At 40.9% G+C, this 65,755-nt stretch overlaps 1 protein-coding gene across 8 annotated transcripts; it reads right to left on the reverse strand.

Annotated features, from left to right (window-relative positions):
* Positions 1-14,079: 14,079 nt before the first annotated feature.
* Positions 14,080-59,640, reverse strand: INO80D (INO80 complex subunit D). 8 transcript variants are annotated; one of them, XM_021538874.4, is made up of 13 exons: positions 59,264-59,640; positions 57,899-57,968; positions 50,210-50,305; positions 49,856-50,102; positions 43,555-44,306; positions 40,256-40,364; positions 34,039-34,263; positions 31,997-32,106; positions 30,204-30,337; positions 28,511-28,728; positions 27,965-28,122; positions 25,800-26,992; positions 14,080-15,401 (listed from the first exon to the last, which is right to left on the reverse strand). In XM_021538874.4, exons 4-12 carry the CDS (start codon positions 50,071-50,073, stop codon positions 25,824-25,826), a joined length of 3,093 nt encoding a protein of 1,030 aa, XP_021394549.1. In that variant the 5' UTR covers positions 50,074-50,102; positions 50,210-50,305; positions 57,899-57,968; positions 59,264-59,640; the 3' UTR covers positions 14,080-15,401; positions 25,800-25,823. The 8 variants fall into 8 exon arrangements, with proteins under 8 accessions (XP_021394549.1, XP_021394550.1, XP_021394551.1 ...); XM_021538875.3 differs by lacking the exons at positions 14,080-15,401; positions 59,264-59,640 and adding an exon at positions 59,215-59,239 and having other exon boundaries at positions 25,686-26,992; XM_021538876.4 differs by lacking the exons at positions 14,080-15,401; positions 59,264-59,640 and adding an exon at positions 59,074-59,132 and having other exon boundaries at positions 25,686-26,992.
* Positions 59,641-65,755: the final 6,115 nt, after the last annotated feature.

Here is a 65,755-nt window from a genome sequence, read left to right on the forward strand (position 1 = left end):
GACAGCGCTGCTGGGACAGCGCTGATGGGACAGCGCTGGTGGGACAGCGCTGGTGGGACAGCGCTGCTGGGACAGCGCTGATGGGACAGCGCTGATGGGACAGCGCTGGTGGGACACCGCTGATGGGACACTGCTGGTGGGACACCACTGATGGGACACCGCTGCTGGGACAGCGCTGCTGGGACACTGCTGATGGGACACCGCTGCTGGGGACACTGCTGGTGGGACACCGCTGGTGGGACAGCGCTGCTGGGACACTGCTGATGGGACACCGCTGCTGGGGACATCTCTGCCTTGGGGACACCGCTGCCGCCGGGGGCTGGCAGCCCTCGCCCAGAGCCCCGCCGCCGCTCGCTGCGCACAGGGCCATGTCCGTGCAGAGAGACCAGAGGCAGCAGCTGGCTCGGGGGGTAATCACTGGGAGGTTCAGATGAGCCCCTAATGGCAGGTGAAGAGAGGCCGTGCTGCTGAAAGGAGCGGGGAACTCGGCTGGGGAGAGGGGCTTGCGGTGCAAGGGGCTGTCCGCGCACAGGCGGCCCAAGAAGGAATGGCTTCTAAAGGACCATCTACAAATACCACCCCAGGCACACACACATGCATCCCCTGGGCCTTCCCGGGCAGGGCTGGCACCAGGGCCATCAACCCAGATGGCTGCTGTACCTGCAGCAGAGCAAGCACATCCCAGGGCCAGAATTTAGCCAAGGAATTTGGTGGGGTGAGGAATGTTTACCTCTTTTCATCCCTTCTAAACCCCAGTGCTTTAGTGACATAAAGCACTGATGCCAACTGCAGACTTTCTAAATCGCTCTTTGTCTCCAAAATTCCTCAATAAAACACTCATGGAAAAGTTCACAGGTTGTTTTTATGAGTAAGTTACTTATAATCTGATGGCTGTTCATGTATAGTTCCCTGGACTTTTTAGATTTTATTTTCTCTGTAAGCCCGGAGAAAGGATACAGACAGATTAAAGGCTTAGGTGACATTTTCAGACACTGCTCTGCTCCAGAAGTTGCAAGGTCAGAGCTTTTGCACCCCATTCTCCATGGAGAATTAACACATCCCTCCCACCAAAGAGAGAAGGTTAGATAGTCACTTCTAGCTTTACTTTTTGCCCAAAGGATGCAGTATTTGGTGTTCCTGTGGAGTCTGAGAGCACACTTGGCATGGGGTAAGAGGAGCTGCTGCCCAAACTTAGTGCCCAGGTGGTGTTCAAAGCTCAGATGAGAGGGAGGTGGATTGTTCTCCTTCCGGCTGGGTCTCCTTCCCCCACCATTTACCAGTGCTTAAAGAAAATGAGGTTGAAGCACACAACATCGTGAGATTTACCCAAAAAAATTTAAAGAAAGTAACAGAAATTAACTTACCCTCTTTATTTAAGTCAGTAGGGCAAGAGCTCAGTTTTTTCTCTGCAGCATTGAGAGCAGGCAACTTTCCTTTTTGTAAGAAAGAGCAGAGTTTGTCACTGAGACTTTAGGGAAAGTTCAGCTCCTAGAAGGACCGGTAACAGAGGGGCCCTGCTTCCTACAGGATGGAGAAGAGCTGCAACTACCCTCGGTGTTTCTCCAGTTTTGTGTTGACGTTTTTATGTTGTGTTGCTCCTTATCAGCTCAGGGCCAGCCTGGCCCACAGGCAGTTGATGACATTTCAAGTCATCATCATTTTTCCAGTTAAATTGAGAGGTGTCTTCTGTAAGGACTTGGACATTAAAGGACTGAAAGAGCGCTAACAGCCCCATCAGCGACCCAGGCCTTGCAGTGCCCCTGCCATTGTGCCTCTGTGCTTCAGAGCTGGTGCCACCTGCACCTGGGAAGGTTCATGGTCACGCCAGCAGGGTGCTGGGCTGTGCTCTGCTGGGCTGTGCTCTGCTGGACTGTGCTGGCACACAGACCCCAGGCACTGCTGACACCATGGCTGGCTGCTTCCACCTGGCAAATCAAATGAGTCCAGACATCACCCACCTCTTCTGCCAGAAAAAACAGAATAAATTGTAAAGCAGGGTCTGTGAAAGCCTCGCCAGCAATGCTCCTGCCTGTGCCCTGGCTGCCCACCTGTTGCAGCAGGAGTGGCTCTGACTCTCTCTAGGAATAGTGTTGGGCACCTGATTCCCAAATTGCATTTGGTGCTCCAGGGCAGAAATCCATACAGAGGACACCAAATGGACTTAGTCAGCCTTTCTGCACCTGAAAATATCACCAATTTAAAGTCTTTTTGTTCTGGCTTTCCCAAGATGTACCAAGAACTTGACTGAAAAGAACACAGCCTACAGCCTGGTGAGACACCAAGCCTTAGGCATATAAAAGTGTATGGAGAAACACATTTCTCCATGTAGTGAAGCTTGGTTTCATGTGGTGTGGCCATTGGAGGAAAGGGCAAGACAGGTAAAAAAATGACAGTCTGTTTTATGGATGTGCACACACTGGCCCAGTTCATTCTGAGGAATCCCCTGTGAAGGCCCCACTTTGGCACTCTGGCAGGGAAAGCTGTGGCTTGCTCATATATGTGCCCACAGATTCACAGCTAACAAACTAGGTACTGGCATTTAGGAAGGCAGAAAAAATGGCATGTGTGTCTTGGCAGGTGTCTGTAATAACAAATAACAGTAATCATAATAACAAAAATTATAATAATCATAAGAAAGAGTAATAAAGAACCCTGCATGCTGCCAGCTGGACTGAATTGTCTATGCAGAGCAGTCCATGAGCTCTCTTCACTTGGAAAGCAGAGATGCTCCATTATCAAGCAATTCCTCATCTGGAGAGAGCCAATGAGAGTGTGCTGCTTCCTCTGGTCTCTACCCCCAGCAAAATATTCCACCAGCAGTGAAAAAATCACTAACATCATAGGCTTCCACTAGAAATAAAATCCCAGGCAAGTTATTATTGCCCTGACACTCTTCCCAAGAGATCAATACTGGGTTCTTTATCCCTTCTGTAGTCCTGCTTTCCCTGACAACCTTGATTTTTTTTTGCATTTGCAGGCAGTTCTGCTCTCCTTCTTATCCAGTGCAAGGGACAAGCTGAAGCTGTGAATGCCAGCCTTGCACAGCAGTGCCCACAGCTGACTGTGAGGAGGTGGCAGCCTCAGCCCTTCCTGAGAGGTGAGGAGCTGAGGGCAGGTGAAGGAGGGCAGCTGCAGCCCCTGGCCAGGCACAGGGCTGACCTGCTCCAGTGCAGGAGGAACTGCAGGCACTTCTTCAGCTGTACCCCCAAGGGATGGAGGGCAGAGGAGCTCAGGGATCAGGCAGCTGCTCCTGCAATTGGATGTTAGAATTAAAATTAAAATTAAAATCTGCTATGTGTTGTACTCCATGTGTCCCTGGGGCTTCTGGCAGAGCCCAAGAGAGGTGAGTACTGTGAGCCTTGCCGCCCACCCACAAAGCAACCTGGCAGCTGAGGTGCCTGCAATAACATTTTGTTTCCTAAGAACAACGTTTCTATTTCCCCAGGAAGGTCCCCTGGGCCTCACCCCAGCAGCCCTGTGGACAATAGTCGAGGCTGCCATGTGCAAGGCTTCAGCAATCTGCTGCCTTGGCCGGCCAGGCAGCCCTGGCCCAGCCCGCTGCTGAAGCTCCTGTTGTCACTGCCTGTCTCTGAGGGGCTCAAAGGTCCAGGGAGCAAACTGCCCATATTCCCCCCGTGTGACATCCCCCTGTGGGCTGTGAGGGTGTTGGAGCTGCCTGAGCTCCTGCCAGCCTGGGAGCATTGTAGGAGGGCTCTGCCTGCTGACCAAGCCCCAGGACATGACAGAAAGCTGTGTGTGCTGACAGAGCGCAGCAATGGCTTTCCTGTGTGCTGATGGGATGAGGGTGTGGAGCTGTTATGTTTTCTGTATACAGTGAGATCAAAATATGAGCTTTCAAAATGACTTGAGATTAGCTGGAGGGAAACAACAGAGAGGGAGTGCAAAGCACATCCCTGCTTGATTTAACTGCTTGCACACCATGCACACGCTGCCCTTCTGCAAAGCCCAGGCAACATAGCCCTGGTGGGCTCTGGAAAATTGTACCCTTGGCTGAGAGCACATGGGTCTTCTTCATAAGTGGCCAAGGCCATTCTGAGCTCAGTGAGGGCCAGGCAGGTTCTCTGGGTATAAATCTCCCCTTCTGGCTCTGGTACAGGGTCTCAACTGGGCTAGGGTACCCTGGAGCGAGGTTCCAGGTGATCTTGAGTCCTCAGCTATAATCAGGTGTGCTGAAGAGAACCACAGAGAGCTGTTCCCAAAGCCACAGGAGGACGGGGGAGAGCAGGGGCTGCTGTTTTGGCAGAGACCACCAACATCACATGCAGGCCGCTGGACATGCTGAGGAGCCGTCCCCACCACTCTGTGCACAGCCACGCCAGCCTGCCTGCCAGCCCAGCAGCTCTGCAACACATTCCAGATGTTTACATGCTTAAGATACACAGCTACATGAGGCACAGGCCTCAGACACCAAAAATACCTCATTGTACTTGCAAATGAAGCATCTCAGTATTTAAGTGCACAGAATTTGCAGGTGCCATTCATTTTCCCCACAGTTTGGTGTCTGGTGTTAACTGGAGGCAAGAGAGTTGTCAACAGGAGAGCACACCTGCAGTTTTGAGGCTGCCTTAAAAATCAGTGACAAAACAGCTACAAAACCCAGAATCAAATGCAGGCAAGCTGATGAAGCCTGCAGAAGAGCCATCCCAGCAGGACAAGGCAGCTGTTGTCACCTGTGGAGCCAGGCAGGCACAGTTGCTGCATCCCTAAAAGAACCATGAGACCCATCTACCTGGCAGCCTGTTAGTGCTGAAGCTGCTGCTAGCCAGTCTATTCTCTTTTTTGAAGAAGAGCTGAGGTGATAAATACCCAACAGGAGCTTTTTCATCACAAAAGAGGAAATAAATAATCAGCAAGTGATACACTCTTCTAGTAAAGCTTCGTTCCCATCAGACTGTCAGGTAACTGCCAAAAAAATGTTCAGACTGGAAGATGAGACAAGGAAAAGCTTAGAGAGGTTCATTACACCTGAAAATGAGATACACGTTCAGAGCAGTGGTTAGGAAAGGAGCAGCATCAACATTGCCTGCAAGTTTCCAGCAAATTAATGTGTCTTACCCAGTGTCACCAGCAAAGGGCTGGTTAAGGAAGTAGAACCCTTACTGTAAAACATGCAATTCTTGGTGGGATATGGTGAGAAGCAAGAGCAGGAGCCTATTACTTCCCAAAGGAGGCTGGGGGAGTCATGTGCTGGCATTCACCTAGAGCCAATGGAAACTGAAAAGAGGGAGGATCACTCGGCTTGCAAGTGGGATTTCTGCAGCAGAGGGATGAATGGCTGCATCAGGACAGCCCCTAGGAGTGTGGGATGGATAGCAGTCATGATTTTTGTGCAGGTGAAGTGAAGCAGTTTTGTAAAAATTTTGGTTTAGTAAGGTCTAGAATTCAAATGCAGGGTTTTAAGTATAAATAGTCCCTTGTGTTGGTATAATATATTCTTATGAACTGGCCTGGATTTCAATCTTTGCTGCCTCCTCCATCACATGGCATGGCAACACTTCACAGTCACATGCTTCCTCTTTAAGATATTCCCAAGAGGTAGGAAGGTGAAATTAGTAGCCTACAGCATCAAAAAATGTGTGCAGGATCACGGGACATTTCTGGTTTAGCCATGGGATGACCAAGTGTCTCAGCATGGGTCACTCTCCCCCTGGACCTGAGCCTCATAAGACACCACAAAGCACTGGGGAAAAGTTTCTGAGCAAACCAGCATGGTAAGGCTGTGCTGGCTCCTCCAGCTGCTAACAGGGAGGAGGCTCAGGGAGCATGAAGGGTGGGAAAGGGGAAGCCCATCTTCCTACATGCACAATAATAGAGCAGAGGAGGAAGGAGAACAGTGTTCAGACACTGAAGTTTGGTTTCACCTGCATTTGGTCATGAGTGGAAGCTCTCCTAACATCTCTCTGCAAGATGATCTGTGGGTTTTCCTGTGGATAGGTGAAGTGACTCTCAGATTAGAAAGTGCTGAGCAGTGCTCCTATCTTTGCTAATGCTTCCTTTAAGATCCTATTCCACACAATGCAGGTGATGACTCTTTTTATAAAACATGGCCATAGAAGTTACATTAGCACAGGACAGGTAGTACAAGCTCACCTGTGGAGATTGCCTTGAGAGGCAATGCAAAACCATGCTTTACCTTTCAGAGAGGGGCTGTAAACCAGGTGTGCTTTAAAACCTCACAACCAGTGTTGTAAATCGTGTGCTGACACCCAGCCTCTAGACATAAGAAAAGTCCCAAATCCAAGGTCCTCCCTAGGAAGGACATGGCAGATGATGGAGAAGTCTCAAAGAAAGAAAAGTGTTTGTAGATATGTAAGAACTTCACCCAGTGAGTCTGAAGCTGTCAAAATAATTGAAGAAAAACAATTTCTTAAAGAGTAATGAGCTAAAATTAAGGAAATGTATTTCCTCAGCTCTGGCAATGGGATGTACTGTTTCACATAGTGAAAGAGCCTAGTGAGACATTTTGACATACATACTCAGGCATTGAAGGGCTGCAGCCTCTTTAGGAAATTAAGTAATGAGAGTGAATAGGAATAAAGGAAAGTGCCTCTTTGGAGAAGATTAAAATACTCCAGATGTGTATATGGCTGTGACTGCTTCATATTGTTTAGGACTTTCAGTCCTGAAAACAAGAGAGACAATCCTGATTAAATATGTAAGTCTTCACCTGAATGCTATAAAGACAGAATCAAATCTAATGCTAAAGCTCAAATACAGAAAGGAAATGCAAGAGGAAATGAAAAGTGAAAAAGACTTTCCCCTTGAAAAAAGTAATAAAGATATTCCACTTCCCCATGCTCTCCCTTATCTCACATCACTTGGGGAGCATTGATTCTGCTCACATGTGAGCTTCTGCACACCCTATGCCACACACTGCAGGACGTAATTTCTTGTTTTGAAAAGAACAATTGGAACTGAGAGCCCTGTCGTGCTTGTCAGCATCCCCAGCTCTACAGGTCACACATACACTGTCACTGTCATTGCCACCAGGTGCTCCCTGACAGCTCTGTCGTGGCCAGTCTGGAATAAACCCCGCATGGGGCAGGAACTACCTTGGGTTGATTATTAAAACTCAGGCTACACTTATATTTATAAAAACCTCTTACAATGCTCTTTACAGAGTTTGGGCAATGAAATGAAATCAGGAATGCAAAACTAAAGATGATGGACCAAGCAGGTCTAGTCCCCTTCTGTGGCACACTGCAGCATCTTTGCCCAGCCCATGGCCACCCACCAGGGTTCTCATTATTTGCTTCTTCCAGGGCCCAGCCCCATGTGCAGCACTACCCACACACTTGCTGGGACAACGCTGCTGAGGCCCCTTCAAACAGCCCTGTCAGGCTGGCACAGGTCTGGCCTGGAGGACACAGCTCCATTTGGAAGGACTAAGCAGGAGAGCCCCTGCCAGCGAAGCTCATTCAGCCTGAATCTCAGACAAGAATATCCTGCAGGCCTGCCTTAGCTGTACTGAGGCTGTGTCACAGCACTCTGCACTCTTCCACCACTTCATCCTTCGAGACACCAGGGCTCTCCTGCTTCTTCACACACTGTCGGGGTGCCTGCAGAGGAGAGCACCACTGCCTTCATTCTGCACCCCCACCCTGAAGAACAGCATTTCTCTCCTGCACAGATTGTGACGGTAGGATTATTAGAAGGATGCCATGCACTCAGATAGGCCACTAGCAAGGGACAATCCCATGGTAAATATTTAGCAAATTACCTGTTCGAAAACAAATGGAGAAAACTTAATTCGTGATTGTTAACAGTCTGGCATCTTTCACATTAAAATTATAGCCAATAAGCAATTTCACACTGTGGGCCGTGCACAGAAATATTTTCCTTTGCCAAGCCATTTTCCTAGAGTAAACAAAAACCTCTGAGAGTGCTTATCTTAGTATAAAACCTTGCAAGAAAAATAAACAGAATTATGTCCAAAATGAAAAATAAAATGGCATGTGTTGGTTTTACAGCAGTGGGAAAGCCATAAAATTTAATGCTCCAAGTGCAAGAGGCTGAAGCTGTTTGCTGTCATTAGTGTATCCCTTCTATTGAACACAATCTTCCACTGCAAATCAAGTCCCAAACAGCTGGTGAAAAAACAAGAGGCAGAGGGGAAAAAAGGCTGAATTTTGAAGTATATGGATGATTTTTCTTATGACATTAGAGATGACCAAAGTAAAAAGAGTTTCTTTTATAGTTCTGATGTATTTTAAGAATTTTGCAACACAGGCTACATTTCAATTACCAGAGTGTAACAACAGATGGGACATGATGCTTAAAACCCACCAGTTTTCCAGACAGGAAGTCTCACACCAGGATGGCCACCCATATAGGACAGGGTAAGTAACGTGCCCTGGGGGCCTGACAAGGCAGCAAGAGAATTAAAAATAATTGTCTGTCACAGCTGCATGGACTACAAACTGGAGCTTTGGCCAAGAGAGAACTGCGAGCAAGAGCTGGATCCACTGGGATAAGTTGGGATCTAAGGCAGCACCATCTGCAGTTTGTCCACCAGAGACAGTCACTGAGCAGCACAAAGGCAGAACAAAGGCAAGGAGGCAGATGTGGAGCAGAGAGTACACAAGGTGATGGTGAGGCCGTGCTGCCACGTGTCACAGGGATGCTGAGGTACAGGGACAATGGGCAGCCTCTGGAATGGGCTTCCAAAGTGCATGCAGACACCAGACTGGAGATAGCTGAAAGAGAGGCTTTTTGTAGCACTCACTGATTCTGAACAGATTGAGTTACATTGAGTCACTCACTCTTTTCTGCTTATATCCCCCATCATTTTCTGTACAGTTTAGATTATATTTAGAGTCATTAGAAGATCTATGCATTGTTTGTCTCATTCATACTCAGCTTAGACCAGCCTGATGAGGATTTTGGCATTGGTTAAGAGCACCAGTCATAAAATCCAGCAAGAAGCAGGAAGAGAAGGACAGAAAGCTTGTAGATAAATATCCTGTGTTACTGGGGGAAAATAAAGGGAAAAAGTGCCTGCAAGTATTTAATTAATTGAGACTTAAGATGCCACCCAGCAGCCCTGTTCTCTGTCACCTGGCAAAAGCAGATGGCATCAGTGCTGCCTGTGGGCAAAGTGTGCCCAAAGCCAGGGACATACTCAAAGATCCACAGCACGGCCTCTGTGAAACACTTTGCTCCCCACAGCACAGGGCTGTGTGAAAGCAGCCAACATCACAGCAAACCAGGATGAGCAGGACTGCTAGCCTTTAAAGCATTTTTAATGGAAATGGTGTCTGATAAAGACATCATCTTTCTGGCATGTCATCACAGAAAATTTGCTACAGGCAGCCAGCTTACCAGAACAAGCAAAATATCACAGAAGCTTTACTGAATTTTTCTAAGATTGTTTGTCAACATCCTCATCCCCATCAATTTTGAAAGGGCCAGCTTTCAAAGAGACCTTGCCTGATTCTAATTTCATAATTAGGGATATTAGGAATAGCTCTGCCAAGCAAGGTCTCATACCTGGGCAGAGCTGGTAGAGATAAAAGCGACAAGTAAAGAGGATAAGGTTTGACAGGGAACAATTTCAAGTTCTAGGAATCTAATTTTGCTTACCCGTATCTCTTCAGCAACAACTTTTAGTTGCATTCTGAGGGGAAAGGAGATGGAGAGGACAAGATAGAAACACTGTATAGAATGAGCAAAACACTGGCAGGGGGGTGGGGGGAAAGAGGAGAAAAAACAACCAAAGTTATATTAAACACTAAGACCCAAGGGGGAACAGAAAAAAAATGAGATTATTAACAGAGGAAACTGGCTGGCTCCACTGAGCAAACATTGGTAAACAGAAAAATTAAATTCTGAAGGATTAAACAAGGCATTAAACTGGTTGGGGAAAAAAAAAGACAACCAAACCCAACAAAAACCCTATAATCACATGGTCTTAGAAATAAGTCAAGTGGTTTTACTGACTTAAACACTCAACTGGACTAAAAAAGCTCTTTACTAAAGCAACCATAGCAAATGTATGCAAATTACTGAGAGCGCACATTATAGAAGAGTGCACATTGAAAGAGGTATCCTCTGCTGATGCTAATACTTGTCTCTTGATTCAGGCTGCAAGTTTAAATGTCTGCAGCCACAGGCAACAGGAACATGCAGAGAAGAACCCCATGTGTCTTGGATTTCACCCATCCATATCCTTCTGGACACTTAAAGAATCACCCCTTAAACTTCTCTAGCCATCCAGCTGGGTTTTTCCTAATGGGTGATGGCAAAGAACATTTTCCCCTAGCAAATGGAAAATAAAATCCAACGAAGGTTATCTTTAAAACCTGCCCAAAACTGGTTGAAAGAACTTTTCATGCCCCTGGAACTGAGGCAGCTCTCCTAACCCTGAAAGGGATTGGCACTACCATGGAGAGATGCAGGGAAGCTGTAATAACCATGTACCACATGTCCCATGTGGAAATGGCAACAGTCACTTTGGGAAATTCTGTCAACAATTCCAGGGGCTGGTTCTGCACAAATTCCACTGGCACAAATGTGGACCAGCTCTGCCAATGTGGCAGTATTATAACTGAGACTCACAGCTTGAAATCAAACCTTGACAGAGTACTGGCCCAGATCTGACATAGATCAGCCTCTCTGTTCTTGCTGGTGCTTTGGCACAAGGTGGCTGAGGAAGAGCTGTTGCTACCCTTTCAGCTGGAGTTTGGACCCAATGCATTCCTTCCTGAGTGCTGCCACTCTCAGCACATGCAAAGTCTTGGTGCAAGAAAGCTGCAGCTTGAGAAGGAAGGTTTCAACACACTTAAAACCCTAAAAAAATCCAGCATATTTTTTATCTGTGAAGTTCTTTTTAGCATGAGGTGTATGCTGCTATGTTGTAGATGCTCTGACGCAGGACTAGACAGACAGGAGGGTGCCCTGTCAGATGCCAACTGTGCTCCTGACACAAGCCTTTGCCCTCCCTGGGTCACAGCACAGGCTCATGGCACTGGTCTGCAGCTGGGAAAACCCTTCCCTTCTCTGTCACCAGAGCACTTTCTCTTGTGCTGCAAAGGGCCATCACTACATCCAGCAGAGTTCCAGTGGGGAAGCTGGAAGTGTTTGAAGTCCATGTCACTCTCCCAGGAAACACGGGCTAGCTGAACACATGGAGCTGTGAAAAGCACTGCTGAATGTGCCAGCATTTAGGGCTGTATCAGCTGCCCAGCCAGCATCTGTTGCCTGGCAGGCACCACAGTAGGGCCCCACAAATCAGACTTGCAGAAGTGCCCTGGGGCTGGCTGATTACAGGAGGATTTTTCCACCAGAGTTGCACAGTATGAAAGTAAACACTTTGAAGAGGATGAACCTGGAACTGATGCACAAGCTGAACAGAAACAGAGCCAGACTGAGTTTACATTGTAGGACTCCCCTCCACACCATGGAGATGTTTGCCATCACAAATGAGACGTGGGCAGTGAACAAGACCCGAGTCTCTTGGTCCTAACATCTGTCAAGGGAGGTATGTAGACACAGAACTTCTGTGCCACTGTTCCCCTACAGAAGCACAGGAATTCACCTGAATATCAAAGATACTTTGTCTTCAGGGACATTTCTAGCACAATATTTCAAATTTTTTCCCTATATTCAGTGGCAGCAAGACTCTTCACTGGCACCTTCCACAATTTATAACTTAGCATTAACAATAAAACAAGGCAGCCATTCCTGGGCTGAACCTCATGCCAGCAAATATGATATTCACCTCTTAGTCCCTTAAAACAAGCATCCTGTATCTCTAGTTCAGACCTGAAAGCTGCAGAGTACCACCCTGAGCTTGGGGCACAAGGTCCAGGGGATACTGTGGAAGATGGCCCCCATTCTTTCCTGCAGATGGGACAATTGCCTGTGACTGTGGTGGGAGAGAGGTTGTCTTCACCTCTGCAGGAAGCCAGCTCCCAAAGTTAATGAAGGCTTCTCCTTGCAATTGTTCACTGAATACCAGAGCAACACTTGCTCTTGTAACAAAATGTCACTTGCTTTTCAAGTACAAACTAAATGAGCTTTCCTGAGAAAATAATTGCCAGCTATTAAAAAGCTACTATTGGAGCTTGAAAGGACTATTAAAATACAAAGAGAAATGTACTACATTCTTCCTGAATTGATACTTCAAACACAACCTATTTTTGTTTTGAAATGTGGCATTAGAACAATGACCAGTTGCTTTTGTAAAGTTTCAGACTGAGAGCCATGCAGCCATTTTCTAAGAGCAGCATTTCTATGTTCATGAAAATAGTGGGGAAAAAAGCCACAGGTGAGTCAGTCTCTGCCTTAGTCAGCAGAGGAGTTTCAATCCATCTCTCATCAAGTCCACACTGGGGAATGTCCTGCTCAGGACCAGAGCAGAAACATCTGCTTCTGCTAGGGAGTCATCCCCAGGGAAAAGCCCCCATTTTCCTAACTTCTACCTTCTTAGTCCTCATTACAGCCTCAAATCTTACACCAAACAGCAACTTACTGTTGCTGTTTTCTTAAAAGCAGATTTTAAATAAGTATTTTCTCCATAAAAGTCAATTCCTCCTCTTGCCATTTTGAGTGCTACTTGAGATGGAGCATTTTGAAGGATCAGCTTTGTAATATCCACATGCACAGCCAGAATTGCATCAGTAACAGAGCAGAACTACCTCATGTCTCTTACCTCTAGAGTGTCCAGTTGCCTCAGGCCCATAACCTTGAGAATTCCCAAGAAAGGACAAGGTTGGGGCAGATTTTCTCAAGCCATATTGCGCTGAACTTACACTGCTACACTCTCCTTTTGTTGACTTCAAGCATCTGTTCTTTTCTGTCATCGCTGTTTCTTGATAAAGGTCTGGGTGTGACACTTCCAGTGTACTCCCATCTCCCAGGAACATGAGGTATTAGAGCACAGTTTCATCTTTGCCACGAAACCTTTGCAGCACATGTTGGCATGAAAGACTACACCATTCACTGACACTACTTACCCCTCAGCCTGAATTACAAAAAGGTTCTGTGAAATGCTGCCCTAATTACGCTGTCTAGAATAGCTGTGCCACTGTTCATTAAAAGAGAAGTCAAATTACTGAATGTCTCTCATCAATCTCTGTTGGTTGTTATTCCAATGACCAGGTCAGCATTGAGACTAATGAAAAACAGAACCTGGGAGATGGCCTCAGCAAGGACACAGCTGCTCCCCCACAAGTCACAACCTCAAACACGCTGGAGGTGGAGACAAGCAAAGCAAATGCCACTGGAAGCACAAACCCTCATGTCAGAGAGCAGAGGTGAAAGACTTCACAAACAAATGGTGAGGGAGATGCAGCAGCCATCTACTTACTGTGAAGTGTCCGAGGGGTAGTTCTGTCTAAAGAGAGGACATCCTTCAAGCTACTGTGGAAAAGCCACTCTGGGAGCTCAACTCTGGCACTGGAAGGGCAGTGCCAGCCAAGGCAGCCCTGCTGGCACCAGCTGCAAGAGGGTGGCACAAACAGCAGCTGTGTCCAAACAAGGTGGTGGCGATTCCAGTGTCTGACCAATGCAGATCATATCCTTGCCTTGGCCTGCCAAGCCTGCCTGAGAGCTGACCAGAGCCCCACAGCAACATCATTTCTCATCCACATGCTAATCACCAAATAACGCCAAACTCCAACTTAACCAGTTTTGTTGACAAAGCAAGTATATATTGTTTAAATCTCAGAAAACATAACAATATACAAGAGAAAATTCTATTCTATACTCCTTAAATTATACTTCCTTAAACTGGAAAACAGGATGAAGAGGATCTGGTCTCCAGACCAGGGATCCAGAGCTAGAAAGCACTATAATTAGAACCAGGACTGAGATTGAAGACCCCAGGTTGTTAGCAAAACTAATTAGCTAATGTCATTAGAAAGCAACAGAGAATAAGCAAGAGCAGACTCAGACTCTACAGCAATCTAAGCAAAGGACAGTTTAATAACTGTACTTACGATACGTTTTAAAAGAAAATCACTTTATGGAGTAGATTTCATCCTGGGCAATATCAATACATCTTGGACTTGGCAAAATGGCTTGGAGAAGAGGGTTTCATCATAGTAAACACAGCTACTTCACAGCAAGATTTATTAATACATCCAAAAGAAAGAAAGAAAATCATTTTGTCACACTATATACAGATAATACATACAGTGTTTTATACACATATTACATCAGTTTTTACACAAGAAAAATATACATAAAAATGTAAACTTTTGTATACAAAAACCCTTAAACAAATTAAACAAGGACCAGATAACAAAAGGAGACCAATCTATTATCATTTAATTGATTTTTTTTTTTTAATGGTAATACAGTACATTCATTGAGAAGTATGAGGAACATGTGAGCCAACCTTTCCTATTTAAAGGGAAAGTACAAACACAAGCTTTCCTCCCCGCCCCTGGAATGCTGTCCGTGTGCCTCCAGCACTAGAAGCAGTGGTGCAGGTTGCCATTGCTGCCAGGGACCCTGAAGGAAGGAACCCTTCTCTGGGGCACCTCCATGCACCACTCTCCCCAAGCGACACGTCCACAGAAGCGAGCTGGGCTGGGCTGTTTGTGCGCTTAGCCAGGCTGCCAGCTAACACCATGAGCCGGGACGCGGCACTGCTGTTTGTATGTTCCCTTTAAGCAGTCATTAAGTGGATTAGCGTTGCTGGAGGAAGTTGCTTATTTTTCCCAATGTATGGTATGCTGAACACATGTGTCAGATATGAGAGGGAAGAAGGAAGGGGTGTAAGAGACTGCTAATCCTTGCTACCATGCAGTTACTTCAAAATCAGGTACATTTGCAAGCTACAATTCACTGGTTCAAAATACACTGCCTCACCTTTGCTTTCCCACTGCAACTTGTTTACATTTTAAACTCTAGTGACCGAACAACTGTATGAGGCTCTTTGTTACAAGGCTGTTTCTGATATCAAAGCATGATCAAGCTACCTTTAAAATGACACCAAACACAAACTTCTCGGAGACAGCCTTAAAAAGAGAGAGCATTCCCTCTAAGCACTTCAGATTGTCCATTTGCCACCTTCTTTTATTAAGTCTAGGATAAATATATTTACCCTGAACTGCAAAAAGGATATTGGTTGAGCTTCTGACATCTGTTTTGCTCCACTTGCAGATAAATATTTTTGGGAATTGGAGGGAAAAAAGCCAAAAGACAAACCCAAATTTTAAAACCTCAGGCATAAAACAAGGGAATTATTTAACGTGTTGGTGAAAAAACAGTTGCAGAAACTTGAGCTTGTTGGAAACAAACAGACGATAGATTCCAATGAAGGCTTCTCACATTAAATAAGTTAGACGGGTTACAGACATCTTCAATAAAAACATCCATCCTCCACAAAGTATGTTAAAATGAAACACAATAGTGATGCACTGGTATTTCTCCTAAAAAGGACAGAAGGACATGAAATCTCCTTAGTGATATCAGTACTATTGAATGTAGGAGGTGAACAATGATTTACAAAAGTAATGAGGGAAAAAGAAAATCATGAATCATTTATTATAATTGGACAAATGGGGGATGGGGCAGAATGCAATTACTGTATGCCTCAGAAACACCTGAAAGAAAGAAATACTTAGAAACTTGTGTTTCCATTTCTTTCACCTAAATGAGGGTGGGAATAAGGGCTTGTCTGCTTGCTTTTGGTTTTTGTTTCCTTTTTTTTTTCTTTTCCTTTTTAAAATAACAACCCTTCTAGTAAAAAATTCAAAAGACAATTACAAATGGCTTTAGATAATTAAAAGTCTCCTTTTTAAAATAAAACTTTGATAACACATTTCTCCATTTCTTCTATATAATGCAGCTTCAGTGAAAATAAGTAACAAGGGACAGCAATTTGCAAAAAAAAAAACCTGTGGAAAAAAATTGCCAACCAAGTTTCATAACATATACACATGTATATGCAGGACATCTACACTCTATATACATATTTAATATAGGTATGCATGAGTATATATCAGGAGATAACCAACAGGTACATTCTCCACATACATAAACTGAAATAGCATAATAGGCGTGTGCGTATCAATCTACATTATCCACACGCAGTACACAGACATACCCATACACACGCCCAACATATGTATCATAGAAGTCATGTATGACTGCATGAAAGCTCAGATGGAACAGTACACTAGTTACCTTTTTCTAACAGAAATCAAGGAAGACAAAATTCCATGGCTGAATTGTGGCCAAGAAAAATTGTGTCATAGCCATATTGAAAACATGGAATCCAGTATGGCTTGATGACAGAAATGGAGCAGCATTCTCCTCTGAAACTGAAGCCTAAGATACACAGCATTTCAATGTGACTGAGCAGGTTGCTGACAGCTGCTTTCTGCTAAAAGGATATAGAAGTTCCATTTAGCCAGAAAACAGAAAATAAAACACTTAAGTCTATAATTTACTTGCATAAGCATTACCCAATACACAATTAGATGCAAAGTGCTAGCATGTTAATGGTCAACTCTGCACTACATTTAAAATCTGTTTTATGGTAAAGTGTAACAAACTGTGTTTCTTTTGATATGTTTGATGACAACCCCATTGCTCAGAACAGAGCACAAGGCTGCCTTCTGCTTACTGCCTGTATTATGGCGAACACAAAACAACCTTCTTTTTTCTCACTAGGGTTGAAAATTGGAACGTAGCATTTGGTGGGTACAGTTTTCTCATTTTGACCATTTAAATATAATGCTCGGTTAACATTTTAATATGCTAGGAAGCTCTGCATCAGATTCCATGAAAAGTTTGTATTCATCTGTAAATCAATCATAGTCCTACTGAATCACAATTGAAGCTGGGGAAGTTTGCATAAGCTCAAGCAGATGTTCAGGGCCGAATTCAGCTACCACTCCAGTCACCAAGAGAATTTCCCTCATGCACAAGCAGAGCTGGATTGGGCCTTTAAAGCTGATTGCTGCTAGCAAGAGAAACTGCAGAGATGCAGGGACAAGGAGGAGCTGGAATGGAGGCAATGGAGCAGAGAAGCAGAAGAAGTTGGCATTTTGCAAGAGGTCTCAATGAGACTAAATCTAAAAGCAGAGACATAGCAAGGAAACTCCACTGCGAGGGTGAGGTAACACAAACCAATGGTGGCCAAGCTCAGATCAGTCTCTGCGTCATCCAGATCCCTCAGAAGAATTTAAAACAACTTGTCTGGCACAAGTGCTTACCTGTTACACATATGTTATGTGGATAGTCCCTCTCTTTAGCTCACACACTGACTCATGTTACAGATAATGCACAGGTGTGTGATACAAGGTGTATTCCACTTATCAATCTGTATATATGTATATATAGATATAGATTGATTGCATTCATATATATTTATTGTACATCACGAGGGCAAGTCCACATTCAGCAAAATGCTACCATTATCTCTCTGTACACAAAAATGGGTCTCTTCTCCTCCATAAAGGCATAAAGATTTATGCACCTAATTCCCATTACCACCAAATAATAAGAAGAAAAGGCCTCTGACAACTTCCACCTCCCTACCCTTTTGCCTACATGCATATGTGCCAGAAACAAATTGTGGGGAGAAGGAAAGGGAGAGGGATGCCTGGGGGAGCATCAACATTGCTATATGAAAGGTAATAAAAAAAATTTAAAAAATTTCAAATTTCTTTTCAGTACTAGAAGCTCTGTTTTTCTAAAAAGGTTTTTAAAGTCACCAGGATCATCATAAAAGTGATACTGTATGAATAAATAACAATTAGGTTACTTTCTCCAGCCTATATAGAACAATATGAAGAGTAAGCCAATCTGAAGAACATTTCTGACTTCTCACAATTTCAAGTAAGAGCTCCCATAAAGAAATCTTTCTTCTCCACTTATGAAAAAAAGGTAAGTGGTCACAATCAAATTCAGAATTTCACAGCCTAAATGAAATTCCCTTGACTGAATGCATATTTTGTTCTGCAATCCCACAACAGCAATTTTGGGGCAAAATTGATACACACAAATATCCTCAGAAGAGAAAAAAAAAATCTACTTTGAAGACAAGATTCTTTTATGGAATGGAAACCACTGCACAAACAGTATCCCTTACAATTGAATTGGAAAGCACAAGGACGCTGATTGACAACATTTTCCAAGTTAGACCATAGGAGATTCAGGTATTAATTTACAAAGATATAGCAATTCTCATGCGTCTCCATCCCACCAAATGCAAACCTTCCCATTCAGTTTGTCCTGAAAAACTCTTTTCTTCCATCACTCCTCCTCCCCCATTTGTTTTATTTAAAGGCTGTCTTTGGGAACTTGGTATTTTCATGGCATTTTAAACAGGGCTCAAAGCAACTCATTTGAAAAACAGTAAAATTGACATGATATCAGAGTTAGCCTTATAACAGAAGATTATATAGTAGAGAGTTTCAGTTATTTATATAACAGTGAGGACATAACAACCCCCTACTAAATAATCACATTTCTACAATACATTCCATCACCTCTTGACTACTTTTCTCTTTACAAAACTATGACCTACATACAATATACACATTCGTATCACACATACATCCCCCCCCAATGCATATTTTTTGTGTGTATATATAATACATACATGCACACAAGCAGTCTAATTCTATTTATAAGTCACAGTGGGAATTCCTTTGTGAGGAAAGGAGGGGAAAATTCCTGAATAAGACACTGTAGATTCCTAATGTTCCAACTTTTCAAATTCCAACTCACAGAGCTAACTGGAAATAAATACATTAAAAAAAAAAAAGAACAGGTCTTACAAACTTGGTTCACAACTCCCAGCTACAGTAGTTGGATTTTTAAATTCGATCTATTTACCCTGTAACTAAATTTCTAATCATAGGTACAAACCACGGATAAATTATTGCAGAATGTAACACTCAAAATTTAAAAAGAGTTATAGGAACAGTAATATAAGGGTTAAAAAGAGTTCTATACTTGTTGATACAGGATACCATTTTATTTATATATATATATCTATATATAGATATAGATATCTGCAAGGTAGCAAAGAATAGCTGTACACCTTGACACGGCAAAGATCCAGTGTAAAAAGGTGCTTCACTAGTTTGTTTTTCCAAAAAAGCTTGTATATAATTTTATAGCTATTAAAAACACATATGCAACATAATTCATTACACTCAATACAGCTTTAGTATAAAACTTATAATTTATGAGGTGATGTTAATAGCATAAATTAATATACCATTTCTCTTAAAATCTACAATAAGTATTCTGAAAGCTCATTGGGGAAGGGTATATTTAAATAAAAAGTTTAAAGCTGAGCGTGATGAAAAAGATTCTGTATGTTGAACTTGAGATGAGAGCCCCGAGAAGAGATAGAGTCCGTAGGCCAGACACTGTTGACTGTAAAACTGAACAAAGATTTCTCCTTCTTGCGCTCTCACTTAGGTGACGCTCTACTTAAATTATTATTTACTTTTAAAACTATTAACTTTTTTCTTTTTTCCTTTTTTTTTTTTTTTTTTTTTTTTTTTTTTAACTGCCCTTATTTTCACAAGGAATCCCTGAGACATACCCAAAACTGTACAGTGAAGGTCATCACTGTTCAGAGAAACTGGTTCAACCCTTCTGGTAGGATGTAGCTATTTTGTGTGAGAATCAAAATGTCCATCACTTCAGAATGAATCTATTTGCACCAGAACCAACTACACTGTTTAAGACGCAGGTTAGAGAGTCATTTCAGGGTAAATCAGTCCACTCCAAGGTAGAAGCCAATGTCATCGCAGTTAGCTACATCAGAGCAATCTGCACCAAAGTTAAAGTTTTCCAGAGGATATCTGGGAACATTACCTATCCAGAGTTCATCTCCGTGGGCACCAGCTGACAAGGACAGAAAGCAGGTTAAACATTAGCATTGCTGGACCAAGTTCAACATGCCTATGTTGTTACCACGCAGGTAACTCTGGACATCTCACTGTGTGTGTGTTTGGGGGTCTAGCAAGAGGAAGAGGAGGAAGAATGCCTTGTTCTACAGCAAGTATGGTTTTATAGTCAAAAGCCCAAGTTTCATCCTATTCACTTCCAGACCGAATTTTATGACCTAGAGTAGACTGAAAAGTTGCCAACACTTACTTCAAGGAGATAGATAAAGAAAGCCTTTTCTAACTATTGCTGTTAACTTAGAGCCATGCTCACTTTGTCCTTTCATGCTTCCATACATTACCTCATTCCACAGTAGCTACAGAAGGAGCAGAATAAAACTCGGGAAAGCAAAGAACACAACAACCATAAGAAGTACCAGACAGCAAAGGGAAAACAGTCACTACTGTTTGGGCTTTTTTTTTAAAAAGAGGCTGAAGACACAAGTGAGAAAATTGTTTTAGGATGCATCTTTTCTAACTCCTTCTTGTCCCCCAAACATTTTTTTTTCCAACAACAGTGCTTTTGTCTAGCTTTAAGGACAAGACTGAAACTTTAATTGATCAGAACAAAAGTCTCTTATGACCAGCCCTCTCCTGAAGTCCAAGTTGAAGCTTAGGGAACACAAATACAGATTTTTGTCACCAACCCTCCTTACTTTTATTTGGGCTTGAGCATATTAAGAAAAAGTAATTTAAATTTTATTTTGTGACTTTCTACTGATACACATCTCAAATGAAGAGTAACTTCTCAGAAGGTAAAGCCTTGCTAAAAATGCCTCTGTATTCACTGCTAGCATGTGCACTCCTATGATCAATGCTGTACCCTCAGCATCTACTCCATGACATATTAGCATGCTGTGAAACATCTCCCTACTCACTGATCTGAAAAATACTTTGATCTATTGCACTGTCATTCTAGCATCCAAATATATGTTACAAATTGCAGAAACCTCTCCTCCTTTTCATTTTGCAGATTCACTCAGAACCACAGAAGACTTACCAGCTGGCATAACTTACATTGGAAAACTGTCTAAGAATGGGAAAATAGAAGCAAGAATGATGAAGAATGTGGAGTGGAAGGAAATAAAGGAGGTACAAGAAGTAGCCCACAAATCCTCATCATTAAATGTTACCCAGAAGATCAGAAAGACCTTGTGATCAGAAGATGAGAAAGATCTGAAGATCTGGCCAGCACCAAACTATTCCTTCAGTTACTATTTCTGCCACCACTGGACCTTGCAACAGGTCTGCACAGGAGACTCCCTCACATGTAGAAATACAAAAGGAAAAACACCCCAGTTCCACCAGGGAAGATGCCTGGACAGTCACACAAATGTCTCACTACCGAAGGTCACTGCAGGTAACTTTTCTATTGTTTGTCGGCTGAAAGCACCTACCACTGTCCTGCAAGTCTTGAAAGGTTAACTGCAGGTAGCTGCTCTTCTAAAAATTTTTCCTTCTGCCCAAAGGCTCATACTATTGGAGAATTCATGAGTGGATTTAGCTCACTGCAGCACAAAGGGAGAAATACCCGTGGAGGCCTGACAATGCCTACAGGGATATGCAGCAGCAAGGAGGCTGCAGGAGCTCAGGGAGCAGCTGGAGCTCAAAAGCAGCATAGGTAGCCACCAGGGCCAGCTTCTCAAGGAAGAAAACTGCCCACTGTCTATTGTACACCTTTGCAGGACTCTCTCGGCAAGCAGATTCAATTCCAGAATGCATTCAGGTGTGGTTACAGCAAGATGAAGCTTCAAACTGAATTTCGCTACTGGTTTGCATGTTCAGTCCTAGGTCTTTTGCCTTGGCCACACCCCTAAAGCCAGTGACAGCTCACAACAGAATATCCTAATTTTTCAATACTCATCTTCCTTTTATTAAAAAAAATAAATTAAAGGCCACTTCCCTTGGCTTCTCTTTGCTATTAGGTACAATTCCTCTTTGACAATTTCTTTTCTCTGATTTTTGCCTAGCAGGAAATAAGCTTCTCAGGGCTTTCAGTGCTTTCCAAACAAGAACTGCAAATCTCCATTTTCAGTTGGAAATCTAGCTGTTGCCATTTTCCCTGCAGTGCCTGAGGCAGACCCACAACTGTGCTACCTCTCAGCATTATCAATTTAAATGCCTTTGTGTTCAGCAATACATAGAAGGGATCTAAGCAAGGACCTGGAGGAACTGGAAGGCAAGAGGAGACAAAGTTCTTGTATCATAATTATGAAGCCAAAGAACAAATCAACTTTGAGGTATCTAAGTGCATATTGTTTCCCTCAAAGATGGTGTAAGACCTTCCTAGGTGAAAGGAAATATCAAAGCATGTCTCAAAGAATGCCTTATACACCAGGAGAGCATGAAGCCACTCCTGATAAGCCTCTGTACACTGTTGAAATTCATCTTGTGTTAAGTACTTTGCACAGAGACTAACTGAGGTGCTATTATTGCAAAATTATGTAACTCATACTCTATTCTAATGTTTTTAATTCTTTAAACCTCCAATCTTATGTGAAAAAATTAACTTTTAGGTTCAATTAGCCTTATTCCATTTGTCAACACATAAAGGGCACAACAGGTATTGAGCATCTGAAATTGCTACACTGGCTCTTTGGTGAAGGGGTGACAAGAATGCTAATTTCTGTAAGAGCTGATACTCAAAAGCATTTGTGAGGGAGCATGGAATCTACTCAGGAACCACATAAATAGCAGCCTCAAGGGCCACCTTAACCAGAGCAGCAGGATTTCCCAGAGGAAGAAGTGTGAAGTATCTCTGACTACACATACCTCTCGATTAGATCTCCTGCATCCAACAGTAAGACACTGATGCACTGAAGTCAGCAGATTGAGTGGGTGTAGAAGCCCACCTGGAATGATCCACCTTGTAAAGCTATAAGATCAAGACCCGTAACTGCTTGGCAGCCATGTAACCATGAAATTGGTGGTAGTGAAAAAATGAGAAGTGAACCAGGAAAAGGCAGGAGTGGTGGCCTGTTTCAGAACTCTGTGGCAGACAGGACAGGGAGATTCCTATTTCAATTGTATACAAACTGAAGTTTATTTTTGAAAGTGCAGCTTTATTGCAAACTTAGTTTGCTCATGGAAAAATGTAACGCAGTCAGTTTTCAGGGAAGAGTCGTCAAGCGATATACAAAAATTGAAATCTAAGCGGGGGAAGAGACTTGAGTCCCAAACTACTTTAAAGAAATGCAGGTACATAAAGGCCATTGATTTCAAATGGTAATCATGGACCTGCATAGCTGTGACAGCTTTTGAAATTCCCTGTCTAAATCAATGCACAGATTAGGAGCTGGGTTCTGTTCTGAGTTAAACCAGTACAAACTCACTGTGACCTTAGACTGGAAAGCTCCTCTGTAATTTATACCAACACAACCAAGCAGAACTTGGCTCTCAGTTCCTATCCTCTCTTCCCCCCAACATTTGCCAAGAAAGAGGAAATAAGATGTGGGGTAATTATACTCTGCACTAGCTGCAGCTTCATTAGAAGTTTGACGGGCACAAGAACCATTTCAAGACCAAAGTCCTGAAACCAATACATAGAAATTAACAGCCTCTAAAATTACATGAATACACAAGCAGATTAAGGAATTAACCATTTGGTATACCAGTTCTCCACTTTTTTTCAGTCAGACATCCCAGCACATTGAAGAAGGTATACGAACACAACAAAAATCATCTGCAAATCAAACACTTGTCTCCTCAACAAAGTATGGGTAACACAATATAAAAATAAATAAAAGCCTTGTCAGATTTGCCTAATTCACAATATCACTGGGCATTCCTCAATCAGCAGGACAACCACAAGCAGGATTTCATAGGCTTCAATTAAACTTTTTATGTGATTTAAAAACATTTAAGTGTTACAAACATATTTAAATCACCCGTTAAAATATTAAGCTTATATTATTAAGATCTATTTTACCAAGTATGAAATAATGACTTCATAGCAACAGAAACATGAAAATAATTTTTGTTTCTTCCACCCACATACACCTGCAATTTCAGAAAAAGACATATGCATCATCCATACTCTTTTATATTTAAAGGACAGATCATTCAAGAAAAGAGGGATAAATATGACTGCTACAATAGTAAGAAGACACAAGATCTATCCCATTTAAACTATCTTCCTTAGGAAGATGGAAGGAGAGGTTTGGGTCAGATATTTTGGTGTGTGCCTGACTGCTAACAAAATGAATTTCTATAGCAACTAAACTTCACTTTGTGATCCTTTGCTCAGAAAGTTTATTAGGCCTTCCTATTACATGTGCTTGGTTCTCTTAATTTCCTGAAATAGACTAGAATTCACACAGGTAGAATAAAATCCATCATCTACAGTACAAGACTGAAATGTAGAATTTTCTACTTTCAGTCATCTGCATCTCTGATAAAAACCAAGAAGAGTAGAGACTTGTATTAAACAGGAGCTACTTTTACAGTTAAAGTCAGAGTACAGTAGTAAGTTTGAGCCCTAGAGAGTCATAAGCAAATTCCTTCTTGATAAGGAGATGCAAGTAAACACCTCAGAATTTCTGCTGCTATTACCTCTTGGTTTAAAGAACAAAATTTAAAAAATAATAATTTTAAGAAATCTAAAACCTATCTGACTCCTTTCTTTAGGAATTGCAATTACTACCAAAGAGTGAATACTGTCATTAGCAGGTGATCAGCACAAACAAAACCATCCTGCAGACAGAAGGAACTGTTACCTATTTTGCATTAGTGATTTCTCTTTTGGTGAGCCATGACTGCTGATAGGTACCTGCTAGCTCCTTACATAAATTCAGCTTCCCAAACAGAGCATCAAACCCTACAAGTGTTGGAAAAACCATATGGCTCTTAGGGGATTAAAAACTGTCCAAGAAAGTCTCACTAGTTAGATGTATTGTGAGAAATGAATCCATTTGAAACTTAAAATGGGCCTGACCTAGACTTGTGTGGATGGGCAGAAAACCAACCTAATTCCTCCTGTTTCAGTTGGGAAATTCCTGTCAGGCTGTCAGGCAAAGAGTTCTGGACAAAGACACATTTGAAAAGGCAAATCATCAGTGCTACAAGGCCACAGTAATTCAGCAAGGAAGGAAATTTCTCACAGGAATCTTCTCTAATCCATGATCTATATTTCAATCCTTCTGTTTTGTTTGTTTTCCTGGACTAACTTAATAACAGCCTTCAAATTTATGGGCAACCAGTCAACTGATCTCTTTGCTACTCAATGAATTACAAATCGTGGTAATAATAAAACCCCAAAAATCAGCATGCAGTAAGAACAGTGACCAGTTCCGGAAGGGGACAACTACTTCTTCACCAAAAGAAGAAAAGGAATCGCTGCTCCCTGCACCCCAAACACACACACACAGAGGAGGTCAAGAGATTGTTTCAAGAAACTGTCAAACTCATCCTTGAATCGTGATCTCGATTTAGGACTTCAGTGCACCACTCTCAAATCAATGTGTGCAGCCAAGTTTTCCGTGCCAAATGCTACCTTTGGAAAAATAGTAAATTAAAAAAAAAAAATCAAGAGACTTCTGCCCACTGAAAAACCTTCTACCAGATGCTAATGGGATGGCAAGCACTGATCCGAACCCTAGGGAACAGTAACATGCATCAGTGATCTGAGGTATCTTCCCATTTCTAGGTCTTACTGCTAAGATCATTTACATCCAGTAACTGTGCTGTAACCTTAAGGAATTATTGGGGAACAGTGAACCTGCCTGCAATAAATGAGCACCGGTGCCTAACAAGCACATGTGAATGCTACAGCAAGGTTCACAGAGGGCTAACCCTGGTCAGTACTGAAGCAGGGGTTTTCTTCTCAACCCCCTCTTAAAAAAAAGGGAAGAGAAGACAGACAAAATAAAGAGAAAGGAAAAAAGGAAAGATAGAAAACACAGGTCCCCCATCTACCTGCAGGGAGCCAGGCAGACAAGCTCAGCTGGAGGTGGTGAAGGGCGCAGATGCGTTATTGGTACTGGTAGCAGTGGCACCGGTCACTGCGAAGCCCGTGGGAGGAGCTATGGAGCTGTGGCTGGGCTGCAGGTCCTTGGGAATGCCACTGTGGGAGCTCAGCTGGTGCCCAAATGCTGCGCTGAACTGAGGGAGCTGTTGTTTAGGGGAGGTGGAGCCCATGAGTTCAGCGGAGGCAGGACCCATGCCACTGAAACTGGTCTGCGGTAACCCCGGAAGCACGCTGGAGCTGTTGGGGGTCACAGTGGCGAAGGCAGGCTGTGTGGTCTCTGAGTGCGAGGTGGTAGGTGGTGTGGACAGGGAGGTGGACAGGAGGTGTCCATCTGCACCAAGAAGGTTGCTAAACGGAGAGGGGTCCCCAAGATTGACAGGAAGATTTCCCCAGTGAGTTCTGGGGTTGACCACCCCGCTAAGTGGCACATCCAGCTGCGTTGGGAGCAAGTGCTGTGCCATCATGGGCATCTCTGCTGAGAAGGTAGCTGCCAAGTTATCACCAGAAAAGGATGTGGTGTGAGGGGATGTGATATGGTCACTGTAGGGAGACGGCACATGCTCGCTATCATAATGGCTTCCATGGGGTGAGGAGTGTGAATGGTCACTGCTGTATTGCTGTCGTGAGGTGATCAGGTCATCTGCCTTGCTCAGCAGCTGGGCAGGGTGGGGCCTCTGGGAGGCATGGCTGCCATCATGAAGTCCATGAAACTGTCCCGGGAAGGCTCTCTCCCCAAGGCCACTCTGGCTCATCAGAGTGGCAGAAGTAAGGCCAACGTTGGCTGGGGCTGAGAACTGCCCCTGGATCTGCCCTGCCAGGGGCGTAGGTGGGTTGGACAAGGTAGCAGAACGGAGCAAGTTCTCATCCAGCTCCAGACCGGAGAAATTATCATGTACTATACGCCCATTCAACAGCTCCCCCAGATCCGTGTTAACCTCTCGACTCAAGGACTGCATTCCTGGAGCTCCAGCACCTGTAGAGAACACCCCTATCGCTCTATCTGACAGCTCCTGAACTGGCACACCATCTGTCTGTGTAAGTACTCCAATGGTACTCAGGCACTCAAGAGAAGTTACAGCCTGTAGGGCCCGTTCCAGTTCTTCAGCCTCTTCTGTGGTTGGAAGAAGATCTCCATTTTTACCTGCAGAAACAGGAACACCACCAGTAAGTGCATTGCTCTCAGGGGATCCTGGCCCTAAGCTCAGGATGAAGACATACAGACAGTTCTGTACAGAGTTGCATTGTATGATAACTTTCCAGCATGGCTTGCAGCACACAGAAAGTATCATTCATCAGTGTTCACTAGCCAAGCAAGCTAAGAAAACCATGAAATTACATCTCCCTGTTCAATGGAAATCCCTCTCTCCCCCTTCTCTTCCACATACTAAAATAGGAGATGCCTCTTAAACTTCCTAGATTTAAAAGTAAAAATGCTTAAGTAAGATCTTCTTCAATGCTGCAATAACACATGGTCCACAATCCCTCTTTCTACTTACCACATTACAGCCTGGACCTAAAATTTACACAGACAGTATAATTCAGGTTAATTTCAATTCAAACACAGTCTGATGTCATGTTGTATCAGAAAATGATCAAAGAAATCACGTACCCAACTCCAGGCTGTTCTAATTTCTTTGTTATATGTTATAGGCACTGAGCTTTGGAATGCAGAAATTAAAGCACATTTCTGATCAAAAGTTAGGTTTAAAAATATATTTAGAGATTTTATTCTCACTCTATTCTCTTTTTATCAAAGGCCAACATTGACTGTGATTCCAGCCCCACTCGATGGCAGAAAGATGCCATTACTGAGAACACTCTTGATTAAACTGTAACACTGACGGCAGTAAAAATGTAAAATGAATTATTAAAATACTAAACCAATTATGATTTTCAGAGAAGTAATTATATGAGCAAGCAGAGAACTATGCATACAGATTTCTTAAAGTCTGCTTTACTTCAGAGCTCACAAACAATACAGCGAATGCACACTTCCTTCTCTAGAATTTATTACCTCTGTAGGAAAGCAAGCAACTCCTCAAAATGCAGTTTAGAAACACTCACTTCTTCAGTTCACTGACTGTGTTCATGCTAGCATAAAATAAAATGGTACCTTCAAAGAAATCAAAATCTTGCAAGTCATCGGGCAGCCGCGGCAGGACATCAGAGAAGTCCTCCTGATTCAATTCCAAGTCATGTGGAATGTCTGTGATTTCATTGGCGATATCATCAGGCAGCTCATCGGCACTGAGCTCTGGTGTGGAGGGGCTCCTGAACAGAAAGGAACATTAGTCCCTGGTGTTCAACTCTGCTTGCTCCAAAGGACAACTATCAGCGCATATCCATCTACAAAGGATGCTTCCCCACACACATTTCCCCCCATTATCTAGGAAAAAAATGCTTTTAGGTAGTTTCTTTAGGAAGCTTACACTTAAGCTACTCATTAACTATGTAAGAGGCAATATCAGGAGCAAGATATTTTACCCACCAAACCCAATCATTGCTCAAATCCAAAATGACCCACTCTAAAGGTATTTTTCAACAGTCTCATAGAGATGCAATTTTTAGCCATGCTCCAGATGCTGCTTGGCAGCTTTGTACAGAGCTCACTGGCAATGCTCAGGCCAGCAGTGGGAAAGTGGGCAGGAACAGCACTGACCGTATGTGGGGTATCTCTACTGGCAGTGAAACACTGGCAGGCATGGTGAGGTTCCCTTGGGGCACTGCAGGAGGAATGGGTTTCTGGGGCCGGCGTGGGCCTCGCCTTCTCTTCTTCTTGTGTTTTTTGGTAAGTGCAGGTGGCTTCGTTTTTTTCCTGGGTTTCCTCTGCTGCTGGTGCTGAACTTTACGGGAGCTGTCCCCTCTCAAGAAATTATCCTTTGGGAGCAAAGCAATACCAATGGCAGCATATTAAGAACAAGTATTACTTTCTCGGCTTTTTTCACCCTGGTCATTCCACAGACATGTGGAATGTAATGTAAGAGGGACTGTTAGCTTATACCCAGACAAAATTTCAAAAATTGAACTGTTTCCTTCTTCATTGACCTCAATGGTAAAAACAACATAGACCAAATTATAAGATATTGTAAACAGGAGATTGTGCAGTGTCACTTTAAAAATTATCATAGCAAACTCTGACTAAATAGTGCAAAACCATAACCTTTAGCAGCACTCCTGTAAGTATTAAAGACAAGACGCTGTTGTGAGGTGGTGTTAATGTGGATAATGTGCAGAAGCTGAAGCACAATCCTAAAGTGCCTGCTGACATAACAGAAGGACAGCACTGAGGAAACAAAATTAACACTGCTGGACTAGAATAAGGATGTGGGTAAACAATTATGGCCTCAATGCTTCTGAACAGCAACCACTGACACATTAAGAAATAAATCAAACTATCATCAGTCTTCAGTTGCCATCATTATATTTGATATAGGATTATATTTGTTATAGAGGTAAACTTGGAGGGACATACTGAAGATTGCCTAGAAGAGGAAGGAACCCCATACAGATCTGTGTAGTACAAACCCTCACATTTTAAACCAAAAAACTCTATAATGCACAATTATTGGAGAGGCTGGATAAAAACAGTAACAAAAAACTTCTAATAACCCAACAAAGCAAAAAAAATGGCAGTTTTACACCTAATTGAAGGTAAGACAATTAGAAGACAAGAAGCCTTGAAGGAGGGGCAGGAATGAAGTAGGTTTATGAATTATCCTAAAGGTTTTGTTCTGGAAGTTTGGTGTCATGAAAAGGAGAGCAAAGGACACCAACTTCATTTCTCCATTCTCTCAGCTTGAGTTAGGCCACTGCTCTTTCTCTGGGATCCATGGATCCCTGAAGGAGGTTAAAGATAAATTCTAATACTTATTAGAAGATAAATAAAGTAGCAAACCCATTATTTGCATCCTTGTAGTTGCTGTCTACATTACCTTTACAAAGTACTTTGGGCCCTGTGTACTGAGACTGTTTAAGAGGCAATGTTCTTAACACCATACTCATATTACACTCAGATCCAAGGACCAGGAGTAACCCCAAATAAAATGACCACAGGACCTCTCACAATGATCTTCTATTTCTCAGTTCAAGACAGCAATCAAATTTCCTCCAGTGAAGAATATTCCCATGTATACTTCATTATATCCTCACAACTACATAGAAGATTTTCATGCCATACTTTATACTAACTGGGAATGTTTGTCAAGTTTTACCCTTTTAAGAAAAATAATAATAAACAAACTCTTAAGTTCATAAACTTGCTAGTTGTCAAGGAAGACTTCATAGGAAGACTGGAGTTAAAACTCCTGATCATCCCAATACACAAATAAATACAGTAATGGCTTTGTACTTACCATTTTTTTGGCATGTTCTTCACACAGAGGTGTCTGATGTGTAATGTCAAAAACTGGCACAGAGCACTGCTGACCATCTGCAAACTTGGCTGTGCAACTCGAGAAGAGCTGCTGAGAACGGTTCAATAAGATATCTGTGCATTTCTGCATCAGGAATAACACAAGACAGGGGTGGAGGAACGCCCTTTGATTTATCAATCTGATAAAGATCAGAGCCTTCAACTCTATCTATCCATAGATACTATTTTTAATGAGTGCCTTAAATTTGCTATTCAAGTTCAAAGCTAGGTAAGGCTCAAACCAACTCTTAAAGTGAAAAAACTGCATTCATGCAGAATTTCTAATGATTTTATTATATACTGAGATAGTTTTATAAAAGCAGCCATTTCACTAATGAGTTCTTAGCAAAAAGAAGCCTTTTCCTGGACCCTTAATCAATAGATCAATAGTAGGAGTTGGAACAGCGTAGTCAACAGGACTATTTCCTTACAGACTAATGACAATCCATACCAAAACATTAAAGAAAGAGTATTTCTTAATTCAATCTTTTAAGGTACATTCTTGGCATTTATCTTTAGAGCACAGACAAAGAAGTTTCAAGATCCTTCCTGCTCCTCTGAAAAAAAAGATGTGCAAGCAGACAGAAAGGTCAAGTAAATCCAAACGTAAGCTTGCTGAGATTTCCTTCAGAAAAATCCTTAGCAGAAGTAAAAATGTTTCCAGACTTACAGCAAATCAAACAGATATTCCATTGTGTCTTTTTCAAACAACATTAGAAGCACTCCTTCCATCTTGAACAGTTCTCAGACCTCAACATCACTATGTATGTTTATAAAATGTAAAAAAAACCAAAAAAACACCAATGGACAAAGAAATGAAAAACACGCAGAACAATCCAGATAGCAGACTTGGATGGATGGGTCAGAATGAAGAACCTGTTCATTTTACAGAAGAAAGTGTAGAGAGAAAAAATGGACATACATGCAAAATCACTAGTCCTGATTACCCTGCTCTACACACAAGAGAGACCATTTAAAATGAAAAAACTCCCAAACAAAAAAATACCATCAGAACCATGAGGCAAATCCCAAATACAGCTGTATGCCATGGTGCTCTCTCATAGAGGTTTTCAGCTGCTCTGCAGACTGCTTTTAAGCAGCCTGCAAAAAATCAAACAATAAAAACAAGGCATCAGCAAAACAAAAAGATTGGAAAGGTGCTGCAGTCTGACAGTAGCTGAGTACATCAGCACTAGTTACTTTTAATACCAAAACCAAAAGTTTCAACAAAAGGAATCACCCCAACAGAAGCACCAACAATTCTTCAGCTAAAACAAAATAAACAAAGTCTGCAGAATTTTTAGGTATTATAGGTCATAAGTCCGCCTTTTTATAGTCTTCAGAACCAAAACTCACATCTATTGTGCTCTCTTCTTTCTGAGATCTTCAGCCATTGACTTACAACATTCTTTCCAGGCTTTATTTGAAATTCCAAGTACAGGGAAACCTTCCTAATCTGGACTAATTTTGTAAATGCTTCCTGCACATACTAAATACAGCTCACAAAGTAAAATGATGCTCCTATTACAGATACCAGTAGCAGAATACTTATTCTCGGTGTCTAAATCACACAGCCAAATTAAAGGCAAAGGAGTTGATGACATACTCACAAATAGGTATTTCTTTGTGAAAACTTAGTTATCATGCAAAAATTGAACAAACAAACAAAAAAACTCCCAAAACAGAACAGCTCCTATGCCTGAATGCAACTCCCAAACAGAGTTAAGAGGATACGCTGAAAACAGTGCCTGGTGAATGGAAGGGCCTTGTTAGTGCACTGCTCTCCCTTCGAAGTCCCACTGCAGGTTGTTGGTTCTGCATCCCTCTGCCTTGCTTGGCTTGTGCTGAAAAGAAAGCATAAAAGAGTTTACAGACAAACCCCCAGTCTTGTGGTTACTTAACACAATTATTATATTGAATGTAGCACAGTAGGATGAAAAATTCTAACACACGTGTGTGTGTGTGTCATGATCCAGATGGGTGCACACTATTACCAAGCTCTACACAGGGACACAGAATAGATGTCAATGACAGGTGAAGGTGTGACTGTAGTAACAGGATTATTTCTTAATTCAAAGGGCCTTAATTGTAATGAGAGGTGCTATGTGCTACTACCATGTAAATATTACAACACCTTGCAACAGAAAGGGCAGCAGTAGGTGCGTGTCAACACAGGTGACCCTCAAAATGAGGTCAGTCTTTAGGATTCAATGTACTGGGTATGCCTAGATGGGAGTCAAGTGCACTTCCAAGCCTGTTTATAAATCAAAACATGCCGAGCATCCCCAGAGCTTACATGCAAGCATGTGCTCAGACAAACTTAGACTGAGCTCTGGAGTGGCAGAGCCTGAGCGTGCTCAACATGGATAAAAGCTCTCCTTCACCAACGTGCTACAGCCCAATCCACCAGCAGGTGCCCGGAGCTGGGCACTTCCCCAGCACAGCCCCTGTGCTCTGAGCCTGAGCTGCAAGCAGGCGACCAGACAGCAGTGTGGACGAGCACTGAAGCGTTACACAGCTCGCTTGGGGTTAGCCTGCTCTCCAGGCATGTGTCACCTTCATGGAGATAAAGCTGGCGATTCCAGGGCTGACTTGCACCTCTGTACACGTTGTTTTCTAGGTTGACAAAAAGCTGCCTGTAGCCTGACTGTTTTCCTTCAGCCATTTCTGTCAACTGCACTTTGACTGAGCAAAGTTTTAGTTAGTAGTATTACTCCTGTGAAAAATTTTGTATCTGAAAAGACTCTATGGTTACTTAAATTGACCAGAGCAGTGATGACAGGCATACTGGCTTTGCTGGTCTACCCAAAACAATGTAAACATTTTTTGCTTAATAAAAGGGAAAAATAAGAGGGGAAAAAAAACCCAGCAAGAGCTTGTCCGTTCAAGTGAACTTTTGCTGTAGTGTTTAAGTTTGGAGAAATTTATACACAACTTTGTAAACCAGTAACGGACTTCTACATTACACCTCTAGAGCAGTTCTTCAGAATCAGCCCACCTCCCCAGCAATGAACCCTTCAATATGAACCACATCCCACTCTCCAGGAACACAAGCATCCTATTAAACACAATACACTCTCCGTACCTAGCTAAAATCTGGATTTCATATTATCCACTACACCCCACAGTCACACATCCTGTAAAGCAAAACCCCAACAGCAAAAGGATGCTTCTGATACCCCAAACGTAACACCAGGGTTCAGACTTAGACTGTTCCTGCACAAATATGAATCAACCAACTCTCCATATGCTGAGAGCTGGAGGGATGTTGGCATTATGTAGAAAGGATTCCCACAGAAGATAACCTTCAAAGTTGTTAGAAGTTATGTATTTTGTTGCCAGGTTTTATTTAATGTTAGATTGAGTTAAATCTAACAAAAAGCATGAGCTTAAATTTGGTTTGCTGGGAAGATAATTAAGAGGAGGTACAGACTTTTCAAAAAAAGCAGCCTGAAAGCAAAATCTGAATTCGAAGCAGTGAACTACAGACCAGACTGCACACCTTCACTGGCACAGTAAAGGACCAGATATTTGGGTCCAGAAACTGCTGAACAAACTATCCACATTTTACAACATAAAGCTGAAGAAGGCCTGTCTTCATGGAAAACTCTGCATGCCACGTTTATTTTACTCCACTGACAGGCATTTATGCGTCATATTTTTTCTGCCTTGTGCGTGACTAGCGATTTCAGAGCTCATCATTTCAGCTGCTGGATGCTCAGCCCATGCCCACCCTGGCCCAGCCCAGGCTCCTGCAGCGACAGGGCAGGTCTAACCTGGTACAAGCACACGCAGCTCTCCGGAGTTCCTGCAGGAGCTGCCCCGCGCGCTCGGGCTCTCTGCTGGCCGCCTGCAGCAGGGCTTTCCGCAGCGTGTGCCGGCACTTCTTCTGGCGGGACTCTGCCCGCTCCAGGCGGCAGAGGTGCTTGTATTTCTGCTGAAAGTAAGTGCAAAGTCTGGTCACCCTGGAACTCCTGTCATCTGCATTGTCATCATCGGACCTGAAGAAGGGAAAATAGAAACAAATACGCTTTAAGATACTTTTTTTTTTTTCCCCACAAGCTAATTTGTCATTCTAATAGAATTATTAAGTTGGCATCCATCTTCTAGCCAAACAAACATCCAAATGCTGAAATCAGGCAGTGTTACTTGAGAAATAGCAAGAGTAGGATCCTTTTGAATTCTAAAGGTATTTGCCCTTCTTAGTATGTCATTATTAGAGATTACATCAATTTATCATCAAGTTTGACACATTTAAATGTCTAGAGCCTGCTGTTCAAAAAGAAATCTATACTGTTAACCTTTATTTACTGTAAATGTCTCAGCAAATGAGACCAATGTTTAAATCAAAGTGCAATTAATGGAGAAGACAAGGGTGGGGAATTGTGTAGCGGAAATTTATTGAGGAATGATCATGCTGGAGAAGATGGTCAAATTCTAACAAGTACCTAAACTGCTGACTTGTTCCAATTCCTTTTATTTTGCCAGGCAGTATATTCCTTTTTAAACCAAAATACACACTAACACAGCTAACAGCTGATACTGATTTCCCCTTGCTGCAGAGTTGCAGTTGAGTTACAGTACAATAGTAGAGAAGAAACTCAGCTTTATCTCAAAGATACTGAGGGAAAGATGAGACTAGGGCTAAGCAATGACCGGATGAAGGACTAATCCAACTCTTTGCTGGCTTAAGAAAGCCCTTCTCCATTTATCTTGGCTCTCTCAATGTCCAGGCAAATATCAACAAGACCATCAAACCATGTCAACACATTCAGTTAAATGAAGTAAAAGTCATGAAACAGAAAATCATCACTGGAACTTGTTAAAACAAGCTCCATGAAGCCACCTAGAAGGTCTCTACAACAAGCACTAGTTTGCAGAATGAGATCTTTGTTCATGGAGCAACAAAATACATGTGCTGAATCTAAGCAGACTCTGTTGAGTCTTCCCTCTATTTTTTTTTTCCTATAAAACAGAGAAACTTTTTGCCAACTTTCCTATCTGTAACACAAAAAATAAAGGGCAGGGGAGAGAAGAGAAATCCAAACAAATGAAGCAAATCAAAAGCTGGCAATGTTCAGAGCCTGTGGAACTGAATGAGCTGACACCCAAACCTGTGCACAGCAAAGGAGGCCACCACTGAGATGCAAGATGTGAAATACCAGCCATGGTATTTACTAAAGTAAGATCCAGAAATGCAGACAGCAGATCTGTCCCTGAGAGGCAGTATGGTGAAGACCTACTTTCTTTTCTGGAAACTCTGACTCTATTTACACACAGGCCAAGTGGAAGAGACTACAGCCATCCATCTCCATTAAGGCTTTCCATAAAAACTCTGCAGCAGCAAACACTGCCTTTGACACAAACGCATGTTTTTGTGAAGTTTCACGTAAAGTCAACCATACTGTGTATTTTGTCTGTTAAAACAGATTACAGCTTATTTTCTAGAACATAAATTACAAGTAATTAACCTCTGCAATTACATGCTTAGCAGCAAATACAACATTATTAAAAATATTTAACATATGCAATGTTTAGAATATTTTTACATTGAAAATTAAATGAAAATACACTTTTAAGGTCTCTTAGGAAACAATGCTTACTGGGGAAAACTACCTGTGAAAATTTTAGAAAAAAATGACTGTGGGCTATTTAACATAGATTTTCCTTTTCCAATATATTAATAAAAGAGTAAAACATGGATAGCATATATATTTATTGGTAGGTTTAATATCTTAGATATTTCATTACTGCTCTGGGGCAAGACTTTTAAACAAAGTTACGGATTTAATTTTAAATATGGTTAAAAATTAATTTAAGAATAGCAGGAGTAGTCCTTAGGGGAAAGAAGTTTCTTTTGTGTGGAAAGAGTGTTTTTTAATGTACATCTCCTTATATTTGAGACTTTTTACTTCTCTCACATTGAAAGAGACAGAAAAAATGACATTTTATGCTAAAATATTTTTGATCTTCAGTTTATGAGATCTTTTTTAAAAATAGATGAAGACATATATCAAAGGTATAGAAAGAAACCATGCCTGCAGTGGGCAAGGGCTTATTTTGAGCTAAAATTTCTAAAAGCCAGTTTCTAAAAGCCTGTTCAGAACTTTGTTCCCAGGTCAATAAGATTAGCCAAAACATTTATATGTTCAAAGAAATCTAAAAATATCAAAATAAAACTTTTTTTCTTTGGTAGGCATGAAAATGAAATATACTTTTATTGTTGTTCTTTCATAAACAAGTTAGCCAAATTCTATTTAGTTTATTCTCCTAAGCTGCATATAGAACTTCTGAAGTTCAACTTAACATGTGGCATTTCATTTTTACAAAGATTTCTGAAAATGCACACAAGCCATTTGATAATCCAAAATGCCTACTCCCAACCCTTCCCTTTCAGACTGATGTGGAAACATCAGGGGGATTATTGCTGAGTGCTCCTGAAGAAAGCAAAGACAGCACAAAGCAGCAGAAAGGAAGAGCAAAAGGATGAGCAGCCAGGCACCACCAGGGAATGAGGAGAACATGCTCTCTATTCCGAGACAACCCAGCAACTGTACTTCAAATCCCTCCTTACAGAGCGTTTTGAAGAATCTTCCCTTCTTTCTTTTAGTTATTCTACTTATTGGGAGTTATTAAATCCAACTTTTGACAACACAGTGTTGATAATTAATCCTTTGAGGGAGTTGGTATGAGGAAGGACTCACACTCCTTTTTCAAACTTGCTACTTGAAATGTTTGCTTTATCTATATTTCACAGTAGGAAGTGAAAAAATACTTTGTTACAAAGTTGTATGTTTTCCAGCCCTTTCTAAGATACCAGACTCAGTAATCAAACAATCTAAGGGGAAGCTTCAGTAATTTGCAGCAGGGAACAGCCCCTGCTTTCTCTCCAAATTGCTGCTCCCACATGGGATTGCTCCCACCCCAGGAACCTTCTCTGCCAGCACCCAGCCTGCACTGTGCCCACTGCCAACTCCTACTATTGGAACTCAAACATTTGTGCCTGCCTCGAAGCACTGTGTCCTGAACTCCTGGGACCATAGGAACACAATTTTTCAAAATTAAAGCACAGAATAATAAAAGCAAACATTTGGCCTGCGTTTCCACAGATGATTGCAACAATATGAATTTTACAGATTAAAGGGCCAGAGGGCAAGGGAACCAAAAATGTGTTATTGTTGTCATAGTTTAACCTCATCCAACAACTAAGTACCACAGTGCTACATGCTCCCTCTCCCTGCCTGCTCACTCTCCCTGCTCCCACCAGTGGGATGGGGAGGGGAATCAGAAAAAAAACCACCTTGTGGGTTGAGCTAAGAATAGCCTACCTAATGGAAACAAAGTAAAATATATTACTACTACTTATTGTAATTAAAAAAATAAAAAAGAAAAATAAACCCCAAGGAAAACAAGCGATGCCCCATACAGTTGCTCACCACCCACTGGCTGATATTCAAGCCTACCTCAAGCAGCAATCAGCTGCCCCCAGTTCATGTCCTGGCCACGATGTTCTAGGCTGTGGAGTAGCCCCTTGGCCAGCTGGGGTGAGCTGTCCCAGCTGTGCTCCCACATGGCTTCTGGTGCACCCCTCTCTGGCAGAGCAGAGGGAACTGCAGTGTCCTTGACTCAGGGCTAGCACTACTTAGCAACAGCCAAACCATCAGAGTGTTATCAACGGTGTTCTCCTACCAAACCCAAAACACAGCACTGTGCCAGCTGCTGAGAAGAAAATGAGCACTATCCCAGCCAAAATCAGAACACCGTTAAGACTAATTCTAAACAAATCTGGTGAATTTTTGGGAGTTTAAGAGTAGCTAGAGTATCACACAAGAAGTTCAACAGAGGTTTCCCCCACAATCACAAAAGCAGAAATGCTGAGAACCAGCTGTCCAGTAAAGCAGAAATTAACTGTTTACTTTCTTTCAATAGTCTATTCTGAGAAACATTCTGCACTGTCCAAAGGAAAAAGACAGAATGCAGTCAGCTGGTGGGGACCACAAGCTCAGATATAAATAAACAGAGAAAAAAGAGCTTTAATTTTACTATGAAAATCAGCAAGGAAATCCCCTAAGTTTAGGTATGTGATTTCAAAACCAAAAAGTTTTGCAAAATAATCTCCATTGGTTTTCTGGTAAATTAAGTCCCCAGAATTCAGAGCCACAGGTCACTGGCTGACTTTAGGAGTCACCAGTCCCTACCACCAGATTAGCAAAACAGAGTCATTTTTACAAATCAAATCTCCTCAGAAACAGCCCAAACTAACTCATCTTCAGCAGTAGGCAGACCACACTGCAGAAGTGTCAAAGTGAAACATTTCAAGTAATAAAAAGCACTACAGAAGTTTGCAGAATAGGAACTAAAGCTTTAGAAGGCTGACATCAAGTGAATGCTTATCTAGGATCAAAATTAGTAAGGCTGTTGAAGACCAGACTAATGGAAGTACAAAAGCAGCCAGTTGCATTCAAAAATTTATCCATCATGGATAGTTAAGACAGCATTTAACTGAGGTGCACAGAATGCTAGAATGGAAAATAAAATGTCAAGACAAGGTATTATTTTCTTTCAGTATGTGAAAAGAGTAAGAAGAATCCAAAGGAAGTTAAGAAAAATAGAAGACAAAACTCACAGAGATGACCTTTATAAGTTGACAAAAAAATAGGGATCTATGGAAGAATCAAATCAAATGTGAAAGAGAGAAGAGTGTAAGGCAAGCTATTTAATAGATACATCTGCTGTGAAAAATTATGTATGATTTAGAAGTCTGAAAGTCTGAAAGTTCACGATCTCCCAAAACATTTTATTTGAAAGTTGCTTTTTAAGATAGAAGTAACATTTGTGAAAGCTCACTCTAAAACTGCTGATGCCCTAAAAAATTACAGTCATTCATAATAAGAAAAACCCTCTTTATTTTAAAAAAGTGAAGTCTACACTCTGCTTAATAGCTTTGATTCACTGAAGGCTCTTAATATTTAGCATCCTGGTGTGTGTCCTGATGACAGAGATACACCTTCATGGTTCACCTTGAGGACAATCTTCAGAGATGGCAGGAAATTCTAGTAAGTTCAGAATTTTCAGAATGTAACAACAAGACAAGGTTTCATGAACACCATTATTCTAAGTGTGATAGTTAAAAACTAAAACAATAGGGAAAAGTTGTAGTAGCAAAAAGTCCAGATGCACACGGAATGAGAGTTGTGTTACAGAAACTATAATCAATTCTAGTGAGACCCCAATTTCTTTGTTAATGACATACAACAGTATTGTTATAATACTACACCTGGGATGCTTTGTTTTAACCGTGCACCTTCAAATTTACATTAGTAGACCTACATTATCATATCCTGCTGTAAGTTTAGATTTGTGACAGCAGTATATAGAGAACATCATAAGCCTTTCTGCACAAGCAGCTAATTCCTGCTCTGCTTATCCTTCTGATCCCATGCTCACAAGTCCCGTGCTTCCTTCCAATGACCACAAGTACTGACAGAGGTTTATTCAACACTTAATTACGAAAAGAAATACCGTGGCCGTTTAAAAAGCATATTAAAACAATAGCTTGCATAATTATTACAAGACTTAATGAGTAAAATGTAGCAACTTTACTGACAAAGTTATTAACAACCAGTAGAAAAGACAAGAAACCAATAGCAACCCGATTTGATTTTAATTCAGGACCTCCAATCATCAAAGCACACAAGTTCATTAATAAATCCTACTAAACTCAATTAAATTCAGGCAAACAAGCTTAAATCCTTTCCTGATGCATCCTTCTGATAGCAGACTGCACAAAGGTCTCTAAGTTAGCTGGAAACTGGGACAGAAGGCAACAAGCTGTTCCATAGCTCTTACAAACAAATTAGTTCAAACAATCCTTTGTTTCAGCAAAACACTTGAACAAGTGCTTAGGTTCCACTGACTCCACTTGAAGTGAAGCTCACATTTACATGATTTATTCCATGAAGGCCAGCATGAATACTAAAGAATTATACTCACTCAGGTCTCTCATAGCCAAGGCTTTCTCGGATAGACCATGCAACCTGGTAAGGGGAGGTTTGCTCTGAATCCTCCAACTCTTCTCCACTGTCTTCAGACCAATCCAACCCTAAGGGAATTGAAAACATGGAAACTGGATGAAAAGAGCATCCACCTTATATAAGCATTTGAGCAACCTTTGGCACAAAAGATGCATGCATAGTATAGTTGCAAGCATAATTACATTTGATTAAATTATGCAGTATTCTCAATTATACAGGAAAAGCTACAGTAACAGCTCCATTACAGTGTGCAAATAGCATGCACTGATTTTTATCATAACTAAATTTTCCTTTTAAAATCCTCATTGGCTTCTTTATCCATAAACAGTGCAAGAAAAATCACCATCTTACCTGCAGATAAATACTAGTTTTCATAACCAAGTACAAGGTAAAAGAGAAGTCTGTGTTATGAAGAACAGACTACTTGGTAAATTTTAAGACTATATGATCTAAATAGGCCAATTTAATTTCTGTTTATATTTAAGACTGTATGATCTAAATAGGCAAATTTCATTTCTGTTTATATTTAAGACTATATGATCTAAATAGGCCAATTTCATTTCTGTTTATATTCTGACCCCTTCTCTGTGCCAAAACATAGAAGAACATGAAAACTGTAAGACACAGCAGCAGGGACAGAGATAGATACACAGCTACCCAGGATGTTCCTCTGCTCAGTCTCTGTAATTGCCTGCCAAATGCACATATTAGCGTGAAGAAAGAGCTAAAGGGAGAGATACAAACACTCCAGCACTTCCCCCAAGCAGCATGTTTTCACTTAATGATGATGCAGTATGATCAACTTACAATGTGCTCCAGCAGCCTCAGTTAGTCAACCTACAAACAGCTATTTGACCAGGAAGCAGCCAGTAAGTTTTCAGGTGGAATATTTTATCTGGAACTTCATCTTTTGCTGGTTTTCCTACTTTCACTCTCACATCCAGTGAAATTCTTGCCACATTCTTGCAGCAGGTGGGATAAAATCCCATTGCTGCATTTACAAGCTAGCATTCTTTGCTTTTTCATTCTCTTGTGCGCTCCTTGAAAATTGATAGAGTTAAGGAGCATTTCATTTTTGCTAAAACTAAATTAAACAACTATATCTGAGATGATTCTGAAGTCAGATGCCTTGGAGCTGGGAAAAGCATCAGTGCTTGGTCAAGCACTTTCAGAGTTAGAGACACACACACATTAGCTTGGGATACAATAATCAGGTAACCTTCATCATACAGAAACAGCACTTTAACATGAACCACAGATATCAGAAACTCAAACTTTCAGGAACTTCAGCATCCTAAAAAAAATATTTTTTAAATATATATTTGAACTAAATTCAGATACCTTAAGACATTTGATACAATGTCAGAATTATACTTTCAACTTAAATGTTGAATGTTAAATGTTTAATGTTAATGTTTAACTTAAATGTTAAATGTTTCTTTTTCTTGTTATCTCTTCCATAAAGGAATGAAAAAAATAACTTAATCATTCCATAAAGATGCCCATAATTGACAGCCACATAACAAATTGTTTAAAACCAAAGTTTAAAAACAAAATCAGAAATTGAGTTGTTTTGCTTCTCCCAGGCACTGCAGAAAGGAAGGAATAAAATCTAGTCCAGATACAGTTGTATTGACACTGAAGACTTCAGGTATATTAATATCCAATACATGGCTCTGATGTTGACACACATAAAACTGGCTTAATCTTTTGAAAGATTTTGTGCAGTCATCTCTAGTGCTGCTCAAATATATACAAGAAATCCTGAAATTCTCTGATCTGGCATACCTAGTCTTTAATATTAAGGTTTATAATGAATAAATAACAAATAAATTTTCCACTCTCACATAATTAATATGTAAATTCCTTTACTTTGCCAAATATAAACTGTTCTAAATGCATCCACATAGTTAGGCACCTGCCTAACTGTACAGGTATAGGTCTAACTTTTTTAATTTTACTATGCCTCTTTTTAAGGAGCACGTATTCTCTTCACCAGTTGAGAATGTAGAACATTAAGCACAGAAAGGGATCTTTCTACAGTCTTTCAAAACACAGGTCACTTTCTAAACTACTGAGGTCTGTGACACTCAGAAATGCCTCTAGAGTTGCCATGCCTCTAAAGACCTGCACTATATACAGGATCATCAAAGCTGTTTCCTGAAGAACAATTTCCTTTGGAGACATGCTATGGGATGCTAATTATCTCCTGAACAAATAGTCAAACTATCCCATGAGTGCCAAAGGGCAGATCTTAACAGCAAATTAAGAAAAAGTTAATTGAAATAGCAAAAATTACAGATGTTTGCAATTAAGTAAGATATTATATAGGGAATGTCCGGGTTTATCTGAAGTCTTTGTTTTAAACATAATAAATGGTGTTTCTACTTATATCACATAAATTCACATTTCCTTTTCCCTGCTGGTATTTTACTTGTTAGAAATGTACAATCTAAAACTAAACAGAAAAGTAATTTGGGAGGATGAGGAAAATAAAAAGGACAGATAGGTGTGCTTAGGTCTATATTCACAAACAGACAAATAAGCCATAAGGCCAGTTGCCTTTTCAAAGCTTACAGAGCACTACTATCATAGCACCAATTTGGTTATATTTGCTTATATTTCACAAGCAGCTATTGATCATTTTATGTAAGGGGAAGATTGTCTCTGCATGGTATGCAGACAAGACTTCACCCTTCCAACTATCTTCTGTAACAATGCTGCTCTCCTGAAGTGGTCTTTTCCTTCTATTCTTCCATATTCTATACATAAATAGGGCCCAGTCAAGAAAAATTCGCATGTGTTCCAATTAAGTCAACTGGAATTTTGAATATGCAGAAATTGATGGGCCAAACTGCCAAATTTTTACTTATATTCATTATGGCACATGCACTTATCACACACCTAATGTTTCAACCTAACTTTGTTCACTCACGTAGGTACCGCTAGTGTCACATTTACTACTCAAGTTGAAAACCTTCTACCTGAGCTCTCTATAATCCAAACAGTATTTTCAACACCTCAGTATGATTTCTCAAATGGTTAACAGAACATTAAGAAGAATAAACAACCAATTCCATAAACCATTTGTGATGGAGCCAGGCATGGCCTTCATAGACAAAAGGGCTAAAGAAAATGCCAAGGGTTACTTTGTAAGGACCGCACAGGAATTCAGGACAGGGCTAGGAAGACATTCCCCTTCAGTCTTTTGGTTTCAGGTTAAAAAATACAGCTGCAGTGCATCTATTAGCTACTCACCTAAGTGAGGAAACAGGTCAGTGTCCAGCTGCTGTTTTCGAGTGCACAGTTTCACCAGTCTCTGGAGCCGGCTCATGCAGGACGAGTGCGGAGAGAAGGCTGTGGCTTTCATGAGGACCCGGTCAGTCCTTGGCGGGTCCGTGACAGGAGCCCTGGCGGGTGGCAGGAGAGGCAGAGGTCTCTTGTTAGACAACTGCCGCGCTTGTGCTATAGTGTGTGTGGTGGGTGCCACTCCCTGCATTGGTAGGCTGGTGTTCAGAGGTTGAGGTGACTTGCAGACTATGCCCTGCGGTAGCCCTGTCGGCTTTAACGAAGCTGATGAAGGTGGCAGATGGGAGTGCTGCTGCTGCTGCAGAGGCTGCTGCTGCAAAGGTGCAGGAATGGGGCTAAAGTGCTCTTGGCGAACTTTTAAAATCTCTGTCTCTCTCTGGCGCTGCCGGTTGTGAGCCAACTTGCTCTGCAACTTTTTCTTCACCGCTGCCCCTTTCTTTAGGTCATCATCCTCCTCATTGAAAGCAAAGGGGTCTTCTAATTCTGCCTCCAGGTAGTGGAGAGGAAGCCTTGCCCCTGGAGGGGAGAGGGACATCCCATCCAGTCCATTTGGCATCTTCAAGGCCAGGGTGGGCACTGTCAGACCGAAGGCCATAGCATCCATCTGATGCCTGACCTTTACCTCCTCTATGGGATCATTCTTTTTCTTCCTCTCCTTTTTCGGTATAAAGCCAAGTACCTGCAGGTGGCTGTTGCAGTACCTTTGAAAAGTAAGAGCAGTCAGTTATTAACTAAACTTCCGTAAGTAAAATCTGAAGCCACGACATCACTTAGGAGAAACTCACAGACACATTTCAAGCAAATATAAAATGAAGCAGAAGAGGTTTTATAAGAATTTTACACAACTGCTTCTAATACAAAACACAACTGTGGTGCTCCCAAACCAGCAGGAAAAAAACTTACACAAGCGACTATTTCTAATCTTAAGATACAAGAGTCTTCATTCATTATTCATACGAAAATCACATACAGTCATTCAAAATCTTAATTCTCTAATAGGGTAAGCAGTCAAAATCCAAAGTGAACAAAACAAATGGACAGTGATACATAAAGCAACAAGAACACAAGCCATTAACTGATCAGTTCAAAAGCTCCTAAGTACATTGAAGAGTACTTCCTTTCATTTGCCAATTCTTGCAGTGGAAGTAGTTAATATTTTCATAAATGCATAAATAATAATAATAATAATAATAATTATTATTATTATTATTATTATTATTATTATTATTATTCATTCCACTGTAGTAGGGAACAGTTTCCTATAAGGACAATCTCAGTACATATCTATCTGCTATGAAAGATCACTATTTCCACTTATTGAACAAGTAGCATAAATACTTAAATTCTGTTTTAGTAGTTTAACATGATGAATTTTAAAGCCGGAAGATTAGCTGAATATTTTTCAATAAAAATCTATCTTAAAACAAACTCTCTGCTGCTAGAAAGCATTTACACAATGCCAGAAATAGGTATATATACAATCCAAAAGCACAGATTTTAAGTTCTTCTAATATGAAAAACTTTCAAAGTCATGCTATTAAAAAAAAGAAAGCAAAAAGGTCTTTGATACTCTGTCATGAAAATAAAAATAATTACAATTTATGGCATAGATGACATACTAAAAAGTAAGCCATTAACTTTTGATTGGAATCAATATGTGACAGAAATTTAGGAATCATGATGTGCTCCTTTTCCTGTATGCCACAGGCCAGCACTGCTTCCTCTGTAGAACCACCAACAATCAAAATTTGTTTTTGCAGAATCCCATCTAAAAGTTACATCTTATAAATGACCAAAGATACAAGGAAAAAGTGATGTCTGCATCAAGGTAGTTATGGACAAGATAATGAATAGAATATCATGAAGATATTCTTTAAAATTGGATCAGTATGAATCTGAGAACAGTAAGTTTTGTTGAAAAAATAGGTTAAAATTATATTACTTCTGGTCTTCATGGAGCAAAAAAAATGGCAGAAAAGCCCAAAACAACCCCCCAAGAAGGTTTAGCACTTCAGTTTAGTCACTTTGAACTTGTTGACCCATTTCTAAAGAAACAATGCCTGAACAGCTCTAAAGGGTCCTTAAAAGGGAAAAAAGAGAAAGCAAATTCATATATGTTCTTTAATGGTTTCCATATATGTAGCTTCTTACAAGACCCACACTCCTAAGGTTTCACAAATCAGAAAAGGCTGAAAAGCACTGCTACTTATTATTGCCCAAATAATTTCTTCATTACATTATGTTGTGAGCAGTAAATAAACCTAAATGAGGCAGGCTAAAAGCCAACAACTTGTGCAGCCCTTATTAGAACACACTGGAATACTGTAAATTCATACTGAGAGATGCACTTCTAAAAATAAAATTATATAATGAGGGCTCAATAAAGCTTCCCTTAAAGTCAACAAGCATTGTTTCCATATTTAAAATTAAGTCCTTTTTAAATATGTTGTTTGAACAGCTACCACAGCATTTTTAGTATTACAGAAGAAAAACACCAATAAACAGACTAAACAAACACATGAGAATTTTTTTCCCTCTTATGCCAATAAAAAGAGTGTTCTGCTCAACACAAATGTTTCCCTTATATTGTTCAGAACTTAAATTATTGTCATCCTTTGCTTGTGCTGATGTGAGGAGGTAGAACTGCGTAGTCTGTTTTCATTGCAAAAACAGTAAGAAAAGAAACAGAAAAGGTGAATAAGTCTATGGAAAGGTAATAAGCTTGCTAAAATTATCTGAGTTTCAGGCTATTAAGGGTTTATCTTGCTCCTTTAAGTCTAACAGAATCATTTTTATATGGCAGAGAATAAAGCTTTGGCTCTTACAGTTGACATTACTGCATCACTGAGAGCCAGCTGGCTCCACTGGACACAAACCCACAGATGCCAGGCTACAACATCCAGATTCCAGTACACACTAACTTGGCTCTGTGCTTTAGGCTCTGTCAACTCCCTGTCTTCCAGAATAACCAAGGCTGCTACACCTTGGACTAACAGGAGCAAGAAGAAACCAGGAAGGGCAGTTCAGTCCTCTCTGGGTAAAGAAGTTGGCACACAAGCAGTTTTGTCTAGGCATAGTTCTCATTCACACCACTTCAGCCTTGACTTGCTAGCCCTGCACACAGCCAGGGGGGTTTGCACCCACATTTCCCCATCCTGCACATTCCATGATGGCTTTTTAGTTGGCCCTGGCCTAGAGTGGCTCTGACTTCATGTGTCTGAAGAGTCTGCATTAGTAGTTCAAGCTCCATGGAAGACAGATTACTGGGAACACAGGAATCAAGCCTGCAAATAGCACAGTGTTTTTCACACAGCTCTGAACACAAAACCCATCAGGGTCAAGCTGGCCCTACAAAAGCCAGTTCTGACAAGCCTGTCTTAGAGGCTCAGTTTGTCACTTCTAGAACCTGTCTGTGAGTTATGCTCAGCTGACAGTATCACAATAAGTATCTAATACAGGTGTTTTCCCTTTCCTCACTCAGCACCAAAGGCATTTCTGTGCAGGTAATGTCAAATTAAGTCCAAAAATATGGTGGGTTGATATCCATTAAAATTATCATAACATGAAGCACACAAAATGTGATGGGCTCTGAAGACTGCAGTTGGATGGTTTCCTGAATCCACTGGGAAGGCAAGGATTCAGATAGTGAGGTTTTCTACCTACAAATGCATTCTGCTTCTTAGTACACCCCAGTTTGGTATCAATTTCCATCATTTACTTAAGAGAAGACCCAAACATACTGGGAAGCTTGTAAATAAACAAATAATTTAAAGACTTTCTTAAGTGAGGAGAATTAGAGACAAAATAGTGTTTAACTCAACTAAATTGTAGTAAACCTATATTTAGAAATCAAGTTGCATTTCATTATCTTCGTGTATATCTGGTTAAGGAAGAAGTAGATGTATTCAGAGAAAACAGAGATATAAAACCCATGTGTGTATCATCCCACATATATATATACTTTACAAAAAAAATAGTGAATAGAAAAATCAGACTTCAAATAAGGCAATGAAGCCACGCACTATTAGATTTAATAGATTAATAATTAACACTAATAGATTTAATTTGTAGCATTTTAATGGTTAATAAGAAATGTAATAATATAGCATCATATTAACCATCTTTGTGGCTGGTAGCATCTCATTTGTCTGGGGTCAAGTGATAATTCTTCTTAATCATCTGTGGACAGACTATGAAGCTTTTGGCATATAATGCATGCATCTTCTTGAAATACTTTTTTTTAACAATCTCTAAAAGTATAAAAGAAGATAGCTGTCAGAGCATCATACAGACTGTTTCTGATCCTGTACAGTTCTGTCTCTAAACTGTGACAAAATGACCATCTGACAGTAATTCTGTACACAGAAAATGAAAAGCTATGAGTGAAGAACTCAGACACTGCAAACATCTTTATATTGAACAGAGTGCGAAAAAGTCTTTTAAGAAACAGATACAGGTTTGCCTGCCAAAAAAATAAAGTTTAGAACAGCCACAGTCTTATCACTAGCATCCATTACATGTTATTGTCAAAATTAAACTCTGCCCTGAAAAACAGTCTTTTAAAATATTCTTTCAACTATCACATCCTCTCATTTGAAATTAAAAGTTTATTTTCTCTTTCAGACACCTGCTGTCCTCTCCAAATACTGTAACATGACACTCGACATGCAACTGAATTATTCTAATATAACATACACCAGATGTCATGACCACACTTCACTTTAACTTGAGAAAAATCAAAAAGAACAAAGTGTGAACTCAATTCAAGGTGTAAAGAAAAATCACAAATTCCATGGGAACATATGAGATGTAAAAAAGTGTCATTAAGTACTATTACTTCCATTGTTTTTCAGTATGACCCCTGGTAAACAGGAACTCTCTCAGTCAGCTCTTGCATCTGAAATTACAGCATGCCATTTGTGCTAACTATTTCTACCATCATTTCTGTGAGCTTATTTCCAAAGAGCCTCAATTGTACAGTAGCAACGAAACACTCACTGACTGTCAAATTACAGCTTAAAGTTATTCATCTTGTGCCATTCGAGCATTTGCCCTACAGCTTTTGACAAACATTCATGTTTTTTTCTCACTTCATCAGTCTCCTCAACTGAAATGGCAGGTGAAGTGCAAGTTAATTTAGAGCACAGTCCAAGTGTTGTTTCAGACAAGAGAGGGAGCTGTGGGCTGAGAAGGAAGTTATATGTAGGGCACAGTGGGAACACCACTAATAATGCAAAAGGTTAGTGAATGGCAGCTAATAATGTGAAAGGTCAGTGAATAGTGGCTTGATTTTTTTGGCATATTTTATTTGCATTTTAGGTTTAAAAAAGCATTTCTATGAGAACAAGCCTCAGATAGTTAACACACACATTAATTAAACACTGCCTTACTGGCAAAACCTGCAATGACAGCTCTGAAAAATGAAGTTGTATATAGATGGCAGACAAGATTAGACAAATTCTGCTATTTCAGCCTGAGCAGCACAAATGAGACTGGTGTTCAGGAAGTCTTAAAGAGCAAGGAAGAATGCCCTTGTGGCTACAGTATGGGCTGCAAGTTGGGAAATCTGCTTTTAATTCCCAGTTCTCAACAAGTTCAAGGATTATATTTTGCAAGGAATTTAATACCTGGGCACTCTGGGCATCTTCATTTGGGCAGGGAGGAGGAGAGAAATAAGGGAAGCAAAGAAGAAAAGGAGTATGTGGCACTTTCCCAGCTGGCTCATCTCTTATCAAGTAATATTTATTTTTTTCCAGTAAAACAACACTACAGATCAGTACCAAAACACCAACACTGAATTGTAATTCTGGATTTGTCCCTACATGTCACTGCCCCCTGTGTCCATAATATAAGTATTTTCAACTATTTATCCTGAAAAAGCAGATGGAAGTGTGCTTTTGGCACTGCTGGCTAAACAAGCAGGCCTTTCTAAGAGCATGTACTGTGAGTGACAAAGCAAATTAGTTGGAACAGCTGATACTGTGTAGCAGGTTTGATCCTCAGTTTACAGCAAATTTGTGAAAAGGAGTGAACTCTCGCACAAACTCCCTTGGGATTAAGTTACTGCCCTCTCGCTAAGTACTTCACTCCCACAGGAAAAAAAAAAAAAAGTTTACAGGTCTTAAAATTCTCAAAGGAACATCCTGGAATACAATTCACTCAGACCAGTTCCTCCCTCATCCTGAAACCAGCAACTTAAATAAAACATCCCAGCCGCTTCCCACTTTGCAGAGAGGAATCCACAACTCACCTACGGTCCTCAGACTTGGGGATGGGGTTGGTGCAGCGCTGGCTGTTGTACTTGGCCACATATTCACATTGCTTGAAGGGGGCGGTCTTGTCCTCCAGAACGTGTCTGATACAGAAGGCGTAGCCGTTAAGTCGCCTCTGCTTGCACAGTTTGGGGCTATATGAGCACAAGGGCTTATTGTCAACCTCAGAGAAGTGTATGTGTTTGCCTTCATACATCACGTGACTCTATTCCTTGTGAACATCAGCTGAAAGAACCAAAATATTGAGACAAATCACATAAGGGAAGAAAAACTGCATTCAGTTCCAGGTTGTGTGTTTCATTTTGGCTGGAAAGAAGGATCCAAAACACTACCTGATTTTAAATCTTCTGTACCATGTCAATGTTAAGAGAGAGCCCCAAGGACACCACTATCTTGGAATGATGATGAACCAAGATGAAGCAGATTGTCTAAGGAAAATATCAAAAAGGTGACTGTCAGTCAAAATAAAATAGATATTACTACAGTAAGTAAACAGGCACACGTAGTCACCAAGCCTGTGGTTCAGCTAGCATCCAATAAAACAATAGGACAATAGTTTTCAATCAGTAGTCACAGATCTTTGGAAAACATTAAAGAAATTTCTGGGGGAAAGAAAATTCTACTGCCACCACACTTAAATCACTTTAGCAGAACAGAAAGTGATTAGAAGCTACAAGTTGAAAAAGGTTAAGTGTCAGATTAGATCATTTGCTTTCATAAATCAAGCTGAAAGATGATTAACTCATTTGATTCAGAGGGTTTACTTCAAGGTATCTTTGTTTACAAAGCCACCAGACTGTCTTTGTGCTGCAAAATTATTTTGCCAGTCAGTGCAACAAAGCTTTTTTTTAAAGAAGAGCTTTTTTACCACATCTGATGACCAGTCTTTCAGATTTTGCAGCTGCTTACAATTTCTGCAAGCATCCATATGCAGTCCTTCCTGAGGTCACCACAGTTCTTCAGAGTTTATCCTACCTCACTGTACTTATTTTAGGGAAATGCAGGCATTAATACCATTCAGTACTCCCAAGAATGCCAGAAGGGCTGAAACATCAATTCAGCAAGAGTCTTGGTTCCTACAGTGGTTCCTACAGCTCCTAAACCAGGTTCCTACAGTGCAAATCCATGCAGCCATAAGGTACTTTTTCAGTTCTCAACATTATGGAGATCTTTGGCAATCATCTTTCAAAAAAACAAACAAACAAAACCCCCAAACATCCCAAAGCAGTTTCAAAAAAAGTAACAGTACATACATTCTGCAGCTACTATGATATACTAAGCTTAACATGCAACAAGTAGCTTTTATTCAGAAAGGTCCTCCTGAAGCACTGGAATGAACTCTTTTGAACACTGTGTATGCATTCAGCACTCAGTTCTGTTTCATATGTGTTATACACCAAGGAAAGGAATATTAATAGAGGTGATATTCAGGAAATATGTAATAAATTAGAGGCATGTGACAAATGTACAGATTACCACCTCAATGAAATTACTTGTTCCCAAGGCCCAAAAAGGCAAGAGCAGAATTGCAAGAAGGAAACCTGCACAGACTTTGCAGGAAGGATGTACTTTCCTCCTGTAATGTACTTTCCTCCTGTAATGTACTTTCCTCCACTTTCTGCTGTAAAAAAGTACCATGAGAAAATGACAAAGCACTATGGCACTGGGGGATCTAGAAAAACAATTCTAAAGTCACTAGGGCAAAACAAAACACCCTATCCCACAGAGTAAACAACACAAATCTGGCCTTCATTAGCATATATCTAGCTGTAAATGCAGAAAGACAGAAGAGTACTAAAAGATTTAAAAACACACTTAAAATTCTTGGAATAGCTTGGTACATACACACATACAGCATACAGAGCAAAGAAATCGAGACAGGTGCTACAGAATGTAACTACTGCAAGTGACCTGAACAATCACTCGACAATAAGGTAACTGTGTATTTCCTCTTGATACACATTTTCCCTTTTCGTGCACACAGGGAAGCAGCCACCCCCAGGGGCAGGGCCCTCACGCTTTGCTTACACCAGAGAGCCACAACATACATACAGACATCTAGTCCAGTTTCAATATATATAAATGAAAGTATATACATATACTTGAAACCAACTAATCACTGGAGTATGACTTTCCACAACACGTCAGTCTTAAGAACAAGAAAGTTCACTGTTGACTGTGCCCTTCAAAAAGACAGAATGGGAAAAGGAAACAATCTCTTTAGCATGTTAGGGACCAAATATTCTTTTCAGTCACCTTGGCTCAGGCAGATACTGACATACCCTTCAGTATTATTCAGCAACAACATGAAGGCAAAACATAAATCCTATAGGAACACGACCCATACAGGAGTTGTTGTCAGCGTCTGTATTCCATAATTTTGAGAGATGGACTCCTCTATTACTATGGCAGCAAAAGTAATCAAATGAGTCTTAACTACTTGCATCTCACACACACAACAGGCTGACAGAAAGCCTTTTGCTGGAGAGTCTGCTTCTCTCAGTTTATCAAAGCTTGGATTAGGTGGCATACTGGACTGGACATAAAACTTGAAAGACCAAGTGTATCTTCCAGCTGCGGTGACCCACAAGTTGTGCTCTATTTTCTTTTGGTACATTTATCACCGTCTTTTAAACTACTACTATCAAGCTTTGCAGAGTTTCTGATGGATCACTAACTTTCTCCTCTTTTGTACAACCCAGCTGTATTTCTTTTCTGAAGGTTAGCAAGTAACAGACCAAAGAAAGAGTTTCTTAGAATGGTTCCAAAGTAAACAGTGAGAAATGCATACCTTGTGTGCCTCCGTTAAGCTTTTGTAAAGAAACTGCTCCACAGCTCCCAGCCACTATAATCCTAGATTTATTCTTGTGGCCACAGTCTTATTTTTGGATTTAACTCATAATTAAGTCTTATTTTTGCATTTAACTTGACTGTGTCAAGGCAGGCCTAGTATTTCACTTCTCACTTGTCTGAGAGATACAGGGCACAAGGACAATGCCATATGAAACATTCACACAAAAATACTGACAATAATCCCCAGGGAAACCAACGAGCATAAACGTGAGTTCTTGGGTCTATATATACACTAGGAGAAGCTCATGCAAATATAACCATGTTAAAAATCCTGACAGTAATCAATTACTGCAACTACAGTGCAAGGAACAAGAAAGCAAATAAACATGGTAGCCAACCAACATTATATTAAAAAAAAACAACACAGTAATTTTCTCAAACTTGCAATTATATCTTTATTGGTAGATTCTTAAACAGACTCCCCAAAACACATGTGGATACATTGCCAGGATCAAAAACTGAAGCTGGACTTAATCTAAAAGGAGCTTTTTTTTTTTTACTTCATGGCATACCATATAAGAGAATGTGTGTGTGTATAAATATATATAACAAAATAACAAAGACACTTAAATATCTTCATTCTGATTTCATCCGATACAGTGTTTTATTTTTAACAATTTACAGGAGTTCTTATCAGAACTTTTTGTTGCTACGCAAAAAGTAGCAAAAGCATAGAATAGGCACATGTCGCTTAACTGAAGAGAACTGAAACTACACTTAGCTAAATAGTGGGTGGGGGAGAAATTATTTTTGTCCCACAGGATTCAGTAAGAGATGACGGAAACATGGACTTCCCCTGGAAAAAGCAAATGCTTAAGCAGCTGTACTTCACTATAAAAATATCAGAATGCAAAACTTTCTGGAAGCTGTTTTTATTTTGCATTTATATTCTACATTGAAGATGTAGGAAGGTTGAACAGAAAAAAAAATTATGCCTGCATATGCTCAAAATAGCTTTAACCACAACCTATGAATGAGAAACCCGAAGCTGCTTCTTGAGGAACCTAGATTTCCTTAAACAACTGATTCTAAATAAAAGATTTTGAGCTAGCAAGAAACAACAGGGCAAAGAACAGAAGGGAATCTAAAAATGCGTGACCTTGCCAAATGATGTAATACATGACTGAGGTGTAAAAAATCATGGTAAAGGAATAAGGTAAATATAGACCAGCCATACTAGATCACAAAATATTGCAGCTAGGGGTACCCGATGAAGTTAGCAAGAGATTGACTCAAAACATATCAAAGAAGTAGGGGACAATGGGGACATAAGTGATGCACTCGCTAGCATGACCAATTTAACAAATATAGGTGGTGGAGGAGTAAGAGAAGAAAGCACAAAAAAAGTGTCTGGGCTTTTAAAACACCAAGTAGCATCACTTATTCCTACTGCCTGAGACAGAACATTAGGTTGGATCCAAGCTAATCTGACCCAGCAGGGTATTTTCACATTCTTACGAGGTTATAACTAATATTTGTAACTTCATAACACATTCACTTCTCCCCTTGTCGCATTTTTTATTCCTGAGCAGCTGACTGGAAGAAAATCTCCTCCCTCTGGCTAAAGTCCTATCTAGACATGTGAAGAAGAGTAACAAACTTAGCACTCCATCAGGGCTTTATAGCAAGGACAGAGCAAAGTCACACTCTGAGACATCAGCACTTAAGAGCAGAGCTACTTGTCCTGCTGAGTGTAGCCACTGGTAGTCCATAAGACAAGTGAAGGTGGTTTGCACAGTGACTGCAAAAAGAGAAATGAAAGATTTCAATACACACAGGAGCACACCTGTCCAACTGCCAATACCTATCACCCTCTGGAAGAAGACAGCTTTCAACTTGCTTTTAATACTGGCTTTTCAGTAAAGGCATAACCAGCTCCCTTGCAGTGCACATCAGCTCCAAAGACAACACAGTTGTAGCTCTGCGCTCCACATCGCTCTTCCAAAAGAATTAAACAGTCCTTCAGAGAGGCTGGAAAACAGTGCAGCAGCAAACTTTGGGGGACAATCTTCATTATAACCATACCCAAGGAGCAGCATTATGCCATACAAAAATCTGGTACCCGACACTGTGAGTAGTCTACAGGGAAGGTAATGGCTTCCTCACCAATAGAAAGCCCAAAGCACTAGAGCCTCAAAACCCAGATTGGTAATTTTGTGCAAATGCTGTGCTGAAAATATTAGAGTATTTTAAATCATGTGGGTTGATACATTCTTAAACATATGCTCAGAACTTGACATTCAATGTACGTAAGACCCTTTTAGGCAATGGAATCCCCAAATGGATTGTAAATTGCAAGGCAATTATATGCTGGTGGTTAAAAGATGTATAATTAAGAGGACTGAGCTCAGAGCTTCGCACACTGCATCCAAACAAAATCCACAACAACTACAGAAGTCTTTTACTGTGTTGTTTGCATTTGCTAATGCTAGCCTAAATTTCATGTTAAATTACTTGGTGTGTTCATGACATCTCACAGACAAGGTACAATCATCTCCGTAGGTTCCCAAAACCATCAGCTTGGGGCCAGAAATACAACACGGATCTACAAGAATCTCAGCTTCTCCACAAGCAAGAATAACATAAATAGTAGTTTTGTCATTTCCTCTTGACCAAGAAAGAACAAGTACCTGTCACTGTCAGATCCATTTCCTGAAATTGAGCACACAGAGTGCAAGACGTTTGGAAACATAGAATTTCATCCACTCCAAGATGAACAGGAGCCATAAAGTTCATGACAAGTGCATGCTACAAAATAGCTTTAATTGCAAAAACAAATGCATTAAAGCTATTTTATAGCAAAACTTTTCAATCAATGTTAGTAAAAAGTATACTTCTAAGTATGAATGTCAAATACTCATTTTCTCTATTTTATACCAACTAATACCTCTCTTTGAAATGTTTTGTTCCATCAAGAGAAGCTGCACCACATCTAATTGTGATCAACATCAACATCACAAAGTTGTAACTTCTGTCCCTATGCTGTGATCTATCCGTAGGTTTGGCTTAGTTCTAGTCTTTTAACAGCTCAATTCTCTACTACACTCAGTCACCAAATCATGAATGCCGTAATTGTGGAAACAAGAGTCTTTTTGTCAGTAAAAGCATTCAAAGTGAGACAGAGGACACTGGGATGCCACCAAAGTCAGCTACAAGAGTTCCTGTACAGAACACTTTTATTAACTACAGTCCTTTCTCAGGAAGGCCTCTGAAGTGCAGGTACTGCAACACACATGCAAGTACCCTGACAGATCAAGGCATTCAACATATTAAGACCTTGCAAGATATTTTTAGTTAACACCTGGAATCACATTTTGGACTACTTTTTTTCATATGTTAAGATCTAACTAGGAAGAAAGAAGCAATATTGTCCTCATTCTGCCTTTCCAAAAAGCTTATTACTTCAGTTCTGGCAAAAGGCAGTTTACATTGCATAAGGATATCCAATATACTAACAGAAAAGCAGAAGAATGTTTTAGGCAACACTGGTAAAACAGATTATCCTTTAGAATATAATAAAATAAATACAGAATTAAACTTAAGCATTATTCCTAATAATAGGAACAGCTAGAAAACTTACAGACTTGTAACTGGTTACAATCAAGAGCAGAAAACGTAACTATGAGGAGGAAAAAAAGAAGTTTTTGCTCACAAACTGAACAGGTTCTTTTTGTTTTCCTATACAAAATGAACTTAATCAGGAATTTCAATTTCAGCTGATTCACTCATCTGTACCTCATAGTATCTTAGAAAAAACCTGACAAAGCCCAAACCCTAAAAACAACAAGCATTTAAGACTACAAATTTTAGAAACTTTGGATGATTTCTAAAGAAAAAAGAACTTACATAGGAAAATTTGTAACTACTGCCAAGAGTACATTCTTAGAGATTTCAAAAAAGTAATTTCCTAAACATGGCTATTCCTGACCTAAAGTTCAAGATGGGCAGTGTATCTCGAAAGTCTTTTGAACAAGGATTTCTCTATCTGAGCAGAAGGTCTCCAGGCCCCACTCCTGCTATCACATCTTCAGAGGGAGGTTGTCACGCACAGTTATTTCAATGTAGTTATAAACAGGCCTGGGTTTTGCCAGGATGAGCAGGGCTGCAAAGAGGTGGCTTTCAGATACAGAAACAAATGGACCCTTTATGGCATTGCAACATGGCAGAAATGTACTTTAAAAACATTATCTCAAAATACCAAAAGCAATATCCTGAGATAAAGTAGAAATTAAACATACCACATCACACCTTGCATCTGGACTTGGGGAAAAAAAAGTAAGTCAAAGTCTTTTATTTATTTAAATAACACACAGCCCGCCTTTCCAGATGAGGTTAAACAAAATACCTTTGTCTTATTTTTAGTCCCAATACTACAAAGACAAATAAACTTATTTTCTCATAATACAGTATAATTCTTGCTTTAGTAGGAATACTCAATAAAAACCAACAGAGCTCCTCACAGAGGAGCCTTTCAGCAGGTATAAGCTATTGGAGTTTCAGTGTGGTCTTAAAATAAATTTGTACCTCCCGATGATTTACCATACCATGAGAACATGGTACACACAGTTCTGTAGGACCAGGTCCTACACACAAATTCAATCACTCATCACAAAAATACTGAACATCAAAATAACCTCCAGTACATAAATTTTGCATTGCTTTCTGTAAACAATTTAGCTTTACAATTAATATAACTTGTGTGATCTTTGAATATATTACAAACAGCTCATGTGAAAGGCTGAATGTCACCAGTTTGTAAGAGACAGCTTCATACAAAACACAAGCAGTCTAGTTGGGCCATCAGCAGTGGTACCTGGGGGTGTGGCCTGAGCACAAACACTGCCACTACAGGTGAGCCCCCAGGGGAGGGCACCTGTCTACAGGGGAACAGTGCATTGCCCTCATTTTGTCAATTTTATTTTTAAGTCCCCCAAGCCTCAAAAACTGAAAGGCCATAAAATAAACCTACATTGCACATTGTTGAGTAACAAAGTTAGAGCTAACTCTATGTATTTTAATCAGATAGTATAATATAAGGCTTTAAGGTGAGTGTCATTGTCACTACCAAAATTCATTTGAGGTTACTTGTACAAAGCCATAAAAGACATATTAAGGAACATTTGACTGAAACGTGCCACTTCCCGCATTAGAAACCGGAGCTATTTCACCTGTGCGGGGTGAAGTGCGATGGTGGGTCTTCCAGTGCACTCACTTCACAACTACCAGACGTTCTTTTCCCTGAAAAAAAGGATCCCTTCATTTTCAGATCTGGGGGGCAGCAGCACCTCGCACAGACGCGCAGCCCAGCGGGACCCCAGCCCACAGGGACAGTCTGGGAGCCGACAGGGACACGACAGGGGCCCCGACACAGCCCTTGCGGTGTAGGGGCTCCCGAGGCGATCCCTCCCCTGGCTGAGGTGCCAGTGGGCTGCGGCTCCTGTCCCGCTAGCGGGTCCTGGCACAGCGGGATGGCCGAGGGACCCCAGCCCGGCCCCGGCGGGGCTCCGGCAGCCGCCGGCCCCGGCATGTGCCCGGCACGGAAGGTGCAGCCAGGGCAGCCCCTCGGCCCCTGCCCCTCGTTCCCCGCTCCGGGGGCCGGCCCGGCGCCCCACGTGCCGGCAGCTTCGGGGGCGGGGGGGACCCTCCGAGGGCTTCCCCGCACCCCCAAAACCACCCCCCGCTACCTCCCAAAAAGTTGTGCGGCGAATCCACCCGCCGCCGGCCCGGCCGAAGGGGGTCACCGACGGGGGGAAAAGGGGGTACGGGACGGGCGAGAGGGAACCTGCGGCCGCATTCCGGGGCGCCCCCGCCCCGCCGGCACCGTCCCCACGGCCGCGGGCGGGGGGTGGGCGGCGGCGGCGGCGGGGGGGAACGCACCCCAAAAACGCTGCGAAACTTTCCAGGCCGCGGCCGGCGCAGCCCCGCGGGACCGGCACCGCCTCCGCCGCGGCGGCTCCGCACCGGGCTGGGGGAGGGGGTGCCCCCCAACCCCGCCACCGCTCGTTAAAAGTCATTTCGGCAAATTAATGCGGCCCCCGGCCCCCCGTCCCGCGGCCCCCTCGCCCCGCGCGGGGCGCGGGGGGGCTGGGGGGGGAAGAGCGGCCCCAGCCGCGGCGCCCCCGCCGCTTCCCCCCGGCCGCCCGGCCCCGGCGGCAGCGGGGCTCGGCCCGCTCTGGGCCCGGGGCCCGGCGCGGGGGGCCCGGCGGGGCGGGGAACGGAGCGGCCGGGCCGCGCCGCGCCGAGGCCTAGCGCCCCCCCGCCCTCGTTCTCGCTCGCCGCCCTTCACCTCCCGGGCAAAGGCGCCGCGCCCCGACCCTCCCGCCGTGCCCGGCGGCCGTCTCACCCCCCTCCGGCGCTCCTCCCGGCGCCCGAAAGCTTCAAAAACCCCCTTGGTTCCCCGCACCCCCTACTGCGGCCTACGCCGCTCCGACCGATCCCCGGCCTCGCGTAGCCCGCCTCCCCGCCCGCCCTGCACCCTCCGCACCGCCTGCCGCGCTACGCGAGCCCGGGGATGCAGGCCGGGCCTGGCTTACCTTTCCAGCTGCTTTTTTTTCCCTCCTCTCTCTCCTCTCCCCCCTTTCCCTCTGTTGGGCTGACAGATCAGAGTTTCCTCCCCAGCAGAGGGACTGGGAATGTGCTCGGGCTCTGTGCTGAGGAGCTGCTGCCCCCCTGTCTCTGAGAAGATCCAGCTTTTTGTGGGGAGGAAGCTTTGGGGGCTCTTTTATTATTTTAAAACTACAAAGTGCTCAGAGGGTAGGTGATTATTAAGGGGAATCCCTGAATATATTCTCCAGCAAAGAAGGCAGGGCTGCTGGGGCTGCTCAAGAAGAGAGCCAGCAGCCTCCTATAGCACCACTACAGGCACTGAGAGGACATAACATCAGAGAGCGGCTCCTCTGCCCTCCAAAACAACAACTTTCCTACCATCTTGGAGGTAGTAGCGAGGGAGAGAGGGAGGGGGAAAAAAGTACAGAAGGTTTTTATAAAGTGTCAATTTGGAGAAGGGAGACAAATGGCCAAAACAAAATATTTTATAATTTTTTTTACTTTTTTTTTTAATAAAAATAAAATACAATGGCTCGTGGCTGAAGATTTTTTTTTTTTTAATAATCTGTAAAGATGAACTCTCTGGAAAAAAAATTAAAGGAGGTACAGTAAAAATATATATTTTTAGTAACTTCGTTGTTCTTTAAGATATGTATTTTTTTTCCTATATTTTAAAGTTGATAACTCTTTTGTCATTTTGTGATGGTTATAAAATTTAGTGTGTAATTATTAAAGTTTGTATAACTTTTTTTTGTATTCGTAGTCTTAGTAAACAAGTGAGATTATTGTCGGTAGTTTGGTGTAACTGTACCATGACGTCTTTCTATCTCTGAAGGCATTGTAAATAAAATTGAATATACAGGCAGAGAAAAAAACATATTTAATTTTTACTTTTTTATTTATTTCTAGTGTTGGCTATGTAGAGAAACAATGGGGGATTTAATGCGAGTGAGAGGAACCTTTGATAAATATCTGAGACATTGTGCTGTCATAAATTTAGCATTGTCTGCCCTTCAAGGATGAGATGTGAATAAACAGGACTCATAGCAAGAAATTTGGGGGCAACAGTTGAGTTTTGTTCTTAATGTTTTCAAAGCACTTTGCAGTCTTCTAAAAATCTGTTTCGGTTCTTTTTAAGTTACTGTTTTGATTTAGGGGCTTTGTTCTTGATATTTATGAATATTATTCCTAACTTATAGTCGAGAAATGCTATAAATGTATACTACAGTGTCTTGTAATATAAATTAATAGTACTTTTCTCTGTTGCAGATTCTTTTATTAGATTGTAAAATATATATTAGATGCTGTCAAAACAGTGTCAGATGCTGTGGTGTATCTATAGGTGAAGACACTGATCACTGTATTCAGCAGATCTGTGATAATGTTTCTTGAAGTAGTATTATGCACAGCCCTATTCAGAGGTGAACTGCAAAGATGCCTTTTTATTTGTCCCAAAGGAAGAGGAAATGATTAGGAAACTAATGAGCTATACATTATGTTTTTTCCATTGTAAAAATTATTCAGGTGGTATAGACTAATTGAACTGCAGTCAGACTAAGTTCATATGGATGAAGTACTGGATTACTTAGTATATTATCAACCTCTTCATCTCCCCTGCCAAATCTGAAATATACTGGTTTAGTTCAGTTCTTGTAATCTTAAAAAAAAAAAAAAAAAATCCCATATTTTAGGTACATCCGCGTTTCAAAACATACTTTTGAGTTTGCCCAGCCTGCATGGTGAGTGTAGTTTGTGTGTTCATAGTGGGTTTTTCATTTAGATAAATATGTTTCAATTAAAGTATAATTAAAAGTCAGCTGGCCTTTCTGTCAAACTTTTTGTTTAGCAGAGTTTTTTTAGATTATGCTTAGTCTACCTAGATCATTTTTAATAATCCAGAGTGTTGCGTTCAATGGAATTATTGCATGGGAGGTGTTTTGCTGTTATTTGATTTTTTTTTTCTGTTTTTCAGTTTTTAATCTATTAAATGCATAGTTCTGCTGATGTTAGAAAACAACAAAAAAAGCCCAAATATGTTGCTCCTATATTTCAAAGGAGTTTGTATTTTGTATAGAAGTAATGCAATAATTAGGGTCCTTCATAATTTTACTAGTCATTATTGTATGCTTTGGAGCATGAAGTATGATTATTGTCTTTGTAAAGCTGTTTCAGCAAAAATTAGTTTTATATCCTATACCTAAAATTCATTACAGGAATGAGAGATTACAAATGTAGGTCAGATATAGGATGATTGAAAAACTGCAAACCCTTTGAAATATTGTAAATAAATTATCTTAATTAATCTAGGAATTCAACAAATGCAGCATAAACTAGTATTTCCTTTTCTTTTATTCTAAATAGATAGATAAAGGGCCAAATTTTCAGGCTCCAGTTTTGCAAATGCTTGCAGGCCTTACTAACACTTACTAATTCTGAAGTGCTTGAAGGATCACTATAGTTCCTTGCATAAAACTCTTACCAAGTCGGTAGGATTTTGCTTGAGTACCAAATTCAAGTTTCTGTACAAAGTGATTTCTTGTATTCAACCATGGTGTTAAACAAGAGAATGGCTACTTTTAGCTTAATTCAGTAGTTCAATATAATTCAAGTACAGTTCAAGTTCTCTTCATTGGGCTATTAAGATGTTTTTTGTGTTTTAGGAAGAGAGGCACACCCTGAACAACTAATCTGTGGTATATCTCTCTGTGGTACTCCCAAGAATATCTGTACAGCACACTTAGTATCTTGGAACTGTATTTTTTTAAATGGGATGCAGGTGATTTAACATTTTTGATAAATGGCTACGAATGCACTTGAGAAGCTGAGCACAGAAACAATATTAAACCTTTCGTTTGGCTTATGTGTTTGACTTTGCAGATACTGACTTTAATCAGTATTAATTACTTGCCTGCCTAAATTTAAACATGCATCATGGTAGCATTACACATTTTGGTGACATCCTGAGATCTATTTTATGTGTTTTAATTGTGAAACCAGAAGCTTAATGCAAGCAAAATGAGAAACATTTTGAATCTGGAAGTTTGGAATAGGAAAACTTGAAATGGGATATTTCTAGTATCTTACAAAAAAAAAAAAATAATTCAATCTTTTTAAGGAGGAGAAAGTAAAGAGGAAAAAATTGCCAATTGTTATGTGGACAATGGTGTAATCATTCAGCAGAGAAACTAAAATTTAGTACTTCATGGATAGATAAATTTAACAGAACTTTATTTACCTGAAAGTAATTTGGTTTTTGCTAACTTACTAAGAGATGGAAAGATTATTTTGTTTTGCTGAAAATAAAATGTTACATGTTAACAACCTAAAGGAGCAGTCTGCTAGCTTTAGTAATGTAGAATGAAATTATTTTTTTAAAAAAGTTGCTTATCTTTATGGACAAGTCTCTTAGGTTGTGACATACATTATTTTGATGGGTAGAGCAGTGCTCTGAAATTACACTGGAGAACAAATTGGACTCTGAAATTTCTGTACAATGTGTAAACCCAAAGCACAAAAGGTCCCCTGTACAACATTCAGAATTGTATTCTGCAACTTCAATTTCTTCAGAACGGGTCTGTCTGCCTTGATTTAAATCGGCCTGGACCAACTGCTCCATCCAGTAAACTTATTGTACACTTGAGCACAGAGTGGTCAGAGGACATTAATGTTCTGTAAATCACAGGTTTTGGCTAATGAGGCATTCTGTGCTGATGTGTCTCACTTGTGTTAGCAGTGAGGCAGAGGGCAGCGATGCAGTGAATAAGCTTTGTGAGTCTAATAAAGCAATGAAATAGGTGCTTTAGGTTGTACACCAGTTACTGGAGGAGGCTGCAGCAAGAAATGAACCTTGACTCTCTCCCAAGGTCGTGCGCACCCCGAGTGCAGACTTCAAGAATTTCTGGAGCATGACTTAGACTCTGTGCATGTGATGAATACTCTCAGGTTGTCCACAAATAGTGTTACAAGGTCGGCATCTTGGTATTATTTCTTGAAAGACGCATACTGAGGAAACAATTCCAGTGTCTTCAATTGCTTGCTAAAGGGATTAGCAATTTATTTAAAATGCCAGTGAATGTTGTTAAGGGGAAGAACAACTTCAAGTGTATAGCTGTTAATTCAAGATTTTCTTATCTGAAGAGCCATAGAAGATCTTGTCTTTAGGCATTTAAAGACTGAAAAGGGTGAAAAATTAAATAAAACCCAAAGTTACGATACGTTCTTCTGAGCAATGTCTTGAGCAGCTGTGATGTGGTATTAGTTTGTGTAATAATGACAATATCTGGGGTAGAGCTAACCATTAAATCCCAGCATATTAATATTTTTGAAAAATGCTTATTCTTATTTTTCAATGATTCTTTAACATGAAAATTCATAACAATGATTGTCTCTTCTGTATCTGGGGTTCAGTTACTCTGCTGCAGTTGTATGTATTTGATAACTAGCATGCTTTTTGCCACTTTTCCAAACACAGAGTCCTTATGTTAAAAACACTGTCCATGATCTGAGGATTTTTATATATGCCATAACCCAAGTTATGGCATAAATTTAGCTTCTTAATTCCACTGATAAACTCCTTTGAACCTGTGCTTTAGTGCACTCCTGTGTGGCAGATAGGGCTTGTCCTATAGCTTCAGCTGTGCTATATACAACAGAGCAACTTTGCTTTACTTTGTTTAAAGCCCCAAATGCTAGCAAAGCAACGTGATGTATACATGACTAGCCTTGTTTTCCTGAGTGTTAGGGGCTTCATTAAAGCTTTTTTCAGCAATGGGAATTTTGCTGTTGGTTTCAGTAGGAGTATAGCTGTAGAAGTATTTAACCAATTGGGAACAGATGTATGCTAGCTATTACGTGATAATATAATTAATTGATAGTGAACTGTACTGAAAATAGTAATTAACTAAGACTTCACTAATCTGTTCTTCATTATCAATGTGTATTTTAATCTGCATTAAATAAATGGTATTGTCTTCCTTAAGCTCAGCAAAGAAAAAACAGTAAGACTGTTAATTGTGGGAAGGTTGTCCAGAGTATGTTGGGCATCTGCGGAGACTTTTAAATAAGGACAAATTAATGGAATAAGCTGTCCCAGCAGAATGCTCTAATACCATCCCATTTTACTGGGAAGCCCTCTGTTAATTCAAAGTATACTATTGTATTTTTACTATCTGCTTCTGTCTATTGATATTTCATTAACTGTAATTGTAGTGATTAAGAAGCTCCATACTTTATCACCAGTCCTCTCTGCTATTAGTCCAGTTATTCATTTACATTCAGGTTGCAGAGGGTCTTGGTGACTACTGCAGGATGGAAGTATGAGAATTCCCACTCTGGACCAAATCAGTGGTCTCTTAAGCCTTCCAACAAAGGTGTGGAATATCCTGTGATTGATAATTGAGAAATAAAGGGCATGCAGGACAGGATTTTTCTAAAGTAGTTGGAGCTGAGCTAACATCAAAGCATATGGCTTAATTCGTGTCTAGGGTGATGGGATTCCAGTGGATTTTGAAAGTTTCTTTTTGTTACACATGAAGTTTTTTGTTCTTAGTAGGTCTCTTTTTGATACATGGTTCTCATCTCTGATCCATTTCAAACATCAACATCTGTCCAGATGATGACAAGAAGAAATAAAATGATTTCTTTGAAATATTGGTTAATTATATTCAAAATTGAGCACTGGCTGAATGAGGAGATGTCTCTACTACCTCTTATGTCTTTGAATCTCAGTAGGCTTCTCAGTGTTAGGCACTGTGAATAGATGTGTACATTAAGCTGAAGGAAAATATAATTATTAATAGTGTTTAGCATAGCAGGCTTTGCTGATTATGGAATCATTAATTGTATTTGAATTACAAGGCTTTATATATGTTATTTATGTCTCTCTGTGCCATCATTCCATCAACTAATACGTGTTACTGTAAAGGTCTTTTGAATAAACCTTACACAACAGAAAGGACCATGACTTAGGTAAGCCCACACACATAGTGAAGGATTTGGTGTTCATTTCTGAACTAAGTTTTCCTTGTGATTATCTGTAAACATCAGTGTTTTGTTCTCAAAGGTACTTGTGCCCATTTGGCATTTTATGAAAAATAATAATAATCTGTTAACATCCGTTAATAAATTGAAAACTGTGTTGTGTTTGACTTTGGGGTTTTTTGTTGTTTTTAAATAGGAATTTTAAAACTTCTCAAGTAATTCTGAGAGAACTTACGTACTTTGATGTTTTGTGGCATTCTTGTACTCCTTATAAAGAGCTTATTGTGGTTGTCAGGAAAGTCCTTAGCTTTTAGCCACTCTCCAGAATTCCCCATTTACTCATTACTTTTTTTTCCATTTTGGTAGTCACCATGAAGTCCTATTTCCTTCTCTTGCTTTCTTTGTTTGTCCTGTCAGTGCCTTCAGAGAGTCATCTTCCAACCCTTCAGCACTAAAGGTGATTTCATCTTACTGCATATTTGAAGGACAACACAACAAAT

This window comes from Lonchura striata, chromosome 7, assembly GCF_050655825.1.
Source record: "Lonchura striata isolate lonStrDom1 chromosome 7, ASM5065582v1, whole genome shotgun sequence".
Classification (NCBI taxonomy): domain Eukaryota; kingdom Metazoa; phylum Chordata; class Aves; order Passeriformes; family Estrildidae; genus Lonchura; species Lonchura striata.

Excerpts from the sequence above, each read along its gene's own strand:
- INO80D (XM_021538874.4), bottom strand. The coding sequence starts at position 50,073 with ATGTATGAAGGCAAACACATACACTTCTCTGAGGTTGACAATAAGCCC. Across the intron at positions 28,729-30,203 it reads AAGAACATGCCAAAAAAATG|GATAATTTCTTGAGAGGGGA; the intron begins GTAAGTACAAAG and ends TTGCTCCCAAAG. Across the intron at positions 26,993-27,964 it reads AGATTTTGATTTCTTTGAAG|GTAAAAATGGAGATCTTCTT; the intron begins GTACCATTTTAT and ends CTGTTTCTGCAG.